The 70,396-nt window shown below is 53.0% G+C and overlaps 1 protein-coding gene and 1 long non-coding RNA gene across 2 annotated transcripts; both read right to left on the bottom strand.

Moving 5' to 3' along the window:
• Positions 1–1,198: 1,198 nt before the first annotated feature.
• LOC142069849 (uncharacterized) lies at positions 1,199–9,821 on the bottom strand. Its single transcript, XR_012665815.1, has 2 exons — positions 6,665–9,821; positions 1,199–3,740 (listed from the first exon to the last, which is right to left on the bottom strand). It is a non-coding gene; the product is annotated as an uncharacterized LOC142069849 (long non-coding RNA).
• A 12,420-nt stretch (positions 9,822–22,241) lies between these two features.
• Positions 22,242–48,514, bottom strand: LOC125629069 (maestro heat-like repeat family member 5). The gene is made up of 18 exons (XM_075122674.1): positions 48,379–48,514; positions 47,269–47,369; positions 45,480–45,605; positions 44,163–44,242; positions 43,502–43,625; positions 42,785–42,871; positions 40,464–40,568; positions 39,169–39,304; positions 36,343–36,452; positions 35,090–35,239; positions 34,626–34,780; positions 34,098–34,245; positions 31,173–31,349; positions 29,064–29,219; positions 24,473–24,574; positions 24,166–24,268; positions 23,656–23,715; positions 22,242–22,624 (listed from the first exon to the last, which is right to left on the bottom strand). Exons 1-18 carry the CDS (start codon positions 48,512–48,514, stop codon positions 22,437–22,439), a joined length of 2,244 nt encoding a protein of 747 aa, XP_074978775.1. The 3' UTR covers positions 22,242–22,436.
• Between the last annotated feature and the right edge of the window lie 21,882 nt (positions 48,515–70,396).

The following is a 70,396-nucleotide window of genomic DNA, read 5'->3' on the forward strand; positions in this document are numbered from 1 at the left end:
AAGACAAACAGAGCATCTGTGGCAGAGCTGGGAAATGAACATGGGTCTCCTGGGTGCCAGGATGGCACCTTCTCTTTCCACCTCCTGCCCCCTTCGTCCCTGGTTCAGTGGGAGCTCTCTGGGGCACAGGAGCTGGCTGGTGCCCAGATGGAGCTGCGTTGCCTATTGCACAGATCTCGCTTTTCCCCAACATTGAAAATGCTGCTCCAACCATACCAGGGCCCGCCAGGATCCTTGCAGTTGGTCAGTGCTAAATTGTGAACTGTGCTCTGGCCTCCCAGAGCGGGGCAATGGGAGAGGGTGGGGCTGGCCCAAGGCCCTGCTGGATTGCGGCTCACGCGTACGGGGTCCCAGTGCTATAGAGCTCTGTGCCGGGGCAGCGCTTTGTGGGGGTTTCGCAGCTCCTCTCTCCAAGGCTGTGTGGGAGCAGCCGCTGCAGAGAATCCCAGGCCTGATTCCCCCCACGCTGGGTCTCCTGAATGGCCTCTGCCCTGGGGGGCTCCAGTCCTCACCCAATGTCTCCTGCTGACTCTCCAGCAGCTGCACGGCAGGTGTCCTAAGGCACCTCTAGTCCTCTCCAGAGCTCAGGGGGACTGTCCTGGCATCAGGCTGTTGCTGGCACCCAGTGCCGAGAGGCTGAACAACAGCTTGAATGGTTCGTTTCCTGGTGTGCTACACCCAGTAATCACAATGGGGTGGAGAAGCAGAAAAGTTTATTTGAAGCTTCAAATAGGTACAGGGAGATTTGAATCTCAAATCCTGTACACAGAGCAGGAAGTTACACAGGCTTTTATACATCCTTTTTCCCAACATACTTATCCAATAGCAAGCTGCCCCAAGTATCCATATAGCCAGCCAATCCAGTTCCCAGCTATTTCCCTGATTCTCTGTATCATTTGTTAAACTCTACATAAAGCTGCTTTATTCAGCATTGTTCTTCCATATCTGCCCTGTGTGGCCTTGCTTAGTTTCAGGCAGTCTGACTCTGCAGCATATTGTTGCAGATTCTCAGCATAACCGCTGTGTGTGCCTCCAGGCAGGGGGGCCAAGGACACTTGGGCCTAGTACCCAGAGCTGCTGCAAGTGCCTCCAGGCGGGAGGGGGGGCTAAGTGTTGCCGGCACCCAGTGCCAAGAGGCTAAACAACAGCTGAAGTTGGTTCGTTACCCGGTGTGCTACACCCAATAATCACAACGGGGTGGAGAAGCAGAAAAGTTTATTTGAAGCTTCAAAAAGGTACAGGGAGATTTGAATCTCAAATCCTGTACCCAGAGCAGGAAGTTACACAGGCTTTTATACATTCTTTTTCCCAGCATACTTATCCAATAGCAAGCTGCCCCAAGTATCCATATAGCCAGCCAATCCAGTTCCCAGCTAGTTCCCTGATTCTCTGTATCATTTGTTAAACTCTACATAAAGCTGCTTTATTCAGCATTGTTCTTCCATATCTCCCCTGTTTGGCCTTGCTTAGTTTCAGGCAGTCTGACTCTGCAACATACTGTTGCAGATTCTCAGCATAACTGCTGTGTGTGCCTCCAGGCAGGGGGGCCAAGGACACTTGGGCCTAGTACGCAGAGCTGCTGCGAGTGCCTCCAGGTGGGAGGGGGGGCCAAGGACACCTGGGCCTAGTGCGAGGGGGCTTCATCGCCACTCGTGGTCTTCCATCCCCTCGAGTTACCTAGCGGCCATGCCCCAGTGTCCCCAACAACTCCCCTCTTTGAGAACACTCAACAGCCTTGGCTCTGAGTTTTCTCACTTGGGCTACTTATTTCTTTACAATATGACTTTGCATAAGCACTTTGTGATAGCCCTGAAGAGAATGTGTGAAGCCCTGAAGAGAGTGTGATAGCACTTTGTGATAGCCCTGAAGAGAATGACTTATTAACTCATGTGTCAGGGCCCTGACACATGATACCGCACAGCATAATACCAGTAATACAAGCAATACAGGAAAGAGAAGTTTCAATAGCAGGCTAAATAAACCACCAAGCCAAGACGACAAACCCCAGCCTGAAAACAAGGTTTGCAACCAATCGTTCTCTGGGGCAGTATAGGCAACCTGTGCTCCGGCTCGGGCATGGGCCTCAGCCTGCACCACCTTTTCATAGATCTCATAACTGATATCATTTACATATACACACCATCGGGGCGCGACGAGGGCACAAACCCCTCCTTGGGATGCCAAGATAGTCCAAAGCCAGCCTGTTTTGGAGGGAAAACGTCCTGAGCTGCTGTACCTCTTTATTTAATGTTTTTACTGCTGACCCTAAATCACTAATCGAGTCCTCTAACTCTAAGGCCACCTTCTCAAGTACCATCTGCAGCCTTATAGTATAGCGGCCTATGCATGCCATGGCTGGTCCGGTAAACTGTGGCGCTATTCCCAGTACAGAGCACCCTACAAGCTTCTCGGTTGTGAGGGGATTCTTCATCTTGTCCTCCAATGCCTTAGTCAGTCGCCGCAGGGTCTTTTCTCGTGACTCAACAGAGGTGTCTCGGGCATTTCTAATCTTTCCTTTGGGCAGTGTGGCAGTTATGGAAAGATGAGGAACTCCATGAGCTATATAACAGCTACCTGTCCAGTTGGCTGGCAGCACCTTGTAAGCCTTTCGGCCACATACAAAATAGTGACCCTGTAGGGCCCAGTAAGGACTGTTTCTTAAGGGGATTCCTGGGATATTTAAGGCTGCTTTGGCGGCTTTTTTCAACAATTTATATGCCCCTAAGGGGGCATCTTATTTTTTTGATTGGGTACAAGTGGGGGCATTTCTAATTGTGCCGTTCAAATTACATTCGCCATAGAGACCACTACAAACCCACCATTGGCTTGCTACATTGGAGATATTAACTGGACGGCAAGTTATATTTCCAAACTTTTCTTTTGTGGTACGATTATTTGTAAGAGTTTCCCTAAAAGGGGAGGAACCATTACACCCACACTGCTGGCTTCCCCTTTTGGTCTTTATCCAATACCCATCAGCCCACTGTGTAATAACACAGGAGCTCTTTCCCACAGGATGCCCATAGGGATCAGATTGGTTTCCGGTAAAACATAACACTCCCTCAGTGAGTACTGCAACTGAATACTCCTGGTCCTGATAGGTGGCTTGCTGTAAAGAGGTCTTGTTCCAGAACGGTGAGTCCGTTCTTTCCTGCTCTTTGGTGGTGGCTAATTCTGCTAGGGTCAAGGGCAGCATGTCAAGGGGCATTCCCGTTTTGGGGGATAGTGGAGTTGGAGCACATACCCAGCAATCGTCTGGTTTGTTAAATTAGCAACATGGTGCGCAAGCAAAACAAAGGAGTTATGCTCCCGATATGCACAGTTTGGAAATACCAATACAGAGAATAACAATGTTACCCAATTAATTATGACCAGAGTCTTCCCAACCCAGGATCTCCAATACCTGGGTGGGCCCATTTTAGCATTAAAGTGCCCGCTATTTGTGTCTTTTAAACAGTAGCTTTAGCCCGAGATTGTCACTAGATGAGGAGTCAGCAGGTTGGACGGTCCACTGTTCTGCTGACGAGGGGGAAGGTACTGCCTTCAGACGAGAGTGATGGATCCAGTTCTTGTGGCCCTCGATCTTTGCCGCTGTATGGGAGATCAGCAGGACGGTATAGGGTCCTTTCCACTTTTCCTGGAGAGGCTCGTCTTTCCAGGTGCGAACAAGCACAGAGTTACCGGGCTGTAAGGAGTGGACGGGAGAGTCCAAGCGGAGAGGCTGGGAATCCTTGGTATACCTGTGAAGAGACAAGAGAACAGCAGACAGGAAACACATATACTGTGACAAAAAACCATTACCCAACTCCCATTCCCCTGACAGAACCGGGGTGCCATTCATAGGCCGTGCCCTTCCAAACATAATTTCAAAGGGACTGAGCCCTAATCTACCCTTTGGGAGAACGCGGATACGGAGTAGGACGAGGGGCAAAGCATCAGGCCATCGCAGTGAGGCTTCTTGGCACACTTTTGAGAGATGCCGTTTAAGGGTCTGATTGGTACGCTCCACTACACCACTGGCTTGTGGTCTCCAGGGCGTATGGAGTTTCCAGGGGATCTGTAAGGCATGTGAGATGCTTTGAATGATTTTTGACGTGAAGTGTGTCCCATTGTCAGATTCCATCCACAGGGGGAGTCCAAAGCGAGGAATGATCTCCTTAACAAACTTGAGGGCCACTGTCCTGGCAGTGCAGTTACGGCATGGGAAGGCTTCTGGCCATCCGCTGAACCGATCCACTATAACAAGGAGATATTTGAACCCTTGGGTCCGGGGAAACTCGGTAAAGTCTATTTGCCACACTTGACCAGGGCCCGGAGTGGGTTCTAGGGCAGCTGGTGGCACAGGATGTCCCGGTCGGGGGTTATTCTTTTGGCAGACTAAGCAGTCCGCCTGTACCTGGGCAGCCAGGGGTCGGAGTCCGGAAGTGATAAAGTATTTTCCCATTAGCTGGATAAGTGCTTCCCTGCCAGCATGAGTGGTTTGATGTAGTTTCTGCAGCACTGGCCGGATTAGGCCCTTTAGTAAGAGGATTTTCCCTTCTGGGGAATGGAGCCATCCCTCCTTTTCCCGGAGACCGAGTTTGTCAGTTAGCTGTCTCTCCTCCCCGGAGTACTGAGGGGTTGGAAGCTCCCCTACTGATGGGATAAGGGCATGTATATGGGCGTTCTCAGCCTGAGGGGATGGCAGGGTGGCAGCATGCTTAGCCTCTCTATCTGCCCGGGCGTTACCTCTGGCCACATCTTGATCCTCCCTTTGATGGGCTTTACAGTGTACCACCGCCACTTCTGAGGGGAGTTGTACGGCTTCTAGGAGCCGGAGGATTTGGGGCCCGTACTTGACTGGGGAGCCTTGGGCTGTCAGCATTCCCCTTTGCTTCCATAGGCCAGCATGAGCATGCAGCACACCAAAAGCATACTTTGAATCAGTAAAAATGTTGACCCGCTTTCCTTTTGACAGTTCAAGTGCACGGGTCAGGGCTATTAGTTCGGCAAGCTGGGCAGAGGTCCCAGCAGGCAAACCTTCAGCTTCCACAGTATCATGGAGGGTCACAACAGCATAACCCGCCCTCCTTTGCCCATCTATTACAGTACTGCTACCATCAGTGTACCACTCATAATCTGCATTTGGGAGGGGTACATCCTTTAAATCCGGATGGCTGGAGTACTGGACATCTATGATCTCTAAACAGTCATGTTTCTGTTCCTCTGTTTCTGGCAAGAGGGTGGCTGGGTTAAGGGAGGGGCAAGGCTGTAAGGTGACTTCAGAGTTCTCTAACAGCTTAGACTGGTACCGAGCAATCCAAGCCTGGGTGAGCCAAAGCCCTGCCTTTGTATCCAATAAGGCTTGGACCATATGGGGAGTATAGATTTGCATAACCCCTCCCAATGTTAGCTTCTCCGCTTCCTCAAGCACGAGGGCAGTAGCTGCGACCGCCCGCCCGTAAACACGCCGGCCAACCCTTTGCAACCTGATCCAATTGCTTAGAAAAATAAGCCACGGGATGTCTCCATGCTCCTAACAGCTGTGTGAGCACTCCTAGGGCCACCCCCCTTCGTTCATGTACATACAACTGAAACGGCTTAGAGAGATCCGGCAGGTTCAGAGCTGGGGCTTCCATCAATTTTCTTTTCAGGATTTTAAATGCCCTGTCAGCCTTTGGAGTCCAATAGAAGGGGTCATGATCCGCTCCTTTTACACAGTCGTACAGGGGTTTAGCCCACAGTCCAAACTCTGGGATCCATATCCTGCAAAAGCCTGCCATACCCAGAAATGTCCTGAGCCGCTTACAATTACTTGGAGAGGAACTTGACAGATAGCTTCCTTTCTTTTTTTTTTTCGCTTGAACGCTGACGCTCCCCTTGCCTTAGCTGTAACCTGATCCCTCTCCACCTCAGACAACAGGGTTCTCAGGAGGATATTACAGTCGTCTCAATCGGCTTGTGACTACGGAGGCACCCCTCAAAGACTGAAATAAACCTGCTTGCGTTCGTTGAGAATTCCCCAGCCTGTGTTTTAAAAGCTGCTAAGTCTATTGGATTGAATGGCACATGGATGTAAACTTGCATAGTGGTAGCCTGACGTCCGTCTGCCCCTGGGCAAGCCACAACAGTCTCGGTAAGCAAAGGATAGAGTACCACCGAGGGGACAATCTCTGTAACCCGAGGCATCCTACCCTTATAAGGTGGGGATGTGGGGGCCGAAGGGGACACCGGCTCTGCCATTACAGTGGGGGTGGGGGTCTGGGGACTAACATTAGCTACTACCGAACCAGTCGGAGTCAAATTACAACTTTGCAGAATTACAGCTCTTTTCTATTTCTTAAAGCCATAAACGCTTGTGCATACAAATATTCATTCCATTTACCCATTCACTGACAAAACAAAACTAATTGGAGGATCGTGTTGTAATTAATTGACCCTCCTGGTGGCCACCACTCCTGGTCCTCTAGTTGATATTGAGGCCAGTCAACTGTACAGAATCGTTTTAATTGGCTCTTAGTCATTGGATCTGCACCAAATACCTTCCAGTTTGCTAGAATGCACTCTAGGGGCGTACACTGTGCCCTAACCTCTGAGCTCTGTCCCTGTCCCATACCTACAGGGTAACTCTGGGCGTCCCCAGGTTCCAACAGAGCATATAATCCGGATTTTAAAAGGTTCCTACCTTATCCAAGGGACCGGTTCTTCACCGTGGCCTGCAGCTGCTCCTCCCCCACGTCTAAGGGACCGGTTCTTCACCGCTCTCCACAACTGCTTCTCCACTATATGAGTGCGTTGCACCGTTGTGCCCTCCGGGGTCGATCAAATCGCGTCTCCTCTGAGGCCCCCGATGAACTCACCGGTGCGCGCTGGGCGTCGGTTCTCGCCGCAATCCTCAACCTCCAGGAGGGGTCCGGGCAAGGCTAAATTGCAGCCTTGTCGCCCACCCAGGGATGCCAAAAGCTGTTGCCGGCACCCAGTGCCAAGAGGCTAAACAACAGCTGAAGTTGGTTCGTTACCCGGTGTGCTACACCCAATAATCACAACGGGGTGGAGAAGCAGAAAAGTTTATTTGAAGCTTCAAAAAGGTACAGGGAGATTTGAATCTCAAATCCTGTACCCAGAGCAGGAAGTTACACAGGCTTTTATACATTCTTTTTCCCAGCATACTTATCCAATAGCAAGCTGCCCCAAGTATCCATATAGCCAGCCAATCCAGTTCCCAGCTAGTTCCCTGGTTCTCTGTATCATTTGTTAAACTCTACATAAAGCTGCTTTATTCAGCATTGTTCTTCCATATCTGCCCTGTGTGGCCTTGCTTAGTTTCAGGCAGTCTGACTCCGCAGCATATTGTTGCAGATCCTCAGCATAACTGCTGTGTGTGCCTCCAGGCAGGGGGGCCAAGGACACTTGGGCCTAGTACGCAGAGCTGCTGCGAGTGCCTCCAGGTGGGACGGGGGGCCAAGGACACCTGGGCCTAGTGCGAGGGGGCTTCATCGACACTCGTGGTCTTCCATCCCCTCGAGTTACCTAGTGGCCGTGCCCCAGTGTCCCCAACGGGACTGTCCTGGTGAATGGAACAATGGCTCCGGGCAGCCGGAGAATGCCTGTTCCCCCGGCAACCTCAGTGCCATTCCCTCTGGAAGTGATGGTGTCAGCGAAGGTGCTGGAGGTGGTCAGGCCTCGGGGTTGGAGCTGGACTCAGGAGGCCGGGGCGTGGGTGGAGCGAGGCTGCTGCTGTGAGACTGAAATACTTGCTCCGGGAGTCACGGGCCTGTTCCTGGCTTGTGGATTGGCGGGAGCCCGGCACAGGAGGGACTCAGGGCCTGACACATGGCTCCAGGGGGCGCTTGGCTCCCGGCCCCGCTGGGCACTGACAGGCCAGGTGCAGGGGGCCAGGCGCAGCACCAGGGAGGACATTGGGGAGGCAGGAGCGCTGAGGTGGGGCTGAGCGGGCAGGTGCTGAGGAGCTGCGGCCGGCTGGCCAGCAGGGAGGAGGAGCAGCACCCAGCTGTGGAGGGCCCAGCTGCAGCTCCACACGGGGCGCGGCCAGAGCCTGGCAGGCGGCTGGCTGAAGTGGCACTTTGTGATCTGGCGCAGGCGGGAGCTGGGTCCCCACATCTGAACGCTCTGCCGCGCCGGCGGATTCACATCTAAACCCAGATCTGGCTCCCAATTCACAGCTGGCCCCTCCCCCCTGATCTGGAGTGGCTGAGACTCCAGCGCTCTGGGGAAGAGGCCAACAAATGCCAGCTCCTGGGGTGGGCTTCCCCCAGAGACAACCCCGTGCTGGGAAGGGAGGTTCCAAGAGCCGGCAGCTCCACCACTCACACTCCCAGCTTCCTGGGAATGAGCCAGGAGCAGAGTCCCAGTCCCCGTCCCCTGGCATTAATCCAGGGACTCCGCACTGGGGATGTGCACCTGGCAGCACGCAGCCTCCTGAGAACACACAGGCCAGGGTGCAGGGCGAGGGCTCCCAGAGAGAAACGGCAGGAGGGCAATGCTGGGAACCCCCAGGCCATCTTCAGCTCAAGCATGAGGGCACCCCAGCATCCTGGAGAGCAGGAATCTAGCTTCAGCTCAGCCTTTATGTCCCTCCATTCTCTGTGCTAGATGGGTTGGTCTCACGGAGGGACGAAAGTGCCCATCAGGAGTTCCTGGCTTATCCAACGTCAGTTTCCCGCTCTTGTGAAAAAAACGATGGCTTCCCTTACACAGGAGCTGGTGTTCTTCAGGCTGGGCTGGGCATGTACACGTTCCTCTGTAGGGGTGTGTGCACCCAGGGCCTGTGAGTCGCAGACATTTGCCAACAAACATTTGCCAACAGACGTTGGCCCCCTGCTCTCCCCGTGTGCTCAGGGACCGCCATCAAAAAGGCACGTCTGCCACCTCCCTCTCAAGTCCTTCGCACCTGCATACTGCCAGGGGAACATCCCCATTTCTACTGAGGCCTCAGGGACATGGTTTATGATGAACCAGCTGGAGTTGATCTCTTCCCCCCGGCGTGTTACACTCCTACGGCTAGCTGGGGATCCAAACTGACACTCCCCGGTTTGAGCCCCTGCCTAGCCAGGCCTCCCCCCAGGCAGTTGTTGGCCCTGAACTCCTGCAGGCAGCCATGACACACAGGTGCTTGGGGGCTTGAGAGAAGGGCTATCACCAGCTGAATGACCCCTGCCTGTATGGTGGGGACTGAGGCCACTTTGCCAGCAGGTCACCCCCAAGTCCTGTGCTATGCTGAGTCTGGAGAGATGGGCAGGTTCAGCCTCATTAGAAGGGATCGGCCAGACAGAAAGGCAGAATCGGGTCCCCGCACGGAGCCCCTCTACTACCTGCCTGTGTCCTAACCACCAGGACAGTGGCCAATCCCACCTTCAGGTCAGGTTCCAGCGTCGGGCCCTGTCCATACCCACAGCGTGTGGCACCCAGCATGCGCTGATAGACTCCGGTACATGCAGTAAGTTCACAGACACTAGAAACTGCCTAACACCAGGCTGGGGGCTGGGGATGTGTAGGGTACAGAGCACAGCACCCCCTAAGGCCGGGCAGGAGGGCTGGGAAATGCATATGATACAGAGCACAGTGCCCTCTAACACCTGGCAGGGGGGCTGAGAGATGGGGGGTGTAGGGTACAGAGCACAGCGCCCCTTAACGCCGGCCAGGGGGCCTGGAAGCTGGGGGAATATGTAGGATCCGGAGCACAGCATCCCCTAACACCAGGCTGGGGGGCAGGGAGAGGGGGGATATGTGGGGTACAGAGCACAGCGCCCCCTCACACCAGGACACGAGGTCTCGTCCATCTCAGGGCGGAAATGATCACACCCTGCGAATGGGGGATCTGCCACGGGCACTGACAGGAGCGCGCTGCTTTATATTAAGGTTCTTTGGCTGATGGGCGAACCTCACCCCGCCCTGCGTTTCGAGTGTGAACAGCTGTAGATGGAAACCCAGATGGCAGAGATGGAGCAGGACTAACCGGGGTCACTGAGTCTCGCCCTCACCCCGTGTCTACACTGTACAAGGGTGAGAAATAGCAGGTGCCTTTTCTTGCCCTGATACGATTTTGGAGATGCCGACGCTTGCGACAGCTTTCTCCCTGTGTGGGTTGTGGGATCCAGGGGAGCCGTCTGTGTGCTCTGTACAGGACAAGGTGTGTAGATCGTTTATACCTCAACGTATCACTGTAAATACAGTTATTTAATATATCAAATAAAAGCAGAACAATACATCAAAAAGCATCAAAATGAAAGAGAGGATTGCTATGTACAGGGGGGATTGCTATGTACAGGGGGGATTGCACGTGACTAGTTAACTGCTCGAGAGCTTTCATCACCGTGTACTTTCTGACAGATTTCTGCGCCCTGTGTAGGGTTTACGTCCCGCCCTCCGTCCCCGTTTCCGGTCGTGTACGCTTTTGGTGCCGTCGGCCCTTTTGAACATTTCTTTTGTATTGTTTTCTGTGTTTGGCCGGGGGAAGGTTGCGTTCTTGTGTTTTGACATATTTAGAGAAAAAGTATGAACAAGTAGAAAGAAAGGCTGTAAGGGGTTTGCGGCTCCCTCCCTGTCCATCAGGGTGGGAGACCACGCCCCTTGCTATGATACTTCCGGGGTACCTTGGTTCAGGGGAAAATTAGCCCAGTGTTAATGGTTCAGGCCTGCAGCCAGGCCGAGCAATGGTAGAGAGTCTGTTTGCCTGGGGCCCTCATTCAGGGCAGGGCTGCAGTCAAGTAGGGGCTCTGGCCTACAATCAGGCAGGCAGAGCAGCAGAAGGTCCATTTGCCTGGCCCTTGATCAGGGCGGGGCAGCAATCAAGTAGGGGGGCTCTGGCCAACAGTCCGGCAGAGCCGTCGCCGTCTAGGGGAGGTTAGCTCTCTGGTGGGAGAGTCAGCACAACCGTCTGGCGTCCTGATTCAGGCGGGTGCCAGACCAATCAGGCCTCCTGACAACCAGGTGGGGAACCTGCCACTCCTGACGGTGGCGTGGCGGTGGTAGGGGAACCCAGGCCCTCTCGCTCCACCGCGTCCCCACCCAGGGCCCTAAACAGCAGCGGAGTGGTCCGCCACTGGGTCAGCGGGGAAAATCCGATCACAACACGCTGGCTGGCTTGTAGTCAATAACACAGCTGAACCCGATTCGGCTGCCCTGGGCTCCTTCCTACACACCCATTCCGTGTGTACATGGGTCCCAGGGTTGTTGTTTGCTTCGCTGGGGTAGACGGCTAGTGGCAGCCCCACCAGCTCCTTGGAGTCCCTGGCGTCTGGCAGCTCCGGCAGCCCCTCTGGCTCTCTGTCAGGATAGCGCTCTCCATTAGGGGAGCAGGGAAGAGATGTCCTGCTCCTCCAGCAGCTCTCTCCCAACTCAGCTGGAGGGGCGGCCTTTTATAGTTCTGCTTCCTGTCCCGCCCCTCTGCTTCCGGCAGGGCGGCATGCGGTGGGAGACAAGCCTGCTTTCTGCAACCCTCCTGCCCCCAACAACCCACTTCAGCGAGTCCCAAAATCAAATCCACTTACCAGGGGCCTCCTCTCCTCTTTGCGCTTCGCCAACATCCGGGATAGAAAAAAGCTCCTGGCCGCATGCATCTCTGACCTCCGAGTCATCTTCTGCCTCTGGGTCCCCCTCCACATCCTCGTCCAAGATTTCCTCCTCCTGGCTCGGTCCACTCTCAACTGACATGCGAGCCACCAAAGTATCCACAGTGGTGTCAGCAATGGAGGTGAGGTCGCCGCAGAGTATCATGTCCAGCTCTTTGGAGAACCGGCAGCTCATAGGCGCAGCACCGGAGTGGCGTTTTGCCTCCCGCGCCCTGTGGTCGGCGTTCCGCAGCTCCTTCACCTCGATCCTAAACTGCCGTGTGTCCCGGTCATTGCCCCTTTCTGTCATGCATCGTGAAATCTGTCTGTAGGTGTAATGATGCTGGTTCTGGCGGGACCCAACTGAGAGTGCCAGTTCAGGACAAACTGCTTCAAGCAGGGCAGTTACAGCCGAAGGCTGGGGGTTTTCCACCTCCAAGGCAAACCAAACCAGGCAAACAGAGCAGACTTTGGTCTCACCCCACTGGCTCACCACAAGTCACACAAGCAATTCCCTTAGGCACTCCAGTTTCCCAGGATCACCAACAGTACCACTTGTTATGGGGACAAATGGTTATGAAAACCAATACCCCAGGAAAAGAAAAAAGGCTCTCTTGATCCCAAAAGGACCAAGCTCCAGACCCAGGTCAATATACAAATCAGATCTTGTCCCAAATCACGGATGTTGCCAATCCTTTAGAATCTAAAATCTAAAGGTTTGTTCATAAAAGGAAAAAGCTATAGATGAGAGCTAGAATTGGTGAAATGGAATCAATGACATACAGTCATGGCCAAGTTCTTGGTTCAGGCTTGCGGCAGCGACAGAATAAACTGCAGGTTCAAATCAAGTCTCTGGAGAACATCCACAGCTGGGATGCGTCTTTCAGTTCTTGGTTCAAAGCTTCAGTGTAGCAAAGTCCCTCCAGAGGGATGAAGCAGGACTGAAGACAAGATGGAGGAGCTGCAGCAGCTTTTTATATTCTCTTGCCATGTGGTCTTTCTTTCTTTGTCCCAGGACAAGCTGTCCATCACGTGGCCTGGAAAAACCTCCGAGTTCTGTCCATAGGCAGGTCCCTGCACACCGTGCTGAGTCCCAAGGCTTGTCTGCCTTCTCTCAATGGGTCAATTGTGTAGCTGATGGTCCTTAATTGGCCATCAAGCAGGCTAGGCATTGCATCCGATGAAGTGAGCTGTAGCTCACGAAAGCTTCTGCTCAAATAAATTTGTTAGTCTCTAAGGGCCACAAGTCCTCCTTTTCAACTTGTCTGGGGTGTCACCCAGACGCATAGTACAAGTTTGAGCCACAGACAGTATCGAGTCAATACTTATAACTTAAAATACAAAAATGACACAAACATATAGAGAGCATAATCATAACCAGCAAACCACAACCTTGCCTTAGACACCTTATTTGACCCCCCTTTATACAAGATTTGGTGCCACTACAGGACCTTGGTTGCAACAATGATCTATATATATGGTCCCAGTTCAAGTCAATAACGTCACAGTAGGTATCATAATTGCTACGTCCGGAGTGCAGCTGGGACTGTACAGCCTCCTCTCCCCAAATGCTGATGAGGTCCAGCAGCTCAGCATAGCTCCAAGCAGGTGGATCGCCTGGTGCGTGGAGCAGGCCTGGCCACCTGGAAAGATGCGCTGCACTCATCACTGAGCAAACAGGAAGGGGACTGTCAAAATGGCAAAGGAGTTTATGGAGTGGGGATGATGGATGGTCACCTGAGGGCCGGGCAGCAGAGTTCAAACCGATGACCAGAGAGGCGAGAGCAGGCATTGTGGGACACCTCCCGGAGGCCAATTGCAGCGCCGTAATCGACCTCGGTGTCTACACTGGCACCGCAGCCCTGTAGCCCCGGTGCAGAAAGTTTTTTAAACTGTGCAGTGCTTTTTTTAAAGTGCTGCAACTGCCCTGTTTCCGCGCCCTGAGTGGCGTGGCCGTGCGTACACCTCACCAGTTGCAGCGCAGAAAGCTGCTTTACCGCGCTGCAACTTGCCAGCGTAGACAGGACCTAAGGAAACAGTGCCATGACTTTAAACCTCCTGTTTACCGGAAAAAAACAAGGCTGCGTTTTGGAATGGAATAAAAATGCACCTTTTAAAAATGCTGTAACAGTTTTAACACATGATGAAAGTTATATTAAGCTTATTAAACATTTTAGATTTTTGTTGCATTATCAGACTGCTTTTGTTCTTAAATGTTTGCAGCCCAAGGGCTGAGACATAAACATATGCTTCTGTGTTTGTTTTGGGTCTAGAAGCTGTATTAAAAGTAATGCTTTATAAAAGCAAAATGGCTTTTTCATTTGTACTTTGTGTTTCTAAGAAAACAAAAAGCATTTTAGTAATGAGTTTGACAGGAGCATTTTTGAATTAGCCAGTTTGTTTTCAAAAGATGTCTAGTTACCATTAGGCAAAAGCCAGGGCCATAAAGTTAATTAAAGGAAACAGGCATGTAGATTTCAAAGCCTCCTGGTTACAGAAATGGGAATGGCCATGTGACCATTTACAAAATCTTTTTATTAACTCTTTAAATACAAAAAGAGACCCAAACCAAAACAGCTTTACCTTTAAATTGTAAAGAAAGCTTTAAAAATCAGGGTACAGTTAAAACCCTCATGTTTTTAAGGTTTGGATTGAGACAAAAAAGAAGAAAAAGCAGCTGATGTGAAAAAGTTCTGACAGAGATAAGGGGCTTGTTCTGTTCCCAACATACACACACATACTTTCTTCTTCTTTTCTCATGTTTTTTTGAAATGTAAACCAGGACAAACAAGTTTGCTTTAGGTCTGTTATATAAAATCTGCATGAAGCAGGATTTAAAAATAGCTGCCTTCCCCTGTTTAGCTGGCATGTCCTGTGACCAAAGTTGTTTCACTGTAAAGATGGCCAGAACATGTATGAATTTAAAACAAACAAGAACCCACAGCAGATTCGTTTTCAAAAGACACCCTTTGAACTTCTTAAGAGTGTAAAATAAAGAAGCATCTCGGGGTTAAAACCACAGGCAGTTTACAAAAGTAATTTTTTAAAGTTAAATTAAGTTTTTATTGACTTAGGGATTTTAATATGATTTTTTGTTGCATTATCAGACTGTCTTTGTTTCTAAATGTTTGCAGTCCGTGTGCTGAGACCAGGTACAAGCTCTTTTTTAACTGTTTAAATGGACTTAATATATCAAAGAATGCAAAAAGAGAAAGTTGTTTTTTTTTGTTACCTTGAAATTGTAAAGAAAGCTTTAAAAATCAGGGTACAGTTAAAAACCTCATGTTTTGAAAGTATGGATTTCTACAAAACACAAGAAAAAGCAACTTATGTGAACCAGTTAGCTTTTTTTTTTAAACCAGAGATAAGGTATTTGTCGCCCGCCCTTTCCCCCCGCCACATTTTTCTTTTCTAGTGATTTTTTAAGTGTAAACCAAAGGCCAAATTTGACCTATTTGAAGCAGGCCCTTCTGCTTTTAAATTTTTTTTGCAGGAAAGGCAGAGGATTAAAACTAAATGTAAACCTAAGGGGCTGCCAAGTTTTACTGAACACTAGTAAGATCAACACCTGTTTACAGGAACGTTAATGGTAAAGAGAAAGCAATATTACCATTCACAATCTATTTAACACATTTGTAACCCTTGAAATGAACTCCCTTGTTCTGTAGGGAAATAAAGAGGCCCCTTTGTAACACGAACTGGTTTAAGCTCTTAAGAAGGTGTCTACACTGCCCACGTGAAATCGCTGCCGCGACAACGCTTTAAGGTGGCAGTGTCCTCACGGCTCCAGCTGAGGAGGGTGTTTTTTCACACCCCTGAGCGGTGCACGTTTCAGCGCTGTACGTGGCAGTGTAGACAAGCCCTAATTGAACTGTGACATTTTAAAACAGGGAACACTCTCTAAAAACCCCCAAAATTATTTTTGTTGTTTGTCTGTCAGCCCCGGTGGGAAAAGTTCCATAAAATTTAAAAGGGCTTAAAGCCAATGGGGTTATCTATCTATCTATCTATCTATCTATCTATCTAGTGGGAAAGGTGCTTGGGGCCTGTTTTTTTAGATAAGAATAAGGCAGTTAAAGGGGGTGGGTAGTGAGGGGAGGGGCGGGGAGGGGAGGGAGAGGGCTCTTGTTTAAAAATCTTGGGTTGATAGGATTGGTTCAGGAAAATGCATTCTATGATGCAGCTGTAGAACAGTTTCTGATTGGTCCGCCCGAGAGGCTGAGATAACCATGCTGGGGGCTGTGAGCCTTGGGAGCTCCCTCTTTTCCCGGGGGCAGCAGCAAGGGAAGAATTAGTAGGGGAAGCAAAAGTGGATGGGAACCTGGGAGGCAGTGACCTGGGAACCTGGGAGGCAGTGATGGTCGAGTTCAGGATCCTGACACAAGGAAGAAAGGAAAGCAGCAGAATACGGACCCTGGACTTGAAAAAAGCAGACTTTGACTCCCTCAGGGAACTGATGGGCAAGATCCCCTGGAAGAATAACATGAGGGGGAAAGGAGTCCAGGAGAGCTGGCTGTATTTTAAAGAATCCTTATTGAGGCTACAGGGACAAACCGTCCCGATGTGTAGAAAGAATAGTAAATATGGCAGGCGACCAGCTTAGCTTCACAGTGAAATCCTTGCTAATCTTAAATACAAAAAAGAAGCTTACAAGAAGTGGAAGATTGGACAAATGACCAGGGAGGAGTACAAAAATATTGCTCGGGCATGCAGGAGTGAAATCAGGAAGGCCAAATCACACCTGGAGTTGCAGCTAGCAAGAGATGTTAAGAGTAACAAGAAGGGTTTCTTCAGGTATTTTAGCAACAAGAAGAAAGTCAAGGAAAGTGTTGGCCCCTTACTGAATGAGGGAGGCAACCTAGTGACAGAGGATGTGGAAAAAGCTAATGTACTCAATGCTTTTTTTGCCTCTGTCTTCACGAACAAGGTCAGCTCCCAGTCTACTGCACTGGGCAGCACAGCATGGGGAGGAGGTGACCAGCCCTCTGTGGAGAAAGAAGTGGTTCGGGACTATTTAGCAAAGCTGGATGAGCACAAGTCCATGGGGCCGGATGCATTGCATCTGAGAGTCCTAAAGGAGTTGACAGATGTGATTGCAGAGCCATTGGCCATTATCTTTGAAAACTCATGGCGATCGGGGGCAGTCCCAGATGACTGGAAAAAGGCTAATGTAGTGCCCATCTTTAAAAAAGGGAAGAAGGAGGATCCTGGGAACTACAGGCCAGTCAGCCTCACCTCAGTCCATGGAAAAATCATGGAGCAGGTCCTCAAAGAATCAATCCTGATGCACTTGCATGAGAGGAAAGTGATCAGGAACAGCCAGCATGGATTCACCAAGGGAAGGTCATGCCTGACTAATCTAATCGCCTTTTATGATGAGATTACTGGTTCTGTGGATGAAGGGAAAGCAGTGGATGTATTGTTTCTTGACTTTAGCAAAGCTTTTGACACGGTCTCCCACAGTATTGTTGCCAGCAAGTTAAAGAAGTATGGGCTGGATGAATGGACTATAAGGTGGATAGAAAGCTGGCTAGATTGTTGGGCTCAACGGGTAGTGCTCAATGACTCCATGTCTAGTTGGCAGCCGGTATCAAGTGGAGTGCCCCAAGGGTCGGTCCTGGGTCCGGTTTTGTTCAATGTCTTCATAAATGATCTGGAGGATGGTGTGGATTGCACTCTCAGCAAGTTTGCAGATGACACTAAACTGGGAGGAGAGGTAAATACGCTGGAGGGTAGGGATAGGATACAGAGGGCCCTAGACAAATTGGAGTATTGGGCCAAAAGAAATCTGATGAGGTTCAGCAAGGACAAGTGCAGAGTCCTGCACTTGGGATGGAAGAATCCAGTGCACCGCTACAGACTAGGGACCGAATGGCTCTGCAGCAGTTCTGCAGAAAAGGACCTAGGGGTGACAGTGGACGAGAAGCTGGATATGAGTCAACAGTGTGCCCTTGTTGCCAAGAAGACCAATGGCATTTTGGGATGTATAAGTAGGGGCATTGCCAGCAGATGGAGGGACGTGATCGTTCCCCTCTATTCGACACTGGTGAGGCCTCATCTGGAGTACTGTGTCCAGTTTTGGGCCCCACACTACAAGAAGGATGTGGAAACATTGGAAAGAGTCCAGCGGAGGGCGACAAAAATGATTAGGGGACTGGAACGCATAATTTTTGAGGAGAGGCTGAGGGAACTGGGGATGTTTAGTCTACGGAAGAGAAGAATGAGGGGGGATTTGATAGCTGCTTTCAACTACCTGAAAGGGGGTTGTTAGGATATAGATATTCAGGCCTGTCTGTAAAGGCCTGTACTTTAAGAATTTAGGCGTATTTTTATCACTTGGCTAGTTAGAGGTATAAAAGAAAGAATCAAAATCACTGTCTGCCAATGTAAGGTCCTTCTCTTACTGTGACAGTCTGGGGCCCTGTTCTTAGGCTAAGGCCTTTGGCTAAGCGACAGAGGCAGCCATAAGCTGGAAAGCGACCGGTCACATCCTCACATTCCAAAGTAGTCACATGGAAAGAAGAAAAGGAGTACTTGTGGCACCTTAGAGACTAACCAATTTATTTGAGCATGAGCTTTCGTGAGCTACAGCTCACTTCATCGGATGCATACCGTGGAAACTGCAGCAGACTTTATATACACACAGAGAATATGAAACAATACCTCCTCCCACCCCACTGTCCTGCTGGTAATAGCTTATCTAAAGTGATCATCACCTGATCTTCCACATCACCTGATGATCACTTTAGATAAGCTATTACCAGCAGGACAGTGGGGTGGGAGGAGGTATTGTTTCATATTCTCTGTGTGTATATAAAGTCTGCTGCAGTTTCCACGGTATGCATCCGATGAAGTGAGCTGTAGCTCACGAAAGCTCATGCTCAAATAAATTGGTTAGTCTCTAAGGTGCCACAAGTACTCCTTTTCTTTTTGTGAATACAGACTAACACGGCTGTTACTCTGAAACATGGAAAGAAGGTGCTATTGGGCTGTTAGGAATACAATCCTGTCCTGATAGTGCCTATCAGCTCCAGAGAAAGGGAAGTGCCTAGAAAATGTAAAAGAAAACTTAGTTTGATAGCATCCTGTCTGGCAAGAACTCACTTATCAATACTGGGATGTGAAATCCTCACTTCTGTATTGTCTTGCCATTATAGTTCCCACTTTGCTATTGTTTGTCTGTATAATCTCTGTCTGGTTCTGTGATTATTCCTGTCTGCTGTATAATTAATTTTGCTGGGTGTAAACTAATTGAGGTGGTGGGATATAATTGGTTACATAATCATGTTACAATATGTTGATTGGTTAAGGTATAGCTAAGAATATGACTATATAAATTAGGGGCAAACAGGAAGTAAGTTGGGATTCGGAAATAAGGAAAAGGAACTTGTATTTAAGCTTGCTGGAAGTTCACCCCAATAAACATCGAATTGTTTGCACCTTCGGACTTCAGGTATTGTTGCTCTCTGTTCATGTGAGAAGGACCAGGGAAGTGGGAGAGTGAAGGAATAAGCTCTCTAACAGGGGTTCCAAAGAGGATGGATCTAGACTGTTCTCAGTGGTAGCTGATGACAGAACAAGGAGTAATGGTCTCAAGTTGCAGTGGGGGAGATTTAGGTTGGATATTAGGAAAAACTTTTTCACTAGGAGGGTGGTGAAACACTGGAATGTGTTACCTAGGGAGGTGGTGGAATCTCCTTCCTTAGAAGTTTTTAAGGTCAGGCTTGACAAAGCCCTGGCTGGGATGATTTAGTCGGGGATCGGTCCTGCTTTGAGAAGGGGGTTGTACTAGATGACCTCCTGAGGTCCTTTCCAACCCTGATATTCTGTGATTCTACGATTCTATGAAGGCTAAGTTCTCTTTCCCCTCCCCCTCCGCCCCCCCTGCAGGTTGCTATACTTTCCTTGCATAATGACAGGTTTCAGAGTAGCAGCCGTGTTAGTCTGTATTCGCAAAAAGAAAAGGAGGACTTGTGGCACCTTAGAGACCAACGCATTTATTTGAGCATAAGCTCTCGTGGGCTACAGCTCACTTCATCGGATGCTCATGAAAGCTTATGCTCAGATAAATTTGTTAGTCTCTAAGGAGCCGCAAGGACTCCTTTTCTTTATACTTTCCTTGTCTCACTAACCAAAAAGGATCTCTTCCTGTTTTCTATACTCTCCTTCTCTCACTAACCAAAAAAAGATCTTTCTCTCTTTTGCACAGCTCTGTGTTCTGCTTACTAACAAAAAAGGATCTTTCTCTCTCTCTCTGTTTTCTGTACTTTACACAGCCTTGTGTCACTGACACAGGATCTCTAGCTCATTTTTCAGCCGTGTGATTTCTTTCACCCGACCTTCTCAACCTTCCTTTAGAGTTTCCTCTTTTCTTTAATGAGCCTTTGCTTTTTAAAATTGATTTCAGTTTTTTTACTCTTATTATTTTTTAGTCCCAACAATACCCTTTAACCATATTCTTACTAATCTATAAAACACACTCCTCTCTCTTGTTGCTTTCTATAGTTTCCCCTCTTCCTTCTATTTAAAATCACCTTTCTTTTCTTTTTTCTTCTAAGGCTAAGCAATCTTTCTTTTTTTAAAACTCCTTTCCTTTAAGGCCTCTGTCATGAGGGGGCGTGGTCTCCTGCCCTGGCAGCCTGGGAGGGAGCTGCGAACACCCACTGGTGGGTAGAACCGGGACACCCATGGCAGCAGAGGGGCGGGGCAGGAAGCGGCACTATAAAAGGCTGGGCCTCCAGCTCAGATGGGAGAGAGCTGCCAGGTGAGCAGCACATCTCTTCCCCGCTGTGGAAGCACGGACCGAACAGAGAGCGCTATCCTGACAGACACCCAGCGGGGCTGCCAGATGCCAGGGACACTGAGAAGCTGGTGGGGCTGCCACTCACTGTCCTCCCCCAGAGCTCGCTGTTGCCGGCAGGGAAAGGGCTGGGGGGAGTCCTCCTCTCTGGCCCCTATCCCGGAGCAGCCTGCCTGCACCCCAAACTCATCCCCAGCCCTGCCCCACCCCAGAGCCCACACCCCCAGCCAGAGCTTTCACCTCTCCACCTCACCCTTAACCCTCGCCCTGAGCCCCTCCAACACCCCAAACATCTTATCCCCAGTCCTAGCCAGAGCCCTCATCCCCCCATACCCCAACCCTCTGCCCCAGCCCTGAGCCCCCTCCAACACCACAAACCCCTCACCTCCAGCCCTAGACAGAGCCCTCATCCCCCCCCCACCCTAACCCTCTGCCCCAGCCCTGAGCCCCTTCCAACACCACAAACCCCTCATTTCCAGCCCTAGACAGAGCCCTCATCTCCCCACACCCCAACCCTCTGCCCCAGCCCTGAGCCCCTTCCAACACCAAAAACCCCTCATCTCCAGTCCTAGACAGAGCCCTCATCTCCCCACATTCCAACCCTCTGCCCCAGCCCTGAGCCTCTCTGACCCCACAAACCTCCCAGCCCCAAACAGAACCCTCACCCCCTACACCCCGACTCTTGCCCTGAGCCCCTCCCAAACCCCTCAGCCCTGCACCCCCTCCCTCTGCACCCCCTCCCATCCCCAAACTCCCTCCCAGAGCCTGCAGCCTGCATCCCAATACTCTACCTAAGCCTAGGGCCTGCACCCCAGACGTCCTTCCCCACCCAAACTCCCTCCCGGAGCCTGGGCAGGTGGGGGGCGAAGTAGGGGTGGGTTCTGGGCACCACCAAAATTTCTACAAACCTGCCACCCCTGAACCCATGTACACACGGAATGGGCGTGTAGCAAGGAGCCCAGGGCAGCCGAATTGGGTTCAGCTGTGTTATTGACTACAAGCCGGCCAGTGTGTTGCTGTCAGATTTTCCCCACTGACGCAGTGGCAGATCGCTCCACAGCTGTTAGAGCCCTGGGCTGGGACGCAGTGGAGCGAGAGGGCCTGGGTTCCCAGACCACCGGCACCCTACCGCCAGGAGTAGCAGCCTCCCCACTTGGTTGTCAGGAGGCCTGATTGGTCTGGCACCCGCCTGAATCAGGACGACAGACGGTTGTGCTGACTCTCCCACCAGAGAGCTAACCTCCCCCAGACTGCGACGGATCTGCCGGACTGTAGGCCAGAGCCCCCCTACTTGATTGCTGCCCCGCCCTGATCAAGGGCCAGGCAAATGGACCTTCTGCTGCTCTGCCTGCCTGACTGTAGGCCAGAGCCCCTACTCGACAGCAGCCCTGTCCTGAATGAGGGCCCGGGGCAAACAGACTCTCTACCGTTGGTCGGCCTGACTGCAGGCCAGAACCATGAACACTGAGCTATTTCCCCTGAACCAAGGTACCCCGGAAGTATCGTAGCCAGGGGCGTGGTCTCCCGCCCAGACGGATGGGGAGGGAGCCCCGAACCCCCTACAGCCTCTCTTTCTACTCGTTCATACTTTTTCTCTAAATATGTCAAAACACAGCACGCTGTTAGGGCCCTGGGCGGGGACGCAGTGGAGCGGGAGGACCTGGGTTCCCCTATCTCCGCCACCGCACCGTCAGGAGTGGCAGCCTACTTGGTTGCTGTCCCGCCCTGATCAAGGGCCAGGCAAATGGACCTTCTGCTGCTCTGCCTGCCTGACTGTAGCACAAGCACGCAACCTTCCCCCAGCCAAACACAGAAAAGTAATACAAAAGAAATGTTCAAAAGGGCCGATGGTGCCAAAAATATACACGACTGGAAACGGGGACGGAGGGCGGGACGTAAACTCTACACGGGGCATGGAAACCTGTCAAAAAGTACATGGTGATAAAAACTATTGAGCGGTTAACTACTCACGTGTCTGGGCAGGTCAGGCGGCCAATGGGGAGAAAGCCATGGTGCGGCATGATGTGTTCCACCCTGCTCCAGGCGGGCTCTGGTGCACCAAACCCCCAGAGTAGGGAGGCTGGCTTTTACTCGCACAGCTGGGCAGCTTCAATGACTGGGTTCTCCCTTGTATGCATCAGTCTCATCCTGTGCAAGAGTGTCTGTAGGCTGGCGCGGGCTGGACGGTGTTTCTTGCAGGCCTTGAGGATCAGCGTGGTCTGCAAAGCCAGGCACCTGACAGAGGACTTGCTGTCCTGCTGCAAGCCTTTGAGGACTAAGATTGAAAGGAAGGAAATGGAGGTCAGAGCCATGGTGCTCTGGAAAGCCCTGGCAGAGTAAGCCAGCGCTGTACCTCTCAGCCCGCGACAAGAAGGCAGCAGGCTGGGAGGCGGGAGGCAGGGGACTAGCAGGAACAACCACCAACCCTCACTAAACATCCCCACTGCCCTCTCACAGCTGGGGGAGCCCCCAGACACAGGCAAGAAGAAACAATGAACCCCATTTACTCACTATTTCTAGGTCTGCCCAGTCCCTGCAGGATCTGATGGCCTCATCCCTGTCTGTATTTATGCTCCCCCTTCCCCCCAGTGCACAGATGGGCACTCAAGCGCAGAGAGGGGGAGATTCACAAAGGGGGCTTGGGCATTGTTAGGCTACGCCTAACTTCCGGTGCCCTGCTGCCCTCCAGGAAATGCCGAGGAGGGAGCTCAGCCATTCTCTAGCTCTGGTTGGGGCCCAGCTGTGAACCTGCTCTGGGAGTGAGGAGCCTGAGCTATGTCACCCACCCCCCCGCCCCAGCCCTTTTCCCCAACAAATGTGGAGGAGACGCTGCTCTGCCCTGCGCTGGCCCAGGGGTCCGGGCACGCAGCAGGGAGGTAGATGACCGGACGTCACCTCAGTCTCCTTTGGAGCAGTGGCTTGACACCAGGCACCCCACGTGGAGGTGACTGCAACAAACCCTGGGCTAGTGAGTGCAAGGCGGGGAGGCAGGACCCCACCTTTGCTGTGTTGCGGGATCGGGGGGGGGGGGGGGGCAATCGTCTGCAAAGGCCAGCCAGCTCAGGCCCAGTTTGGGGATTTGCCAAGCCACAGCTCTGAGGTCAGAGCTAAGTGCCTGGGCACATGCCAACCAGCAGACACCACAGGGTGAGGGGGAAGCTGATCAGGGGTTTGGAGATCTACATTTTGTAACCCTTTGTGGCTCTCGCCCAAGATCACATTGCTGGCGTCAGAGATTGAACCTAGCCTGCGGCCCTGGGCCATTCGTCCCTCTAGCGCTCAGTGCTCAAAGGAGATACCACTCACCGTTGCAGATGGCCTCCAACTTCTCCTGGCTCTGCTGGTCCAGCTGCCGGGCAGTGAGCCCTACACACACAAACAGCTCATCACATCCCTGCGTTCCCAGCGAGGGTGTCAAAGCGTCTGTCACCCTCCAAGCAGTGGGGCTTTCCCCTGCCCCTCACTGTCCAGGACGCACTCCTGAGTCCCCAGGGGAAAGGGCGAGTCCCCAGGGATGGCTGTGGGGCTGGTTGCCAAAGGAGAGCAGAGCGCCTTGAGGTTCCACTACCAAGAGCCCATGGTGGGGTGAGCGTGGGGGGGATGGGGACTGCATGAGGAGCAGTGTGGTTCGAGGGGGCCCATCAGCCGATCAGGGCAGTTTGGGGTGAGCTTGCTCCTGCGGGTTTCTGACACCCCTGAGCCTTCATTCGGCAATCAGGAGCCCAGGGGTTACTTCTCGCTGCCGGCAGGGACTGAGGAGAGCCTGGGACTGGATCCAGCCCCTCTGCTTAAGGGACCCCTCTGCTCTGTGGTTACCTAGAAACCTGATGGCCGCTTCTCTAATGGGAGCCTGCGGGTTTTCCACAAAGGCCATGGCCTGGCAGAGGAAGGTTTCTGCCCTCTCCTTGTAGCACGCCACCTAGGAGCCAGAACAAGGGAGCACAAGGTTATTAAAGGCCTTTCCATCCTGCAGGCCAGGTTCCAGATCTGTGGAGTGTCCTGCTTTCAGCCCTCTTTCCTGTGCCGGGGGGATCATGCAGAGGGACTACAGCCAGGGCCAGGTGTGGTCCCGGGGCTGGGGCTCGGTGTGGGCACTGAGCCGGGCAATGGAGGGCTCCCTCACCAGGCAGTCACAGCCTCGCCAAAGCTCCTTTTTCTGGACATGGGCACTGAGCTGGCTCCACCTTAGGAATTCCACCGCACTCCTGAGGGTGTCCCAACACACCTGCAAAACAAGAGGGGCCGGGGCGAGCCGACAACGGTTACAGGAGCTGGAAACCAGGGCCGTCCCTCGGCATACACGCCTGCATAAGGCACCATGAAATTTGGGGCACCAAATTGCCCCAAATTTCATGGTGTCACTAGGTGGCTGCATGCTGCACATGCAGCAGCCCCAGCTCCAGTGACCCGCCCTATATCTCGGCCAGCCCCGCCGCGGGCTGCGCCCACTACAAAGGGCAGGACCATCCTTGGGGGGGGCCCAGACAACTCCCTCCGCCTTGCCTTTTCCCCTTCCCCCCTGCTCCATCCCCAGCCTGCCCCCATTCCACCTCTTCTCCGCAAGCCTCTTCCCCCAGCGACCCCACACTCACTGGCAGTGGCAGGAAGTGGAGTAACCTGGTCCCAGCCCGCTCTCCTCCAAAAGGATTGCCCTCCGCACTCACCGGCGGTGGGAAGCGGAGTGCTGCGGCTGGGAGCTGGCAGAGTAGAGCGGGCTGGGGCCAGGCAGCTCCGCTTCCCGCTGCTGTCAGTGAGTGTGTGTGTGGGAGGGATCCCTTTCCCCAAACCCCCTCCCTCGAGCCACACAGCTGGAGCCGGGGCGAGGGAAGCAGAGCGGGCTACTCCCAGCTCTCCGCTAATCCCCCAGGCCACTCTGGGCCTGTGGGCCCCCCAAAAGTGGCCCCACACAGCTCCTGCCTCCCAGACCCTGGTGGGGGGGAGGGGGAGCCTGGAAACCCACACAGCCCCACTGCGGGGGGGCTGGATAGGGCACCCAAATGGCTAGGGACAGCCCAGCTGGAAGCCACTAACATAGTTACTGGAGGCCGTGTGTGCTGAACGGTTCCCGGCCCGCGGCTGCTCGCGGAAGGGCGGAGGTTTGGCTAAGGCAATGGCTGGAGACCTGACTCAATTCCCAGCTCTTCCTGCAGGAACTCAGGCAAGTTGCTTTGGCCCAGGGCTACAAAGGGATTTAGGTGCCTAATGCCCATGGGCATTCAATACTTTTGAGGCACTAGGCCTCACGCTGTGCCTTAGTTCCCCACCTCATGGGGGGTAGGAGGGTGAATTCATTACTGCTGGGGGCATTTGGCTCCCAAGTGATGGGGGCCATGAGAGCGAGCGTGTGCACAGGCACCTGGGGCGGGGCAGAGGGGGGGCTTGGGCATGTCATGGCTAGTAAGAGCTGTCCGGGCTGCTTGGCCGAGGGCACATTGGGTCTTGGGCACCATCCGGAGGCTGGGTAGCTCTGCTCCTTGTAGGGACCATGGCCAGGGTTGTGCTCTTCCCACCAGCACAGCCAGGGGAATGTGCGGAGGCTAGTGGCTGTAGGAGTGGTGAGCTGACCCCTCCGCCCACCCATTCTCTCAGCCTGGCTGCAGGGGGGGAGTGTTAGGTTCAGAGGAGGCAGGGAAGACTCAGCAGTTGGGCGGGTCGCCATGGTCATGACGCTACTGGACTCAACGTTCAAGTGTTTTTGAGCACGTGATTGTCACAGCACTGAGCACCTGCCCTCTGCCGGCCAGACCTTTTAAAGGGGGGTGTCACATGTTGGCCCCCCCAACAAATTCCTGGTCACTCTGTGTGACGAAGTGGGACTGTTCTTAATGTTTCCTCTGAATAGTGTGGGGGTGCCTCAGTTTCCCCTAGGCAGTTCTTAAGTATCTAGGGGGTGGAGTAAGGGTGTATGATCATTGCAGAGCCCTAGAGGGCATGTGTGTGCAGGAGTCTGGACACAGAGAATGGCCAACACCCTGTTTCCTGGCAACCGATGGCCTGGGCCCTTCCCCCCCTGCAAGGTGAGAGCTGAAGGGTTGGAGAACAAAGGAATCAGGTGACCACCTGGCCCGGGAAAGGAACAAAGCCCAGAGGAGGAGGGGCTGGAGGGGGTTTTCAGTTTGGGGCTGGCTGGGACATGGAGTGAAGTGCAGACGTGGTTGTCTGGCTCACTGCCCCCCAGAATGGACCCAGCTGAGGGGTCCCGTTCTCTGCACCTGCAAGCTCTGTTTTAGACCATGTTCCTGTCGTCTAATAAACCTTCTGTTTTACTGGCTGGCTGAGAGTCACGTCTGACTGCGAAGTTGGGGTGCAGGACCCTCTGGCTTCCCCAGGAGCCCCGCCTGAGCGGACTCGCTGGGGGAAAGCGCACGGAGAGGCAGAGGATGCTGAATGCTCTGAGGTCAGACCCAGGAAGGTGGAAGCTGTGTGAGCTGTGTGTCCTGAAGACAGGCTGCTCACAGAAAGGCGACTACCCCAGAGTCCTGACTGACTTCATGGGGAGCAGTTCCAGAGCATCGCCCAGGGACTCCGTGACAACTGGTGGCAGCGGTGGGATGTACTGCACCCCGTGGATGGCGCTTCCTGCAGTAAGTGACTGGGGAGCAGTAACACGAAGGGGGATTGCCGAGGACCAGGCCTGCTGAAGGCTCAGAGAGGAGCGGTTTCGGGGGGCGGTTAACCCCTGGGAGTGTGTGACCAGCGAGAAGGACTGTGCAGTAATGGGGTCCCCCTGGGGACTGCAGTGAGCAGTCTCAGGGGCGGAGGAGCCTGCAGCTTGGCCCGGGGAGAGAGAAGGACTTTTGCAGTAACAGGGTTCCCCTGGGGATTGCAGCGAGCAGTCCAAGGGGCGGAGGAGTCTGCAGCTCGACCCTGGCAAAGAGGTGGTGACCTCGAGAAGGGCTGGCACACTAGGGGTTCTCCCTGGAAACCGTGGGGAGCTGAGAACACATGGGCCTGTGAGTCCACAACAACTTAGGAGGAGCGGAGTGATGGCCTGTCACAGTCTCCTTAAGAAGGACATTGTAACCCTGTGCAAAAAGAGAGGGTTGAGCGTTGGAAAGTTCACCAAAGCAGAGTTAATCGTGCAGCTGGAGGAGGATGACCGCTCTAAGGAACAGATTCCTGACCCCAACTGGGGCTATAGCAGGATCTGGGAGCAGCTGGAGTGGGAGCCAGGCATCGTCAAGACTCCTGTCCCCGACCAGACGGGGGTATTCACGATCGGGTTCCCCATCCGGGGATCGAGACGGACGGGATTGGAGCTGAGTCTGAGAGAGCAAGAGGACCGTGGGAGACAGCGAGAGCCCGAGAAAGAGCTGCAGAAGCAGCAGCAGCATGAACTGGCGGTGGTGGGGTGGAGAGGCCTAGGGGACCTCCCCGGGGTGAGTGGGGATAGACCCCGGGGGGCCAGTTCCGCAGGGAACCTCAAGACTAAATTGCTGCCCCTGGTTAAGGATGGGGGGGAGGTGGATGCCCACCTCACTGCCTTTGAGCAGGCTGGAGATTTGAACCAAGGGGACCCTGCGGAAAAGCCCCGGTGTCTAGCTCCCTTGCTGGGTCCCAAGGCCATAGACTCCGTCAGCCAGATGGGTGGGGATGTGGACAGGCTCCCACTCCTGACCCCAACCTATATGTCTGTGTGGAGTTTCCTGGGGCCAGGCCCCTCGGACCTCCAGTGGGAGCAGAAGGTGATGCTCAATGGGGAGACATTCTTGGGGTGGCCAAAGGGCATGGGCTGCATAAACCTTCCCACATGCGGCCTGCGAGTGCTATCGACCACCCCTGACCTAAGGGAGGGCGTGAAACTGGAAGGGCCTGGTGTAACTCCTACCAAGGAATGGGAGAGATGCTGGGGCATCCATGGGAACGTTGGTGGCTTCGAACTTCCCCAGGTCACCGGCTAAAGTGACCCCGCTCAGTTCGATCTCGAAGGGGGGAGAGATGTGACGAAGTGGGACTGTTCTTAATGTTTCCTCTGAATAGTGTGGGGGTGCCTCAGTTTCCCCTAGGCAGTTCTTAAGTATCTAGGGGGTGGAGTAAGGGTGTATGATCATTGCAGAGCCCTAGAGGGCATGTGTGTGCAGGAGTCTGGACACAGAGAATGGCCAACACCCTGTTTCCTGGCAACCGATGGCCTGGGCCCTTCCCCCCCTGCAAGGTGAGAGCTGAAGGGTTGGAGAACAAAGGAATCAGGTGACCACCTGGCCCGGGAAAGGAACAAAGCCCAGAGGAGGAGGGGCTGGAGGGGGTTTTCAGTTTGGGGCTGGCTGGGACATGGAGTGAAGTGCAGACGTGGTTGTCTGGCTCACTGCCCCCCAGAATGGACCCAGCTGAGGGGTCCCGTTCTCTGCACCTGCAAGCTCTGTTTTAGACCATGTTCCTGTCGTCTAATAAACCTTCTGTTTTACTGGCTGGCTGAGAGTCACGTCTGACTGCGAAGTTGGGGTGCAGGACCCTCTGGCTTCCCCAGGAGCCCCGCCTGAGCGGACTCGCTGGGGGAAAGCGCACGGAGAGGCAGAGGATGCTGAATGCTCTGAGGTCAGACCCAGGAAGGTGGAAGCTGTGTGAGCTGTGTGTCCTGAAGACAGGCTGCTCACAGAAAGGCGACTACCCCAGAGTCCTGACTGACTTCATGGGGAGCAGTTCCAGAGCATCGCCCAGGGACTCCGTGACACTCTGTAACAATCTCAGCTGCAGGCTCCATCTCGTGGCCTCACCTGGGACACATTGGGACGCTCATCGTGCAGGAGGAGGAGCAGCGGGACCAGGCTCCGGAGGACGTGCTCCTTCATCTTCCTCCTGCTGGTCCCCCTTACAAGCTCCAGCAGGTGTTTAAAGAGGGTGAGGGAGAGCACCCGGAGTTTGCTGGACTCCTGCAAGAGAGGATGTGGGGAGGAGACGCTGTGACGGTCGTGCCCACCCAGCTGGGTGAGCGCTCACTGTGACAGAGATGTCTGCCCTGCAGGGGGTATTGCTCACTCACCCCCAGTCATACAGGCACAGCTGGGGGCCGCAGTCCCATAGGCATAGCGCCATTGAAGGCAATAGAGATGCAGGTTTCCACCAGCTGAGGGGCTGGCCTGGTAACTTCTTGGCCAGAGAGAGCCGTAAGGTGGGGTGAGACAGCCCCTGGGATCTCACAGCCAGCTCTGGGCACACTGACATCAGCACCCGCCTGTCAAGCCAAGGGGAAACGCTCAGGGCAGAGCAGCATCAGGACAGGGGCGGCAGAGAGGGAGCGATGAGGAAAGATTCAAAGAGCGAAGGGACGTGTGTACTTTGTCCTCCTGCTTTGCGTGCCCGACTCACACTGGTGCTGACCCACAGCGACCCTCTAGCGAGGCCAAGGGGGCCAGGCATGGGGGGCAAATTCCTACACTGGTGTTTGTTCGGGCCACGCACAGGGACCTGGGGGGGATTTAACCAGGAGCAAGGGGTGGTAAATGTGCAGGAGCTCCCAGATAGGGGGCCTTGGAAGCCATGACTGGAAACCACCCAGCCTCCAGGGGCTTGGGGTTCGGCAAGGGCTGCCCCACTCCCACACATGGCTTTCTTGTGAACTCAGGGTCGGCCCCACTTGGTCACATGATGCCTCCTCGCTGCATGGCAGCTGGCAGAGCCGGACCAGTCCAGTGACCTGGGAGGCCGGGCGAGCTGTGCCCAGCAGGGAGAACCAGGAGCAATAGCTGGGGGCTGTAGGGAGGGGCCACAGCTTTCTGGGAGGTGAGGCTGAGGGTAAGGGGGGGAAGCCTGGGGGGGGCAGGTTGACTTGAGCTGTTCTGAGAGTGGCTGAACCTTTAAATGGTGCCCCCCCAATCAGCAGTTACATGTCGCCTCTGGGCACCAGGTTCTAGAGCGGGCAGTTCTCTGAGTGACGTCTGTTGTAAAAGTGTTCATAAGTTCTTTTAGTCTGTTTATCTGATTTGGCTGCGCTCTCCTGTCTGGCCACTTTGGAGACAGGCTCTTGGAACAGTAGTTCTCAGTTGTCTTTCCATCAGGAGCGGGTGCTGGACTAGATGCAGGAGCTGCTCTTGGTGTTGATCTTTAGCTGGGCCTGTGCCACTGCTTAATAAAGAGCGGCTGGGTCCCAGCAGAGTTCGGGAGGGCTGAGGGTAGGATTTAGCGTTGTGAGAGCTGGGGAGGTGGGTGGTCCCTCCAGGAGCCCCCACTGGGGCGTTACCCCTGGAAGGCAGTAATGGATGGGTCCCTTTCTTCCGCCCACTTTGCTGGCTCTCGCCGTGCAGTGGCGGACTGAACATCAGCCTGGTGAACACACTGGCGGGGGCTCGTTTGTGGTTACAAAAGGCCTGGGGAGAACTAGCCCCTCCTTTGATGCTGCCCTGCCATGAGAACGAAGGGGAGAGGAAAGGGCGGTAGCTGCAGAACCTACAGACGGAGCCGTTTCCTTATGGAGCTCACAGGCCAGCTGTGGGATTCCTGGCCAGGGAGGGAAAGGGCAGGATTTTCACCAGGCGACCATCACCTGTTACCCTGGAAACCCGCAGGAGCATTGCGGCACCCTGTGCTGCAGAGGCCCCCTCGCTGCATGTAGGCTCAGGAATGCATGTCCTTCCCCCAAGGGGAGCCTCGTCCCCAGGCTGCCCTGATCCTTGTCAGCAGGCCTGCAGGACACCAGGGTTCCCACCCTTACTGCCATATGCTCTGATGGAGAATGGGGTAGCAGAAGAAGGCGGGAATGGGTTCATGTCATTTACAACAATCCTTTTTCTGGCTAGGACCATAGCATAGGTCCCGCTAGCCCACCCGCCAGCCCCCATTCACACGTCTGTGGCTTGAAGGGTCTCCCGCGGGCCCCCAGGCCTTACATCATGAAAGAACGGCAGGAGTTTCTCAGCCACTCGCACAGCCACGGGGCTGGCGCTCTGCCTGTCCATGCCGGCGAGGATGTCTCTCAGCACGGTGATGGCGTTGGAGATGACGTCCCTGTCTGCCTCGTGTAGCTGCTCCACAATGACTGGCAGTTGATGCTGGAGTTTCCCCACCTGTGTGAAAGGAGGAGCTGCTTTACGAAACACCCTCCAGTGACCCAACAAGCCATTTCCAAAACAACATCTGCCTCCCCTGCAGACAGAGCCACGGGAACTAGGAGTGCAGGGGGTGCTGCAGCACTCCAAGGTTTTTCGCGGGGCTCTGCTCCTGGCCCCACACACAAGGTCCCAGCTGCTGGCCCTGCGCCAACTCCCAGCAGTGGCCCCAGCCTCGGCCCCCTTGCCCCATTCATCTCCCGCCCTCCTGGAGCCATGGCCCTGCTCCTGACCCCAGCTCTAGGGGTGGTGGGGTGTGTGGACAGGTGTAAGGGGGTGCTCAGCACCTCCACTATAAAAAGTCTTCTAGCGCCCCGCCTCCAGATGACATGTTAGAGCCTCAAAGCCCTTGCACAGCCCCAGCTAGGATCGCAGGCAGCGGGGCCGGCTACCTGCAACATAAGCAGCTGCTTCCTTGTACCCCCGATCTCAGGGGGTGGTATTTATTAGCAGGTATCATCTGTGGAAACTTCTCTGCACAACACCTTGACCCCAAACAAATCAAGTGTATTATTGTTATAAGGGTTAGAATAGCACCTCCAGCGCCTATCTGCAATCAGGGCGTGTGCTGGGGGCTTTCCAAGCACAGAAAGAGACATTCCCTGGCCTAGAGCTTACAGGCTAGACACACAAAGGAAGGATTTCTATCCCCGTTGTACAGACATGGAACTCAGGCACAGAGAGGCGACGTGACTCACCCATGGTCACCCAGGGAGTCTGGCAGAGCCCGAAACTGAACTTGGGTTCTCCTGAGTCCCGGGCCTTACAGCCCAGCCTCGGTGAGGGAGCCGATTTTGTCCACGAGTTCGAGGGTTGGTCTGTTACTAAAAGCCAGATTAAATCATTTCTGTATTTGGCTTCTGAACTGTTCAAAGACAGCCACACAAAACCTCAACCGGGATGAGGGGAAAAAGTGTCCAATACAGGCTTACCGGTTCCGGAAGGAAAAATAAAACACAAGCAAGTGAAAACCAGGCTGAGGACATGGAACAATGGGAATGGTGGATAACAAAGAGAATTACAGTCATGCCCTCTCCATGTCTGATCGATTCATCGTCCGGCTTTAATAAACCGGACTGACCTGCTATTCTCAGGGTAAGTAAATTATCATTAGGGAGAGTTGCCTTCAGATGGTCTCCTCTTTGACTAGGCTGCCAGATCTGTGTATTTAAGTCCCAAGGGTTTTCTCTGCCTTCACTATACCGTGTCTATCACACTTGGTATGAGGTCTGAGCAGCAAAAGGCCTTTCTCGAGCTCTTCAGAGGAGCGAGTGCTGCGGGACAGAGCTCTGACGTCAACAGTTAAAACCTACGAGGCTCAAAAAGGGGATTCGTAGAAAAAAATGGTTCCAATTGAAGCAAAATGGCTCTGTCCGGGCGTCCCGGATCACTGGTGTCACCAGCATTCCCTGGAGGTCTAGAGTCCACAGCTCTGCTGCTACTCTAGTGCTAGGGTTCTTTGGATCACACACCCAGAGACGCACCCTGCAGGAGCCAGGCCCTGCCGTGCAGAACAACAGACAAAAGCCAGGCAGGGACTTGCCCAAGGTCACCCAGCACGTCAGTGGCACAGCCAGGAAGAGAAACCAGGGCTCCTGACTCCAGGCCAGGGCCAGGTCCCCTGGGAAGCTTTCAATGACCCCAGCCCTGCATCAGCTCCCTGATGAAGGAGTTGCCAAGACTTTGAAGGAAAGAGCTCAAATTCAGAGGGATCATGGTAAATTGGAGGACTGGGCTATAGACAACAAAAGGAAACTCACCAAAGACAAAAGTGAGGTGCTACATTTAGAGAAGAAAAAGCAAATGCACAGAAACAGAATGGGGGATAACCGGTTGTACTGCTGAGAAGGATCTGGGAGCTGCAGTGGATCACAGCCTCAGCATGAGGCAGCAAAGTGATGGTGTTGCAAAAAAAAAAAAAAAAAAGCAAATGCAATCTTAGGTTCCATTAACAGAGGTATAGTCTGCAAGTCATGGGAGGTGATAGTACCACTCAACTCAGTGCTGGTTAGGCCTCAGCTGGAGTACGGTGTCCAGTTTTGGTCACCAATGTCTACAAAAGCTGTGGAGAAACTGTAATGGATCCAGAGGCGAGTGACAAAGATGATCAGAGGGATGGAACACAAGCCATACGAGCAAAGGTTGAAGGAACTGGCTGTGTTTAGTTTGCAAAAGAGGAGATTAAGGGGGGACGTGCTAATGGTCTTCAGATTCTTCGAAGGCTGCCAAAAAAAAGATGGCAAAAAGTTGTTCTCTCTTGTCACAGAGGGCAGGACAAGAGGGGATGGGTTCAAACGACAGCACTGCAGATTTAGATTAAATCTCAGGAAAACCTTCCTAACTGTAAGAAGAGTAGGACAATGGGACAGACGACTAGGGAGCTTGTGGAAGCCCCTTTGCTGGAGGTTTATAGAAGGAGGCTGGAGCCACCTGTCTGGGCTGGGATAGACACAACAAATCCTGCATCTTGGCAGGGGGCTGGAAGAGCTGACCTTGCGATCCCTTCTCACCCTGCGGTTCTATGAGAGGTGTCCCAGAGCACCAGGAGAGGGTTTCGGCGTGTTCCGCCTCGACTATAGCGCTGGCTAGAGTCACGCTCTCTCTCTTCGGCCCAATGGCGATACCCAGTGGGAGACTGAGAGACACCCTGAGGCCATGGTGAGGACACACGGCGCTCCTTCCCTTGCTGCAGGGGCTGGAACTTACGGCCAAGGGGGCGACACCAGCCTCTTGCTGAGAGACGTCGTGATGCTGGCGCAGCGGCCGCTCCTGCAGCCTGTCGAGCAGCTCCCGTAGGACCTTTCCTGCGGTCTTGGGGTGGGATGTCAGCACCCTCCACATCTCCACAGCAACGCTGCAAAGGGAGAGAGCCGATTTCACCTGGCCAGAGCCCTGCCAGCCTCCAGCACCCACCGCCACCCGCACCCGGCTGAGTCTCCCGCCCACGGCCGGCCCTTTGTTGCCCTCCTGCTGCAGCAAGGGCCCCCACTGCCTGGCGCAGGCTGCATGGGGGCCGGGTCTGAGTGTCAGCCCCGGGGGAGGCCGAGGGCTGCCATATGGGGTTTTGCAGGCTGGCCTGTCTCCACGGCATGTCAGCCTGCAAAACCCTCCAGAACAAGCAGAAGCTCTGCAGGGAGCAGGAGGTCTCTGGAAGGTTCTGCACGCCCCTGTCCCTGGCAGCAGGACCAGTCCGGGGGACCCGGAGCACAACCGTCAGCAGTCCCAGCCCCGTACCTGTCACATGACAGCGAGCAGCCCAGCAGGGTTGTGACCACCTCCTCGCTGTACTGGTTGCCCAGCACGACAAGGGCCTTGAGCAGCTGCTGCTGGGCCAGCGGCTCGCTGATGGAGTCCAGGTTGTGGTAGATGCTCGTCACAGCCTCCGACACCTGGAAGAGAAACGGGGAGATGGGAGCCTTGGCTTCCTCGTGCTCCTATTGATCTGGGGTGTCAGGGACCTGCCCTACCTGACAGCCATCTGCCCTCCCACATCCTCTTCTCCAGCTCCAGGCCTAGAACACAGGGCCAATTCCCGGCCTATCGATTCATAGACTGCAAGACCACAAGCGGCCATGGAGATCACCTAGACTGACCCCCCGCATTGCACAGGACCTGCCCCCCAGTAATGCCGAGCGCCCAGAGACAGAGTCTCCCACGGATGGGCTCCCCCAGCAGGCTGTTCTCACTGCAGCTCTTACCCTCTCCAAGCTTGGGCTGGGGACCCACAGGATCACATGCAGCATGTGCCTGGCCGCCACCGAGTCATGGACGCTGGTGTCTCTCATTCCCTCGATAGCAGTGAGGAGGAAGTCCATGCGCTCGGATGGGTTGAAGTACTTCCCAAACATCTGAAACAAACCTGCCAGTGAAACCCCTTTTGCTGCCCAGTGCGGTTCCAGTCGGACCGAGCAGCCAGGACTGGCCCAGCCAGGAGTGCAGGCAAAGCCCGCTCTGCCGGGACAGGGCTGGGTTACTGCACCTGGGACGCACAGTACCCAGCCAGCAATCAGGAGCTGTCGTGCACGGCACAGGCCAGCGTGGCAGTGCACGGGGGCACAATACTGCACAGCACGGATACACTCTCTAGTGCTCAGCAGGGGCTGGCACTGGTGCGTGGACGCAATGATGCCTTGGAGAGCATTAATCTCTGGGGAAGCTCCCACCACACCTGACAAGGAGCTGGGATCAGGTTTGGATGAGACCCAGTGCATCTTGGGATGTGGCATGGAGGGAGGCATATTGGCCCGCAATAGTAGAAGCCTTGCCAGCAGATTGAGGGAAGTGATTATTCCCCTCTATTCGGCACTGGTGAGGTCACATCTGGCCCCCCACAAGAGAAAGGATGTGGACAAATCGGAGAGAGTCCAGCAGAGGGTAACGAAAATGATTAGCGGGCTGAAGCACATGAATTATGAGGAGAGACTGAGGGAAGTGGGCTTACTTAGTCTGCAGAAGAGCAGAGTGAGGGGGGATTTGATAGCAGCCTTCAACTACCTGTAGGGGGGCTCCAAAGAGGATGGAGCTCGGCTGTTCTCAGTGGTGGCATGTGACAGAACAAGCATCAGTGGTCTCAAGTTGCAGTGCGGGAGGTCCAGGTTGGATATGAGGAAACACTATTTCACTAGGAGGGTGGTGAAGCACTGGAAAGGGTTACCTAGGGAGGTGGGGAATCTCCATCCTTCGAGATTTTTAAGGTCAGGCTTGACAAAGCCCTGGCTGGGATGATTTAGTTGGGGTTGGTCCTGCTATGAGAAGGGGATTGGATTAGATCTGAGGTCTATGATTCTATGAGGTGGAGTGGGCCATAGGCAGGGCTCCGGCCCAGCTGGATGGGGTCAGTCACACGCCTGGGTCTGTCCCTTCCCCCTGACTCCTAGGGTGTTAGGGTGTAGGGTTCTCTCTCCTGATAACTCTGGGCACAACAATCGCAGGAAGCATTGAAAGTAGTTACCATGGCGATATTGCTGGTGTTGGTGAACCAGGTGACCCAGAAGCTGTTCTCCGCTCGCCACTCCCTGAAGACCTGCAGATACTCTGCACTCTGCTTTGCCAGCGTCGTGCCTGAACCAGGGAGGGGAAACAGACAGCAGGCAATATAAATCAGAGGTTAGCTTTGGAAACGGGAATTTTGCAAGGAAGTTTAGAGACAAGTACATCTAAGAAACATACCGTAAATTCAGGCCAATAAACTCCCCCACCCCCCAACAAAACTAAACAAACTAACCCCCCTGGAAGAGTAAAAATAAACCAGGCAGAAGTGCAGCAGCAGTGTGAGGCTCTCCAGTTGATTGCACTGAACGCAGCATGTAGGATTCCCAGCCCTGTGGGCGGGAAGCACATCTGGGCATTTGGCCCAAGGAGCTACTGCCCTCGGAGACCAGGAGGCCAGAGGATCTGAACTGGTGGAGCCAAGGGAGACAGCGAGGTACATAGAGGAGACTTTTAGGGATGCAGTAGCGTGGTCCCACCCCCAGTCTGACAGCCTCTGTGCTGCTGAGGAGGGTGAAAGTTTCTGGGAAGGAGAACATCGAGCTGGAGCAGAGGGAGACGATCCCATAGTTGGGACCCACCTGCCAGATGAAGTCAGGATATCTTCTCACACTGAGGCTGCCCCTCCTGAGGCGGGAAGCCCAGTTACAAAGAAAAGCCAGGTAATAGTAATGGGGGATTCAATCAATAGACATATAAGAAGGTGGATTTGTGATGAGTGGGAGAACCGCATGGTAAATTGCCTGCCTGGTGCAAAGGTTGCAGCTCTCACGAGACATCCAAACAAACTTACGTGCAGTGCTGTGGTATGTAAGCTAATGTTTAAATCGGCCTCTGTACGAGATAGTGAATGTGACAGTGAATTTTATAAAAGTTTCCAGATGTGATCCCTGGCAAGCCTGACTTCAGTATCAGGCAAATTGTTGAAATGATAGGAAAGAACAGAATTATCAGACACATAGGTGAACACAATTTGTTGGGGCAGAGTCAACATGGCTTTTGGAAAGGGAAATCATGCCTCACCAATCTACTAGAATTCTCTGAAGGGGGTCAACAAGAATGTGGAGAAGGGTGATCCAGTGGATATACTGTACTTGGACTTTCAGAAAGCCTTTGACAGGGTCCCTCACCAAAGGCTCTTTACCAAAGTAAGCTGTCATGGGATAAGAGGGAAGGTTCTCTCATGGGTCAGTGGTTAAAAGATAGGAAGCAAACAACAGGACTAAATGGTCAGTTTTCACAGTGGAGAGAGGTAAAGAGCGGGGCACCCCAAGGATCTGTGTTGACACCAGTGTAGTTCAACATAGTCATCAATGATCCAGAAAAAGGGGTAACCAGTGAGGTAGGAAAATTTGCAGATGATACAAAATGACTCAAGATAGTTAAATCCAAAGCAGACTGCGAAGAGCTACAAAGGGACCTCACAAAACTGGGGGACTGGGCAACAAAATGGCAGATGACATTCAATATAGATAAATGCAAACTGGACACCACAATCCCAACTATACATACACAATTATGGGGTTTAAATTACCACTCAAGAAAGAGATTTCGGAGTCATCGTAAAGAGTTCTCCGAAAACATCCACTCACCGTGCAGTGGCAGTTAAAAAAGCCAACAGAATGTTGGGAACCATTAGGAAAGGGATAGATAATAAATCACAAAAATGTCATAATGCCTCGATACAAATCCAGTGTGCGCGCCCACACCCTGAATACCGCGTGTAGTTCTGGTCGCCCCATCTCAAAACAGATGTACCAGAATTGTAAAAGGTGCAGAGAAGGGCGACAAAAATGATTAGGGGTATGGAAGAGCTTCCATATGAGGAAAGATTAAAAAGACTGGGGACAAGTCTACACTTCAACCACTCTATCGCAATAGCTGCACCGGCGCTGTAGCGTTGAAGAGAAGATGGTCCTCTGCCAACAAGCTCTTAATCCACCTCCCGGAGAGGCGCTAGCTATGTCAGTGGGAGGGGTGCTTCTGCCAACAGGGGTGTGGATTTTTCACAGCCCTGAGCAATGGAGTGATAACAATATAGGTCTACAGTGTAGACCTGGGACCATTTAGTTTAGAAAAGAGCTGACTAAGGGGGGATATGACAGAGGTCTATAAAATCATGACTGGTGTGGAGAAAGTGAATAGGGAAGTGTTATTTACCCCTGCACATAACACGGGAACTAGGGGTCACTTTCTGAAATTAATAGGCAGCAAGTTAAAAGCAAAGAAAAGAAGGTATCTCTGCACACAATGCACAGGCAACCTGTGGAAATTGTTGCCGTGGGATGTTGTGAAGACTAAAAGTATAATTGGGTTCAAGATAATTAGGCCATGCAACCCCAGACTCTGCATGACCCTAAACCTCTGACTACCAGAAGTTGGGACTGGATGAGAGGGGATGGATCACTCAAAATTTCCCTTTTCAGTTCATTCTCTCTGAAGCATGAGGCACTGGCCATTATCAGAAGACACAATACTGGGCTAGATGAACTGATCTGAGTCAGTATGTCCATTCTTATGTGAGTTATGAAGAGTAGAATACGGACAGGGGAAGCTAAAGACATCAGGGGAAACTCCATGGCTTGAAGGACTATGGATACTAAAGAGGTTTTTTTAAAAAAGTGTATTAGGAACAAAAGAAATCCTAGCAACGGTGTAGGCTCATTACTAGATGGAGACTGTTTAAAAGGATGCAGAAAAGGCAGAAGTGTTCAATAAATATGTTTCCCATGTTTGGAAACCCCATGTCAATGTATTTAGGAAGGACAAGGGTCTCCAGTGCTCTTACGTTTTTGCCACAGCATGAAGGCGTAGAGGTGGTGAAGTCCCTCCATAGCCGATCGGCAGATCTCCTGCTCCTGCTCAGCACTGCACAGGGTGAGACAGCCCACCAGCTGGCCCAGGACTCTGAACTCCTCCACTCCCTGACGGAGAGAGGGAGCAAGGGGAGTCACTCGCCCCTGCAGGCCCAGCGCAGCATGTCCCCCTGGCATTGCACTAGCAAGGGTCTAGAACCGGGGGAGGCAGAGCCCAGCGCAGAGAGACTGGGGACAATGAGAGCAGGAGAAGCCATGGGGCCCATCATCAGGGACTGAGGGAAGCTCAGCAGGGACGGGAAGTCTGGGTAGCAAAGTCAGCAAACGTTGCCCTCGAGTGGGGACCTGGGTAAGGAATGAACTAACGTCCAGTCTCCATCTCAAGGGCAAGCTCCTAATCCCAGCCCCTTCTCCCATCCCCCTCCCTCCACTGACCTCAGGTCCAGGAGCGTGAGGTCACCTTGGACTCCTCTTCTCTGCATTCCACCTCTCTCACTCCATCCTGGAGTTCCCCACAACCCCCACTTTCTGCGCCGCACCCAGCCTGCCGGCTCTCTCCTGCTGGCTCTCTCCTGCAGCCTTGTCCTCTAGCCTCCCCCTCCTGCAGCCCCTGCACTCGCTCCCTGCTCTTCCCCACGTCGCACCAAGCCCCTTGCCCTCCTCTCCTGGGGTCTGCACGACCTCCCCTGACCCACTCCCCATTGCTCTGGCTCCTTTGGCCCCTCCCATCCCTTTCACTGTGTCCCCTCCCACCTCCCTCCTTCTCTTCTGCTGCCCCAGCCTCTGGGGGCATATCATCCAAGCGCCCCGCTTCAGCTGCTGGCGGGGAGGCCCTGCCACAGGGGGGATGGAGCAGCTGGAGCAGCTCAATGGCCCTGAGCACCCAAAGCAGGGGGTGTTCATCTGGCAGCCTGGCAGGAGCTGATGCCAAAGCATCCCGGGGGCAACTGACAAAGGGGGTGAAGAGACACCTGGGTTCAGATGGTGCTCTCAGGGTGATCCTGTGTAAATCCGCTGACCCTGCAGAGCAGACTTTGGTCCTAGGGGAACAGCGGGGAGAGTCCTTGGAGATAGAATTATGGGGCTCCACCCAAGGCCCACTGGAGTCAGAGGACAGACCTGTCCACATCAGGACTCATTAGGTTGGACTCCTACCAAGGATCTTGCTGAGTCACTATTCCAGGCCCAGGTTTTCCCTGCCAGGGAGTGCTGCACCGTGAGGCTGCTCAGTGCAGTTAGGAGACGGCCAGAGTCACAGGCTGCTCACCTTGAATTTGTGTTGACCGGAGATGAATTTGGTCAGCCAGGTGATTCTTCCCACTGCCCTCAGCCGCACATGCACCTCCTTGGATGCGGTCCAGGGGAGCAGGACCTGAGAGAAACAGATTGGGACAAATTGCGAAGGAGAAGGACCAAAAAATAGCACAAGCACATAGAGTGAAAATCAGAAAGGCTAAGGCAAAAATGAGTTCTAACTGGCAAGGGACATAAAAGGCAATCAGAAGCAGCTCTGTAAATGCATTAGGAGAAAGACAAAGGAAAGTGTGGGGCCACTACTCAGCAGGGAAGCAGAGCAAATAATGGATGATACAGACAAAACCAAGGTGTGTAATGCCTTTTTTGCTTCAGTTTTCACTAAAAAGGTTAATGGCGACTAGATGATGAACACAATATTAACAACAGGGGGGAAGAAATACAGGCCAGAGTAGGGAGAGAACAGATAAAAGACAATTTAGGTCAGTTAGATGTATTCAAGTTGGCAGAGCCTCATGATATTCACAGGAGATGGAGCTAGACAAAGCAATCTCTGAACCTTTAGGAGGGCTGAAGGTCCCAGAGGACTGGAGAAGGGCAGCCACAGAGCCTGTCTTCAGAAAGGGGAACAAGGAGGCCCCAAGGAATTATCCACCTGTCAGCCTATCTTTGGTACCCAGAAAGATTATTGAAGAAATTATTAAAGAGTTTGTAAGAACCTAGAGGAGATAATAGGGTGATAAGGAATAGCACCATGGATTTGTCCACAACAAACCATGCCAAACAAATCTAACTTCCTTCTTTGACCGGGTTACTTGCCTAGTGGATGGAGGGAGGCCGTATGTGATGATGTATATCAAGTTTTGTAAGGCTTTTGACACAGTTCCACAAGACATTCTCATAAGCAAACTAAGCCAATATGATCCAGATGAGACTGCTCGAAAGTGGGCGCACAACTGATGTAAAAGCAATCCTCAAAGAGGAGTTATCACTGACTCGCTGGCAAACTGGGAGGGTGTCTGAAGTGGGGTCCCCCAGGGGTGTGCCTGGGTCCAGTACTGGTCAATATTTTCATGAAGAACTTGGTTAACAGAGAGGAGAGTATGCTTGTCAAGTTGGTGGATGACACCAAGCTGGGGAGAGTTACATGCACTTTGGAGGACAGATTAGAATTCAGAATGCGCTTGCCAAATTGGAGAGTTGGTCTGAAGTCAACAAGATGAAATTCAGTCAAAACCAATGTGACGTAACGCACTTAGGAAGGAAAAATCAAATGCATAAAAAGAAAGTGGGGGATGACCGGCTAGGTGGCAGGACTGCAGAAAAGGATCTGGGGGTTATCGTGAATCTCACACTGAATAGGAATCAAGAGTGTGATGCTGTTATTAAAGAGGGAAATGTCATTCTGAGGTGTATTAGCTTGGAGCACTGTGTCCAGTTCTTGGCACCCCGCTTTAAGAAAGATGTGAACAAACTGGGGCCCGTCCAGAGGACAGCAACAAAAATGATCAGCGGTTTAGAAAACCTGACCTATGAAGAAAGGGTGAACGACTTGGGCATGTTTCGTCTTGAGAAGACAGAGGGGGCACCTCCTAACACTCTTCAAATATGTTAAGGGCTGTTTTACAGAGGATGGTGACTAATTGTTCTCCACGTCCCCTGAAGGTAGGACAAGAAGTAATGGGCTTAATCTGCAGCAAGGGAGATTGAGGTTAAATATTCGGAAAAAGTCTGAGGGTGGCTAAGCACTGGAACAGGTGACCTAGGGAAGTGGTGGACTCCCCATCATGGACGTTTTAAAAAAAACAGGCTGAACAAACACTCCTCAGGGACGGTCGAGGAATGTTTGGCCCTGCGTCAGTGCAGAGGGTGGAGTAGATGACCTCTTGAGATCCCTTCCAGCCCTGCACTTCTGTGATTCCCTCTTCCCAAGCTCTGGGATCGAGAAGACCGAATATCTGCTGAGGACATTTCCCTCTTTTTGGAGCACAAACCACCCACAGAATCGACTTCCTGTGGCCGCAGAACTAGAACGTTGGGGGAATCTAGCTCTGGGCTCTGGCCAGTATGGTGAACACAGATGAATCCCGGGGTCAGATGAGGCTCAGTGGAGAATACGGCAGATCCCACACTCCTGCACCCCCACCCAATGCAGAGGTTTTTCATATATAGCGGGGGCACTTGGTCCTCCAGCCCAAGAACCTTTGTATAGAACGTACTCTGAGGAGCAGAAGGCACGGGGGTGTCCCATGCTTGGGATTAAATGAAGCCTTGGTCCCAGAGCCCCACCCCAGCTACAGGACTCGTCCCCTTCCTGCCCCCATGCCTCCACACCTCCACGATGTTTTGCAGCACCCCAAGGTTGGGCTTCTCATCCTCGCACACCAAGGCCTTCAGCAGCTCATCCATGGTGTTCAGAGTCTGCGTGCAGAGCAGAGGAGAAACCACAGCAAGTGGCGTTACCCAGCCAGGCGACGAACCAATGCCCTGGCGTGCGACACGCCCCAGGCCATGGCAGTCCCTGCTATTCCAGCTCACCCACTCACTTGTACCCGCAGGGGACCTACTGCAAACTCCTCCTGGCAACAGGAGCCCACCCGCTTTTGTTGTCCCCAGGGAGGCCACTGCACATAGTTGAACGCATTAGAAGAGTCAGGAAGGACTCCGCATTTGAGGGGGAGGGGAGATTTCCAGCCAAGCTTCACTTTCCCTGGCCTGTGTGCGTCTCAAGCATCTGATCTCAGGCCTGTGCCCCCAGCCATGCACTGGGGATGAATGTGCTTGTGAAGGGAGTGTCTGTTCCCCACTAATTGCCGGTGCCTGTGAAGGATAAATGCCTACTACTGCTACCCTATGAGGGAGTTACTCCTTTATCTGAGGCGGTGGGGCTTGTGCTTTGGTACTGCAGGTCCTGAGCTGAAGTGCTGCCAAGGAGCTGTGATCATTACACTGTTATGCCAGCGCCAGGTAACCCAGGGGGCAGGGACACAAGTGACTTGCAGGATTCCCCCTCGGTTTGGGGCGGCTCCTCATGGCTAGTTTGGGGCTTACGTTGTTGTAAAGAGCAGCCTCCACGCCCTGGTTGGTCTCTGCTGGAGGCAGGGAGAAGACGCTGGAGAAGCAGACAGTGAGCAGGCTGGATAGCTCCGTTCCCCTCAGCAGTGGCTTCACTTTGCTAAGAGAAGAGACGCGCGGATTGGAGGGCTGAGGCGAGACTGATGCACTAATGTTGGCCTCAGGCTCCCAGGACATGATGGGCAGGCTTCTGGGAAGCTGAGAGCCGGGCGCCAGCGGCACTGAGAGAGAGCCCCCCATGGCGCAGGCTGTGCCCAGGCTGTGCCCAGCCTCTGAGCCACAGGGAGTCGCTGAGCTGCCGGTGGGATGCAGCTGGCACAGCTGGCGGCGACTCCGGTGGCTCCGCTCCGGCAGTGCCCAACTGCCCCTCTTCCCCCGGAGCCATCGCCTGCGGGTCCCAGAAGGGACCAGTCCAACCCCCTTGCTCCCTCCCCCACATCTTCACACGGCCACTTGGAGAGGTCGCCAAGCACCGAAGGATCCTCCACCACCAACCCACGGGTGCCACGTGCCTGGGGGAATCGGAAGATGGGGGAGGAGCAGAGGGGGCAATGCCCTGGAGAACTGGCCACGCCAAGAGGCTGGCGTGTCTGGCTGCACACAGCACTAGCTGGGGCTGCGCGGGCAGGCCGGGTACCTCAGCTCCATGATGGCGAGCATCGCTTGCTGACGCACCCTGCTGGTCAGGGAGTCGACGGACTCAAGATCAATCAGCTCCTGGGGAGACAATGTGGGGAAGTGCCAGCCGGGCTCCGAGCTCCCGTAAGGCTCCGACTGGGGAGCAAAGCGCAGGGCCTGCAACACGTGGCCTCGGCAGACAGGTCATCCTACTGTGGGCTTGACGGTGTGCAGGGCTCCAGCTGGGGAGTGCAGTGCAGGGCCTGTGGTCAGTGCCCCAGCGTCACGCACCAGTGCACTGCAAAGGCTCCATCAGCATTAGCACCCAGGGACTCCACCTGAGATCAGGCTCCTTGTGCCAGGTGCTGCACACACACGGTGAGAGCCAGTCCCTGCCCCAGAGAACTCACGAGCTAACTGGATGAGACAAGGCATGGGAGGGAAACTGAGGCACAGAGGGGGAAGTGCTTTGCCCAAAGGTCTCACTGAGGAACTGAGCCCCAGCCCACTGGACCACCCACCAGCGCACGCTGTCCCACGTTCAGGGAAGGGAGGTAAGCTCCGGAAAGCTTTCTGCAGCGCCGCAGAGCAAAGACTTTCCAAATCTACGGAGCAGATTTGTTGCTAGTTCCCTAGTGGGCACTGACTGCGGAGTGTTGGGGTTCTGTGCAGGGAGACTGGTGTATACAGAGCGACCTGGTGACTTGGGAAGCTGGGTGCAAGGGAACAATCTACGTTTCAATACAGTGACATGTTCAGGAACAAAGAACGCAGGCCACACTCACAGCATGGGGGGCTCTAACCTGGGAAGCGGTGACTCTGGAAAAGACTTGGCAGTCATGGTAATCAGGTGCACAGGAGCGCCCAGTGCGAGGCTGGGGCCAAAAGGGCTTATGCCATCCTGGGCTGTGCAAACAGGGCAATCTCCAGTTGTTAGAGAGGTTATTTTCCCTCGGTATTTGGCAGTGGTGCGACCTCTGCTGGGATCCTCTGTCCAGGTCTGGTGCCCACAATTCAAGGAGAATGTTGATAAATTGGAGAGGGGTCAAAGAAGAGCCACAAGAGTGACTGAAGGACTGGGAAACATGCCTTATAGTGAGAGACTCCAGAAATCAATCAGTTCAGCTTCACAAAGAGAAGGTTACAGGGTGCCTTGATGACAGTCTGTAAGTATCTACACAGGGAGCAAATGCTTGATAATGGGCTCTTCAGTCTAACAGACAAACGTCCAACACGATCCAGCGATTGGCAGTTGAAGGTAGACAAATCTGCAGAGCTCTCCAGGCCAATCACTAAACCCGCCAAGTAACATAGCCCGAGTGTGTGTTTTACTCACCTTTATCTTCTCCACAAGGAGGGCTTTGCAGAGAAAAGCTGCCAGGTTTTGTTCTGGGTGCCTCGTGAGGGCGGCCCTGCTGATGGTGATGACACGATCCAAGAATTCAAGTTTCTTGGCCTCCTCCTATGCACCGCAGAGATTAGACAAAAACAGGAAGGTTAGCGTGGAAAGGAGCTGCCAGTGGGAGAGATGTCAGAAAGCTTCCCCCCAGCGCTGCTCAGGCTTTGATATGCCGAAGGCCAGAAGGCCATTCATCTCTCAACAGGAGTGACTATGTGGGGAGGGCAGGGCAGCTCTGTGTGAAACCAGAGCAGAGAGGGAGCAGATCTCACGGGGTAGGTGTCCAAAGAGGAACTGCAACATGGGGGCTAAGCATCCAGACAGTCTTACTGGGGGGCTTGCTAGAGTGGGAGGAACATCTGGGTGTGACACCCTGACACCCCAATATTCGCCACTGTCATATAATTAGGATATGTTTGGTACCAAGTATGTCTTGTAAGGTATCAGTCTAAAAGTCTTTATCTGCTAGACATTACTGTCTCATTGGATTGCATGTGCTATCGTTGTATGTGACGTTCTGAAGTTCAGCTGTGTATGTGTTCCTGAAAAACACTGTGAGGTTCAAAACAGCCTTTCAGGTAGAACAGGAAAAAAGCCAAACACTGGCTCCTGGAGGAAATGCACAAGCATTAGGGCTACCCCAGGAACTGTGTGCAATAGAAACCTCCCCGAGATAACGCGACACAACGGGACTTGTTGGACCCAGGTCACAGCAAAAGAGTTTTCCATCAGGTGGGAAGAGAAGATAAAAGGGGAACAATAACATCGCAGGGGGGACGGGACGGGACCTCAGACTCCCTGCAATAAGATACCTGGAAACACCTGAGAGACAAAGATTGAACCATGAGAAGTGATGGTCCTAGGCTAGAGAGAGAGATTCCTAGCCTGTGCAAGAAAACCTGGGAAATCCAAGCTGCAAAACCAAGGCAGCTTCTGCCTTAAGAATCTGCCAACCTGTTTATCACTCGGGGAGAATTTGCTAATGGATATCCTATCTATCTGGTGTGTAAAGCTTCGTTTGTGTGTTTTCTTTATTTACTAGGGTAATCTGCTTTGTTCTGTTTGCTATCTCTTCTAACCGCTTAAAATCTACCTCTTGTAGTTAATCATCTTGTTTCTTGTTTATACCACAACCCAGTTTGTAGTATAAATTAGTAACTGGGAGGAGGGGCAAAGAGTTGTTCATACCTCTCTCGACATCGAGGGAGGGGGCGAATGTCATAAAACCTTTGGGTCCGTACTCCAAAGGAGGTGGGCACCAGAGAACTGGGACAAGGCCCTTCAGCTGAGTCTTCCCAGAGCTGATCTCAGTGTCTGTGTCTTTCTGCAGCTGGGTGTGGCCCTGCCTGTGTGTATGGCTGGAAGAGGCTTGTGAGCCGAGCCCAACAAGACAAGGTAACGGGGGCCCAGGCTGGCAGAACAGGTGGGCTCAGTGATAAGCCAGTACATCAGGTGGCACCTCAAAGGGGGGCAACCCATCATGCTGGGGACTGGCCAAATCCAGTGGGCAAGGGGCATGGTGGGTGCCTTTTGTAACTCAAGAGAGGATGTTTTTAAGATGCTCTAGTTTAAACAGGAATTATTTGGGGGCAGGTCTCTGGCCTGTGTTATACAGGAGGTCACAGTGGTCCCGTCTGGCCTTAGAATCCATGCCTCATCCGGAGAAGGACGGATACTGCATGTGGACAGGGCAGTAGCTGACAGATCAGAGGAGGGCTCTTGGTACCTGTTCATTGCCCTTGAGAAAGGCGTTGATGTAGTCTAGGGTGTCTTTCTCCTGCGAGTCTGGCCCCATAAAGCAGGAGGCATTCCCAGGTGATGGTGAATCTGATCAAAGACAGAGCAGTGGTAATACCTGGGGCTTGCAAGCTGCAGGCTGGGTGACAGAGATCTTAGCAGAAACCCTTGCCCCCCGCTCCCACCCCAGCAGGGTAGCAGCCCCGATGCACAACAGGGTCTGGAACAGCATTCCCTGGTTTCCCCAACTCTTTGCTGCTCAGCCCAGCAAAGATCCAGTCAGAGCCCTGGTTCCCAGCGGCCACCCGACTTCCCCGCCGCACCCAGCATGCAGGCTGAGCCTGGGGATTTGGGGAGCGCCACACCTGGAAGGAGGCATGATGTCAGGCTATGAGTGGTATCCCCGCTCTCCGGGCCATTGCTGGAGGGGGCAGAGGGACTGGCAGTGAATCGCTCTGCTCCCCGCTGCGGGAGAGGGAGGAGCTACCCAGTCTGCGCGGGATACGGGGACCCAGGGCCTGCCCGTTCTGCTTCCTCTGACTGCCTCTCCTGCCATGGACAGCCACGGGGTGTAATCTGGGCAAGCCCTGGGCTCCCATCATCAACCCCCCCACCCAAATGCCCTGTGCTGTGCCATGCGTCACCCCCCTGCAAAGGAGCCAGCAGATGGGGCTGCAACATCAGGGGGCATCTCATGCTTTGGCCGGCACCCTGCAATCCTAGGCTTAACAACCCACCGTGCACAGAGCATCCCCTTCGACTGGTGGAAAACATCTTCCAACCCTGTGTGTGACGGATCGGGGTGGGCAATTCAGTCAGTCTCCACCTGATGCTTCTGCTGCCGCCCCTAATGCCCCGATCAGATGTAGGGGCTGCAGCTGCTGCCAGCAGGAGGGGCCATTCCCCCCTGCCTGGGTTTTCCTGTCTCTCCATCTCATGGCAGCCCAGAGTTGTACAAAGGTGATAGAGTCTTCTCCCGCCACTGACACCCTGGTCTCGCAACCCCAACCCCCAGAGGGGCAAGCCCCACCGCAATGCAGGGCCATGGCCCCTGCCATTTTTGCAGCCCCCTCCGCCCACCCAGGAGGCACCCACTCACCAGCATGGAAGGGCTGAGGCACACACAGCTCCTGCTGCTGCTGTGGGCTCTTCTGCGGACTGTTCCTTCGAGGAGGTCTCGTCTCCTCCCAGGCAAGGATGGGCTTCAAGGGGACCTTGCGGACTTCCTCAGCCATCCTGCAAGAAGCCAGGACAAGGCATTGCTTGTGAGGGATGAGAGGCGACTGCCCCGTTCAGCATCAGAGCCAGTCCACGTATTGCTATTCCACCAGTGCCTACAGCTGCCAGCAGGGAAACAAGCCAATGGATGTGCTCAAAGTCACCCAGGCAGTCAGCAGTACAGGCAGGATTAGAACCCAGGTCTCCGGACTCCCAGGCCCATCCCGCAGGCCAAACAGCCTCCCCCGGGTCACTCCCGCCTCTCCTTCTGCTGGTTCACAAACTGCCCAGCAGACAGGCTGCATCCAACCACTCAGGATTCTTCCTGCCCAGGGAAATTACCCTGATCCCTTCCCCCAGGAATATTGGGGCCGTGGCAGGTCCCAGGTGGGGGAGGGAAGCGGGGTGGGGTGCGGGGGGCGGTCTGGTGAGCAGCAGGAGTTGCTCTGACACCACCGTGAAGGGGAAGGAGCAGAAGGCGGGAGAGCGGCAGGCAGGCAGGCTGTGCCGGGGCAGAGCTTTGTGGCGATTTCGCAGCTCGTCTCTCCAAGGCCTGTATGGCAGCAGCCGCTGCAGAGAATCCCAGGCCTGATTCCCCCCACGCTGGGTCTCCTGAATGGCCCCTGCCCTGGGGGGCTCCATTCCTCACCCAGTGTCAACTGCTGACTCTGCAGCAGCTGCACGGCAGGCGTCCTAAGGCACCTCTAGTCCTCTCCAGAGCTCAGGGGGACTGTCCTGGCATCGGACTGTCCTGGTGAATGGAACAATGGCTCCAGGCAACCGGAGAATGCCTGTTCCCCCGGCAACCTCAGTGCCATTCCCTCTGGAAGTGATGGTGTCAGCAAAGGTGCTGGAGGTGGTCAGGCCTCGTGGTTGGAGCTGGACTCAGGAGGCCGGGGCGTGGGTGGAGCGAGGCTGGAGCGAGAGCAGAGCTGGAGTAGGACGAGGGGCAGGGCCACCAGCTACCTCCCGGTCTGGGCACTTACCTGGCCCCACCATGCCAGTGGCTGAGCACACGGGTGATGTGGGATTTAGGCTCTCAACCCCCCCGCAGAGCAAGGACCTGCTCTCCCTCATTAGCTGAGGCCAGGGGCGGCGGGGACTCATCTGATCTCATGCAGAAGACTTACAGAGGAGCGGGGAACTGAACACAGCTCTCCTGGGTCCCAGCCCAATGCCTCATCTAACCACCTGTGCCGCCTTCCCGTGCCGTGCCACCATCCCTGCCAAACCCTCCTCCTTGTCTCCGTCCCCTCCGGGCTCAACTGGTGCGACCCCTTCTGTCGAGCTGCCTCAGACTCCCTCCTGTGCGCATGCCGCTGCCCACTTCCTCACTGGCACCAGGCTAGACAGCCGGCACCGGGGCACTTGGCAGACGTGCGCCACCCAGCCAGGAGCTCGGGGAAGCCTCCGTGTGGTTGGCGATGCAATGGAAAAGCAGAGGTGGGCAATAGAAGATTCTCCTACCTGGAATCAGGAGTGGGCAGAAACCTGCGCGTAAATGGGCCACCCACTTTCTGCTGCCGGTGGCGGAGCTGGATCTGCTGGCTCAGCGTTCCCCAGGGGCATGTGCCAGCTCTCGCTCTGCCAGAGCCAAGCCTGGCAGTGAGGGGATGAGGCTGTGCCAGCCAGCAGGGGCGTGTCACAATGGGCAGGCGAGTCACAGAGCAGCCAATGTGTGACTCCCCAGCCATGGGATGCCCCAGCCCAGACTTGCTCTGGCCTCGCCAAGGCTTTAGAGCTTGTCCTTCCCCACCGGGGCCATGGGAGGGACCTTCCGCTCCCCACAGTCACAGACATTAGGCCGGAAGGGACCTCTGGGCTCCTGTAGTCCCAGCTCCTGCAGACCCCAGGCCAGAGCCCCTCCCTGCATCCATGCTATTGGAGCCAGGGGGTCTCTGGATCCCCGAATGGGAGAATCAGTTCCATCCCGGTTCCTCCTTCTCGTAACAGTGCAGAACGGGGATTCATGAACTCTCCCCACCCATAGCTCCCAGCCCACATGGGAGGCTGTTTCCACTTTCCCAAGCTGCCGGGTGCTTTGGCCATGGGGTGTAAAATGGTCCCATCTCTGCTTCCTCTCCCACCGCTGCAACGACACAGAAGCTGCTTTAATAGCAGCCCCCCCACCCCGCCCAACTGAGTCTCAGACCTTGCTAATGCTCAGTGCCATGACAGCCCCAGGAGATGATTGCTGTGGGATGTGACGAAGTGGGACTCTTCTTAATGTTTCCTCTGAATAGTGTGGGGGTGCCTCAGTTTCCCCTATGCAGTTCTTAAGTATCTAGGTGGTGGGGTAAGGGTGTATGATCATTGCAGAGCCCTAGAGGGCAGGTATGTGCAGGGGTCTGAACACAGAGAATGGCCGACACCCTGTTTCCTGGGTGCTGATGGCCTGGCCCTTCCCCCCTACAAGGTGAGAGCTAAAAGGGTTGGAGAAAAAAGGAATCAGGTGACCTCCTGGCCCGGGAAAGGGACAAAGCCCAGAGGAGGAGGGGCTGGAGAGAGTTTCAGTTGAGGCTGGCTGGAGACATGGAGTGAAGTACAGACGTGGTTGTCTGGCTCACTACCTCCCAAAATGGACTCAGCTGAGGGGTCCTGTTCTCTGCACCTACAAGCTCTGTGTTAGACCATGTTCCTGTCATCTAATAAACCTTCTGTTTTACTGGCTGGCTGAGAGTCACGTCTGACTGCGGAGTTGGGGTGCAGGACCTTCCGGCTTCCCCAGGAGGAAGCTCGCTGTGGGAAGCTCACGGAGGAGCAGAGGATGCTGAATGCTCCAAGGTCAGACCCAGGAAGGTGGAAGCTGTGTGAGCTGTTTGCCCTGCTGACAGGCTGCTCACAGAAAGGAGTCTTCCCCAGAATCGTGACTGACTTTGTAGGGAGCAGTTCCAGAGCATCGCCCGGGGACTCCGTGACACGGGGGTCTCGGCCCAGGGGGAGGTAGTGACTCCTAGAAGCAGGGAAAGCAGCAGCACCGTAGATCAGGGAGGTCTTGCAATGCCAGTGGATGTCTGGGGTCTGGCACCCCAGGCACTCAGAGCAGATTGTCAAAGGCCAAACCCCTCTCACCACCGGCTCTGTAGCTCCCCCTTGCTTTCGGTCTGTCTTAGGCACCATTCTGGCCCTCATCCCCCTGGCATCCGAGCACTGCCCAACCTCGATTGCATTTATTCTAACTGCCCCCTTCAGGGCAGGGTCTGGTAGCTACCCCCACTGCACAGACAGGGAACTACAGCACAGAGGGAAGAAGGGACTTGCTCGAAGACAAACAGAGCATCTGTGGCAGAGCTGGGAAATGAACATGGGTCTCCTGGGTCCCAGAATGGCACCTGCTCTTTCAACCTCCTGCCCCCTTCGTCCCTGGTTCAGTGGGAGCTGTGGGAGCTCTCTGGGGCACAGGAGCTGGCTGGTGCCCAGATGGAGCTACGTTGCCTATTGCACAGATCTCGCTTTTCCCGAACATTGAAAATGCTGCTCTAACCATACCAGGGCCCGCCAGGATCCTTGCAGCTGGTCCGTGCTAAATTGTGAACTGTGCCCTGGCCTCCCAGAGCGGGGCAATGGGAGAGGGTGGGGCTGGCCCAAGGCCCTGCTGGATTGCGGCTCACGCGTACGGGGTCCCAGTGCTACAGAGCTCTGTGCCGGGGCAGCGCTTTGTGGGGGTTTCACAGCTCCTCTCTCCAAGGCCTGTGTGGGATCAGCCGCTGCAGAGAATCCCAGGCCTGATTCCCCCCACGCTGGGTCTCCTGAATGGCCCCTGCCCTGGGGGGCTCCATTCCTCACCCAGTGTCTCCTGCTGACTCTCCAGCAGCTGCACGGCAGGAGTCCTAAGGCACCTCTAGTCCTCTCCAGAGCTCAGGGGGACTGTCCTGGCATCGGACTGTCCTGGTGAATGGAACAATGGCTCCAGGCAACCGGAGAATGCCTGTTCCCCCGGCAACCTCAGTGTCTGGGCACTTACCTGGCCCCATCATGCCAGTGGCTTAGCACACGGGTGTTGTGGTATTTAGGCTCTCAACCCCCCCTCCGCAGAGCAGGGACGTGCTCTCCCTCGTTAGCTGAGGCCCAGAGCGGCGGGGACTCACCTGATCTCACGCAGAAGACTTACAGAGGAGCGGGGAACTGAACACAGCTCTCCTGGGTCCCAGCCCAATGCCTCATGTAACCGTCTGTGCCGCCTTCCCGTGCCGTGCCACCAGCCCTGCCAAACCCTCCTCCTTGTCTCCGTCCCCTCCGGGCTCGACTGGTGCGACCCCTTCTGTCGAGCCGCCCCGGGCTCCCTCCTGTGTGCATGCCGCTGCCCACTTCCTCACTGGCACTAGGCTAGACAGCCAGCACCAGGGCACTTGGCAGACATGCGCCACCCAGCCAGGAGCTCGGGGAAGGCTCGGTGTGGTTGGCGATGCAATGGAAAAGCAGAGGTGGGCAATAGAAGATTCTCCTACCTGGAGTCAGGAGTGGGCAGAAGCCTGCGTATAAATGGGCCACCCACTTTCTGCTGCCGGTGGCGGAGCTGGATCTGCTGGCTCAGCGTTCCCCAGCGGCACGTACCAGCTCTCGCTCTGCCAGAGCCAAGCCTGGCAGTGAGGGGATGAGGCTGTGCCAGCCAGCAGGGGCGTGTCACAATGGGCAGGCGAGTCACAGAGCAGCCAATGTGTGACTCCCCAGCCATGGGATGCCCCAGCCCAGACTTGCTCTGGCCTCGCCAAGGCTTTAGAGCCTGTCCTTCCCCACTGGGGTCATGGGAGGGACCTTCCGCTGTTATACCAATAAAATAAAAACCAGCAGGATTTCATTAAAGGGAAAAAGGCAAAATACCACATTTATTGTGAATACAGAAAGAATCATAGTCAGCACTTAGTTATAGCTATAACATTCCATTCAATCTCATATTTAGTCACACATTCATTCATACAAACACACACACACAGGTTCTGCAAGGTTGTTATCATAGTTACCAGCCTTAGAGTTGCTCATGCCAAGCCACTGGCCAGTTGGCCTGGACATGAGGAGGGAGCAGGGCCTGGTCAGATGCTCATCTGATGCTCCTGGAAGTTGGTTTGCAGAATCAGACCCCAAAGTTCTCACTTTTTAGAGTCTATTTTTATAGGAATTTCTTCCTATGCCAGTCTATGGGAATTGCTTCATCATGCTGTTGCTGAATCAATCAGCAGATAGCACATTCCTGAGGGCTCCGAGCTGCTAGATGTTATCTTGTTCTTTGGTTCTCCCATTCTTGAGGCTGTTGGGTGGATTCCAGTCTGCCCTCCGGGGGTCCTCGGGTTCCAGCCCGGTTCCTCCTTCTCATAACAGTGCAGAACGGGGATTCATGAACTCTCCCCACCCCCAGCTCCCAGCCCACAGGGGAGGCTCTTTCCACTTTCCCAAGCTGCCGGGTGCTTTGGCCATGGGGTGTAAAATGGTCCCATCTCTGCTTCCTCTCCCATCGCTGCAACGACGCAGAAGCTGCTTTAATAGGAGATGCTGCCAGCTGCAGGGTGAGAGGGGGGAATGGCTGTGGGGAGACAGATGGGTCTCCCTCAGCTGCGGATGCTCCTATATGTGCTATTCCCCTCCCCACACACCCTGCTGTGGGGGAGGTTGGAGAGGGGCTGCTCAAGGACCGGCCTAGAACAGGACACCTCCTCCCAGTTCTGAACATAGGAGAAGCCCGGCCCACTGGACTCAGTGCCAGGGTCCCAGGGATGCCGATGGGCTGTGGGTCAGGGAATCAGGGTGAGATTCTTCAGAGCTCAGACCCAACGTGATCTCAGCGTGCTGAGCGCTGGGGGAATTAGGCCTGAACACAGTCACTCTTAGGGTTGCCAGGCATCCGGTTTTCTCTTTCGAAAAGAGACCCTGGCGGCTCCGGTCAGCACTGCCAACTGGGCCGTTAAAAGTCTGGTTGGTGGCAGGGGGATGAGGAGGGGGCCTGCAGCAGCTCTCTCTGTGGAGCTCGGGGGCGGTGCGAGCCCCCGCTGGCAGGGCGTGGATCCCAGCGGAGGGGCTGGGAAAGGCATTCGGCTGCAGGCTGGGGCCGGCAGGGTTAACCCCCGGCAGCAGCCTCTGCGGTGGCCAGGGGTTCCTTGCAGAGTGGGCACTGTGGCCTTTAGGAAGTGCCTTCAGCCCCCTCCCTGCCCGGCCCACTGCTCCCCAGCTGTTGGGAGCTGAGAGAGGAGGGGTCAGCCACCTGTCCTGGGTCCCACAACCTGCTCCCTGTGGGGCTACTGTGCTGGGTTCAACTCGGGACCATGCAGCCAGTAGGTAAGGGGCTGTGGGCAGGTCACTCTCCTCCCGGGGATGAATGGGCTGCGTGGAAGCATGGGGTAAAATTGGGCTGCTCTGCTTGGGAACGGGTCCAAACAGAGTCGGGCAGCAGCTGAGTGTGGAGGCCCCAGCCAGCAGCCGGGCTGTGGGGGGGAATGAAGGAGAGGGGTTGGGGGTCACTGCAAATGGCAGGAGGAGGGGGGGGCCTGCATCAGCTCTCTCCCTAGAGCTGCTGTGATTTGCACTATGCTGGGGGAGCAGCGAGCCAGGGGCAGCAGTGGGATGGGTGTGTCACTCGCGGGGAATTCTCTCACCCGCCCCCCCCCCCCGCACATTCCAGTGAACAGGAAAAACTTTTGTCCTCACCCAGCCAGGTGTCCAGGATTCATTGGTGTTAGAGCAGCCTCTGAGACCCGGGAAATGCCTGGGCCGTGCTGGTGTGGCTGCTATTTAAGAGGCCACCTGACATCAATGCCTCCCAGACCCCCACAAACCACACCAGCCAGAGCCACCCAGAGCCTGCCCTCCAAGCCCCCTCCCGGGCCCCAACCCCCTGCAACAACTCAGAGCCCCCTCACACACCCATACTCCCTCCTGGAGCCTGCACCCCACATTCCCTCCCACGCCCAAATTCCTTCCAGGACTCCACACCCCTCTCCCACACTCCGAACCCCTTGGCCCCAACCTAAAGCCCCCTCATACACCCCAAGCCCTTCATACCCAGCCCCACCTCAGACCCCGCACCCCAGCTGGAGCCCTCATCTTTCCCCCCACACCGCAACCCCCTGCCCCAGCCCAGAGCTCCCTCCTGCACTCCGAATCCCTTGGCCCCAGGCTGGAGCACCCTCCTACACCCTGAGCCCCTCATCCCTAGCCCCACCCCAGAGCCCACACCTCCAGCCGGATCCCTCACTCCCCCACAAACGCCAATCCCCTGCCCCAGCCCTGGTGAAAGTGCGCGAGGGTGGGGAAGAGTGAGAGACGGAGGACAGGGGATGGAGTGAGTGGGGGTGGGTCCGCGGGGAAGGGATGGGGGAGGGGGAGGGGCTTCGGGGCAGCGGCAGGGCAAAGACGTTCAATTTTCTGAAACTAGAAAGTTGGCAACCCTCGTCACTCACCTTCCTGAGACGCTGGATCCTCAGGGCTGGGGCCGGTCCTCGGGATCAGCTTCTGGCCTGGGCAAAAAACACAGACAACATCAGGGACGTTCAGCGGTTCAGTGGCCAGCCAAGCAGAGATCATCCCAGAGATGCAGCTGCTACAAATCCCTAGACCATGTCTCTCCAAAGGAGCCTCAGACACACTGGGCCAAATCCCAGCTGGGGTAAATTGGTCCCACTCTACTGGAGTCAATGGGCCAGATCTCCAGCTGGTGCAGGTCAGCCCTGCTCCATTGACATCAGTGGGCCAGATTCCCATCTAGTGTAATCATAATTAATAATCATAATGCACTAGCACCTGACAGTCAAATCCAGGTCAGGTCTCATTGAGCTGGTAGCTTTACAGACAGGATAAATGTCAATCCCTGCCCACAACGATCATGAGTGGATGCGAAAGAGAAACTGGCCAAGAGGTGGGGTTGGAAAATGGAGTTAGAAATCTAATAAGAACATAAAAACAGCCAGACTTGATCAGACCAATGATCCATCTAGCCCAGTATCCTGTCTTCTGACTGGGGCCAATGCCGGGTGCTTCACAGGGAATGAGCAGAACAGGACAATTCATGAGTGATCCATCCCCTGTCATCCTCTCCCAGCTACTGGCAGTCAGAGGTTTAGAAACACCCAGATCATGGCTAATAGCCATTGATGGACCTAACCTCCAGGAACTTATCTCATACTTTTTTCAACCCAGTTATCCTTTTGGCCTTCACAACATCCACACGTTCCATGGCAGAAGCCCACACAACTATAAAATGCCTCACACCATCCAGCTGTTCCCTTCCCCCTCCTCACATTGTGTTGGGGTCCAACTACTCACCTGGTATATTCAGTGTCTGGAGGAGACTGAGACGAGAATTTTTCACCTGGTTCTGGTCGTTCCTGTACTGGTACATACATCGAAACTGGCCTGAGCTCTGCACAGAGATGTCATGTTGATACAGTGACCAGCCTGGCATGACCTTTTGGCTTGATATTTCTTTACCATCCTGACAGAAAATAGCTAAAGCAGCTAAAGTCTTGAGACGAAGGTGACACTGAGCCGAAATGCAGTCCCCGACCTGAGCTGAAGAGGTGCTCAGAGACAATTTAGGAGAAGGGAAGTCACCTGCAACAAGAAAGAGAGACTAAGGGTACATCTCCATGGCAAAAACCCAACGTGACAGCAAGTCTCAGAGGACAGGGCAACTGACTCAGACTCATAGAGTCACGCAAGGGGGCTAAAATTGAAGTGTAGACACTCTCGCTGTAGTGTGGACACAGGCTAACACCACTTGAGTACCACGAGTACCACTAGTCCTCCAGTGCCTTCCCACAGTTCCCGCCGTGTGCCCAGAAACGTCAGACTGGCAAAGAATTCATAGCACATCTCCGTTTTCTGCAGCTCTCCGAGCCGTGGGCCGTGCCCCAAGAAGCTGTACGTAGCCCCACACTGGAGGGAGAGCAGAATCAGTGTGGGCACAGCAGTGTGCCTGTTCTCGCACGAGCTCGGCTAACTCGAGAGGAGTCACTGAGTGTGGATAACTTGAGTTAGCTCTGCAGTGAAGGCAGAGCCAGGCAGGGAACGAAACATTAGTGATGGATTAGTGAGAAGTACACTTGGCTGATTGAAAGAGCCGTTTCTGTTCACGTTGGAATTAAAATAAATACAGTGCAACACAGGAGATTGAAGACAAATTCATTCTAACAGGTTTCAGAGTAACAGCCGTGTTAGTCTGTATTCGTCTCTAAGGTGCCACAAGTACTCCGTTTCTTTTTGCAAATTCATTCTAGTGCAGTGCCCTGGTCTCATCAATACACTCCTCTATTAGCACCAACTCTGCCAAGATTTACACAAATGAAAATTTTGTTAAACATGTATCTCAGTGACACTGGGCCAGATCCGGCTCATGTAAATCAGCCCTGCTCCATTGGAGTCAACAGAGGTATTCTGATTTATGCCTGCTGAGGATTTGGCCAAGATGGGTTTCACTTCCAGTAAAGTTTATGGCCTGTCACTGTGGGAAGTTCCATTTACAGTGCGATTACCAGGATTTCAGGCAGGAATCGTGCAAGAGGCATTGCCCACCCATCCGCCTCCTACACCTCCCCAGCCGCCCTCCCGTTGCCATTGTCTGGGGGTTTCACTCCTTTCTATGTCTCCCCTTCTTCCATGTCTCTTGTGCTCTCACTCACCTGGGGAGCTGCAGGGCTCCTGGCCTGTGACCCCAGCACCTGCACCAGACAGGAGAGGGGGTGAGTGGCAGACACAGCAGCTCTAACTATATTAATGTCACGCCAGCGACACTGGGGTGACATTAATATTAATAATTAAGCCAAGACAAGGCAGAAAATCCCAACTCAGGATCATGTTGCAAGAGCCATGCACCCCGATCCCACAATTGGAGCCGTCTGTGGGCCCTGGGTCTCACCATGGCTATCGATGGAAAGCCCCAAGTGGGAATCTTACAGAGTTTGAATATTTGCAAGGCAGGATTAAAGTTTCCATGAACGTCTAAGAAATTTGTTCTAATAGTAAACTCTCCTCACCATGTAACCTGCTGAAAACAAAGAACACGAACATTCATGATCTTCAAAACATTTTCTCACTCTCTTTACTTTCCTAATCAGCTTCAGCTCTTTGTCCTCGTCCCTGAAATGAGCTCCGCACAGCCAGTCCTAACCCTGTCATTTCCAGGTTTGTGACCTCAATAGCATCCTTTTAATGCAGGTCCATTCTATGTACTATTAAAGATCTGCTCACCGGCTCAGACTTTCAGAGCTGTAGAGGTGATTTGGATGCTCAGTTGCCATGAATTTGAACAAAGTGTCCAAATCCCGTAGGCAGCTTTGAAAATCTCAGCCATAGGTTGTAATATATATGTGAGTACAATACACACACACAGGGACATTAGATATTAAATAAAATAGCTAGATATCAAAACAATGTTCTGAGCATGAAATATTCTCTCAGAAATTGGTAAGAAACTTTGGCCATGAATTTCAAACCAGTTTTTAAACCCAACATGAAATAACTGCTTCGAGCTCAGTAGAACATCAACGTGCAGCTGTTCGTTTAAACCATTTTTACCATAACTTCCCCTCCAGGCTGTTCCCCATGTCCCCCCAGCACAGGCAGACCTATAAACCTGCCTGCCCCTAAACCGCTAGGCAGAGGGCTCACTGCAAACTCACAGAGCAGCCACAGCAGGGTCATGGGGTGATCGAGAGCCGGCGACTCAGCCTGAATATCCCACAGCACCATCGAGTCCACATCTCTGATGAGCAGCGACTGGGGCTCTGTGCCCCAGGTCCCTCCTTCTCCCCTCCTTCTTCCGGCCGGACAGGCTCTGGGCTCTTGTAGCGTGTCTCAGGGAGGCCCTGATGTGTCTGTGGCCAGAGGGGCCCTCCCTCATGAGATGAGAATGGAAACATTATTCACCATCCCCCCCCCACACGTCTGGTCTCTGCATCGGGGAGAGCCGGACCGCCTGGTTTCCCATTGGAACCTCCCTGTGACAGGCTCAGTCCTGCTGAGCCAAAACTAGTGAATTTCTAAATCCAGTCCCAGGAAAAGGGCAAATTCCTCTTGACAATTTCCACTATTTTACCACTAGCTCCAGCTGTCCCCTGAGACACTGTGTGAGCTGGTGTCTGTCTCGGCGTCTCCACCCTCCACAGCCTGCCGCATGCACCACTGCCAGGGCGGGCGTTGTGTGTGGGGGTCAATATATCACCAAATGATGCACAGGGGTCATTAACATCTGTTCTGAGCTCCCAGCCTGCTCTGGTAGTGTGAGCTCTCACTCCACTGGCCTCTTCACTGCGCACCCTCAGCCCTGCCCCCAGGGGCCGTGTGTCCCTGTCACACTGACCCAGGCCTGCCCGGCCCAGGCATAGGACTCAGGCAGACACTGTGGCTGTAGAACAACCAGACATGGAGAGGGAAGGAATGAAAACCCAGCATGCCCCAGGTGTTCAGGTGAAGGGGACCTGAGACACTGGCATCACATGGAAAATGGGGACCATGCCGGTAACACCAGGACGTGGTCTGTGTACAGCACTCCCTTTGGCTGGGGGTGATACAAAGGCTGGGAATTGGCTGGGCACAGGACCTTAGCAATGGAAAGCTAATGTGCCAATATATAAAAAGGGTAAACGGGATGACCCAGATAACTGGAGCACTGTCAGTCTGATGTGGCTTCGCGGCAAGATAATGGAGTGGCTAGAATTAAAGGAGGGTAAGATAAGAATGTAAGCACGGCCATACTGAGTCAGATGGTCCATCTAGCCCAGTATCCTGTCATCTGACAGTGGCTGGTGCCAGATCCTTCAGAGGGAATGAACAAAACAGGGAAATTATCAAGTGATCCATCCTCAGTCTTCCAGTCCCAGCATCCGGCAGTCAGGGATTTAAAGACTCCCAGAACATGGGGTTGTGTCACAGGCTATCTTGGCTAATAGCCATTAACAGACCTGTCCTCCAGGAACTTATCTAAGTGTTTTCTGAACCCCATTATAATTTTGGCTTTCACAACATCCCCTGGCAATGAGTTCCACAGGTTGATGGTGCATTGTGTGAAGAAGTATTTCCTTTTGTTTCTTTTATACCTGACAGCAATACATTTCATTGGCTTCTTGTGTTATGTGAACAGGTAAATAACACTCCCTATTCACTTTTTCCACACCATTAATGATTGTATACCCCTGTATCGTATCCCCCATAGTCATCTCTTTTCTAAACTGAACAGTCCAAGTCTTTAATTTCTGCTCATCTGGAAGCTATCCCATACCCCTACTCATTTTTGTTGTCCTTCTGTATCCTTTTCCCAATACTTATACATCTTTTTGACATAAAATAACCAGAACTCCATCTAGTATTTAAGATGTGGGCGTACCATGTATCAATAAAGTGATATTTTTGAGTTTCCATGTCCTTGAGTGTTCCATATTATTTATTATATTTATATAGTGGCTTTGTGATCATTTCTGTCTTATTATCTATCCCTTTCCTAATTGTTCCTAATATTTTGTTAGCTTTTTTGACTGCCACTGCACACTGAGCAGAAGTTTTCAGAGAACTTGTATTGATTCCAAGATCTCTTTCTTGAGTGGTAACAGCTAATTTTGATCCCATCATTTTGCTCATGGAGTTGAGATGATGTTTTCTAATGTCTATTACTTTGCATTTATTCACGTTGAATTTCATTTACCATTTTGTTGCCCATTCACCCATATTTGTGAGATCCCTTTGTAACTCTTTGCAGTCTGCTTTGGATTTAACTATCTTGACAAATGTTGTATCATACACAAACTTTGCCACCTCAGAGTTTACCCCCTTTCCCAGATCATTTCTGAATATGCTGAACGGTACTTGTCCCCATACCGATCCCTGGGGAACACCTCTATTTATGTCTCTCCATTCTGAAAACTGACCATTTATTCCTTACTGTTTGTTTCCTATCTTTTCACCAGTGAGATCCATGAGAGGCCCTTCCCTCTTATCCCATGACCACTTACTTTGCTTAGTAGACTTTGGTGTGGGACCTTGTGAAAGGCTTTCTGAAACTCCAAGTACACTATATCTACTGGATTACCTTTGTCCACATGTTTGTTGACCCGCCTCAAAGAATTCTAATAGATTGGTGAGGCATGATTTCCCTTTACAAATCCCATGTTGACTCTTTCTCAACAATTCAGGTTCATCTACGTTCCTGATAATTCCGTTCTTTACTGTAGTTTCAACCTACTTCTCTGGTACTGAAGCTAGGTTTTCCAGCCTGTAATTGCCAGTATCACCTTTGAAGTCTTTTTAAAAAATCGGAGTTACATTAACTAAGCTCCAATCATATGGTACAGAGTCTGACTTAAGCAACAGGTTACATACCACAGTCAGTAGTTCTGCAATTTCACATTTGAGTTCCTTCAGAACTCCTGTATCAAGTGGGAGTGCTTCCAGTGGGGTCCCACAGGGATCAGTTCTTGGCTGTAAACTATTTACCATTTTCATTAACACCCAGAAAAAAACATAAAATCATCACTGAAAAAATAGGGTGAGGTGTAAATAATCACGAGCACAGGTCACGGACACAAAGCACATTCTGAATGGCTAGGGATAGAACCACCGAATCTCAGGGTTGGAAGGGACCTCAGCAGGTCATCTATTCCAACCCCTTGCTCAAAGCAGGACCAATCCCCAACTAAATCATCCCAGCCAGGGTTTTGTCAAGCCTGACCTTAAAAACCTCAAAGGAAGGAGATTCCACCACCTCCCTTGGTAACGCATTCCAGTGCTTCACCACCCTCCTAGTGAAAAAGTTTTTCCTAATATCCAACCTAACCCTCCCGCACTGCAACTTGAGACCATTACGCCTTGTTCTGTCATCTGCCACCACTGAGAACAGACTAGATCCATCCTCTTTGCAACCCCCTTTCAGGTAGTTGAAAGCAGCTATCAAATCCCCCCTCATTCTTCTCTTCTGCAGGCTAAACAATCCCAGTTCCCTCAGCCTCTCCTCATAAGTCATGTGTTCCAGTCCCCTCATCATTTTTGTTGCCTTCCACTGGATGCTTTCCCATTTGTTCACATCCTTCTTGTAGTGTGGGGCCCAAAACTAGACACAGTACTCCACATGAGGCCTCACCAATGTCAAATAGAGGGGAACGATCATGTCCCTCGATCTGCTGGCAATGCCCCTACTTATACAGCCCAAAATGCCGTTAGCCTTCTTGGCAACAACGGCACACTGTTGACTCATACTCGGCTTCTCGTCGACTGTAACCGCGAGGTCCTTTTCTGCAGAACTGCCGCCTAGCCTTTCGGTCCCTAGACTGTAGCGGTGCATGGGATTCTTCTGTCCTAAGTGCAGGACTCTGCACTTGTCCTTGTTGAACCTCATCAAGTTTCTTTTTGGCCCAATCCTCTAATTTGTCCAGGTCCCTCTGTATCCTATCCCTACCCTCCAGCATATCTACCACTCCTCCCAGTTTAGTGTCATCTGCAAACTTGCTGAGGGTGCAGTCCACGCCATCCTCCAGATCATTAATGAAAGGTAAGCTGGGTACAAGCAAACAATATACATGTAATATGGCTAAATGTAAATGCATACACCTAGGAACAAGGAATGTAGGCCATACTTACAGAATGTGGGACTCTTTCCAGGGAAGCAGTGACACTGAAAACGATAGGAGTGCCATGGTGGATAATCAGTGGCACATGAACTCCCAGTGTGACACTGTGGCCAAAAAGGGAAATACGATGGTTGGATGCATAAATGGGAATCTCGCAGAGGAGTAGAGAGGTTATTTTACCTCTGTATTTGGCACTGATGTGACCATTGCTGGAATCCTCTGTCCAGTCCTGGTGTCCACAATTTAAGAAGGATGTTGATAAATTGGAGAGGGGTCAGAAAAGATCCGTAAAAATGCTTAAAGGATTAGAAAACATGCCTTTAGTGACAGACTCAAAGAGCTCCATCTGTTTATTTTAACAAAGAGAAGGTTAAGGGGTGACACCACACAACAGAACCACTAACCCAGGAACCTATCCTTGCAACAAAGCCCGTTGCCAGCTGTGCCCACATATCTATTCAGGGGACACCATCACAGGGCCTAATAACATCAGCCACACTATCAGAGGCTCGTTCACCTGCACATCCACCAATGTGATATATGCCATCAAGTGCCAGCAATGCCCCTCTGCCATTTACATTGGTCAAACTGGACAGTCTCTACATAAAAGAATAAATGGACACAAATCAGATGTCAAGAATTATAACATTCATAAACCAGTCGGAGAACACTTCAATCTCTCTGGTCACGCGATTACAGACATGAAAGTTGCAATTCTTCAACAAAAAAACTTCAAATCCAGACTCCAGCGAGAAACTGTTGAATTGGAATTCATTTGCAAATTGGATACAATTAACTTAGGCTTGAATAGAGACTGGGAGTGGCTAAGTCATTATGCAAGGTAACCTATTTCCCCTTGTTTTTTTCCTAACCCCCCCCCCCCAGATGTTCTTGTTAAACCCTGGATTTGTGCTGGAAATGGCCCACCTTGATTATCATACACATTGTAAGGAGAGTGGTCACTTTAGATAAGCTATTACCAGCAGGAGAGTGGGTTTGTGTGTGTTGGCGGGGGGGTGGGGGGGGTGGGGTGGGGGTGAGAAAACCTGGATTTGTCCTGGAAATGGCCCAACTTGATTATCATACACATTGTAAGGAGAGTGATCACTTTAGATAAGCTATTGCCAGCAGGAGAGTGGGGTGGGGGGAGGTATTTTTTCATGCTTTGTGTGTATAAAAGATCTTCTACACTTTCCACAGTATGCATCCGATGAAGTGAGCTGTAGCTCACGAAAGCCTATGCTCAAATAAATTGGTTAGTCTCTAAGGTGCCACAAGTACTCCTTTTCTTTTAATCAGTGTAGACCCGGGTTTGTGGTTTATGATTTTGTTCTCTGGTATAACCATTTGTTGTTGTCACTTTCTCTTGTTTCTAGTTAAATCTTTATCCTTTCTTAAATAACCCTGCCTGGGTTTTATTGTAAGTGCTCACGAGCGCTGCATGGTTTACAGGCATGGGGGGTTAAGGTAAAACCAGTACATTGGGGTACCTTGCTCCTGTGGGGGGCAGAGGCTCTGGAATTTCTGTGAGTAGCCAGTGACAGGGGCTAGGTATCACCAGGGAATGAATCACAGGGACTCAGGGTCTGGGCTGCACCTACTGTTAACCTTCAAGGTGTCACCCACACAAGAAGGCCTGAGCAGCTGACAGGCTGGTGGTGTCAGGGAGCCGGGCACAAGCAAGACTTTGCACGCTGGAGGTGGGGATGGTGGTGGACGGGCAGTAACAAGGTGACTCACAGTCCTGGGTACCTCCCCGCCCACCTGTCTCACCTCCCTGCCCACCAGAATCAGTCTGTGCCCTCCCAGCCCTTCTCCATCACAGCTCAGCATTAGTATGGGCTGGGTGTAGAGAGTCTCACACACCCGTCAATATCCTCAGTGATGTCACTAGAGATGAGCTTTGTGGAACGTTTCCTCTATCAGCTAAGAGGTTAATTAGTTCTGGTTTAGAATTTGAGTTGGGCTGTGCACCCACCCGGGAGAGGAAGTAGGAAAGAACCCCCAACACGGGCCACCAGGCTCACCGGTGTAATAGGCCTGACCCACCCCGATGCAGAGAATGGGCTGGGCTGTGTCTTAAGCCAATGAAAGCAGGATGGAAAAGACCACTGGGAAGACACAAAACATGATGGCTGACTGATGTCAACAGACACCTCTCCTTCATAGGCATACTACCCTGTAAGGCACCAGATCTGGTTCAGGAGAGAACATCATGGAGGTTCATGATGTGTTTGGTGGCCACAAGAATGATTACAGGATTGGAAAACCTGTCTTATAGAGATAAACTCCAGGAGCTCAATCTATTTAGCTTAACAAAGAGAACGTTAAGGGGTGACTGGATCTCAGTCTATAAGTACCTACAGGGGGGACAAATAAGTGAAAATGAGCTCTTCTGTCTAGCAGAAGAAGGTCGAACACGATCCAATGGCTGGAAGTTGAAGCTAGACAAATTCAGACTGCAAATAAAGCCTCAATTGTTAACAGTGAGAGAAATTACCAATTACCAATTACAATTTACCAGGGGTCGTGATGGATTCTCCATTGCTGACCATTTTTAAATCAAGATAGGATGTTTTTGTATGAGATCTGCTCTAGGAATTACTTTGGGGCAGTTCTCTGGCCTGTGCTACACATGGAGTCAGATCAGAGGATCACAAAGGTCCCCTCTGGCCTTGGAATCTATGATTCGGTGTTGTCCCAGACACCAGGAGACCCAACTAACTTGTCTCAACCCCCCCTGCTTATGCACCTATCAGCACAGCTGAGCCCGCATATGGGGGAGGGGAGAGGTTGCCATCACTGGCTGCTGGTTTGGGCCATATCCAGTGTCACAGCCGTGCTCTAGCCTTGTGTCTACGTCAATAGCCAGTTAACAGATAAGTGGCTCTCAGGAGCGCTGGCGTAGTGCCTGGGTGCTCAGTGACCAACCACACTTGCTGTGGGAGCTACCGGTGGCTTCCTCTAGCCGCTCTTTGCACCAGCACTTGATATGAGAGGTTTGCAGTGGATGGGGTCGATTGTGGGGGCCCCACACTACCTGCTGGGCCCTGAGCAGGCCCATGACTGCATGTGTAAGGGCCAACCCAGGGGAGGGGACTCTGTGTCACAGGAGCAGCCTCACTCCGGGTCTGTGTTGTTAAAAATACTCCTCAGTGCCGTGGTACAAAGGGCTACGAGCTGCTAGCGAAGCCGGGCCCACAGGGGCTGGGGGAGCAGCTTCTGCACTGGAGATGCCTCTGGTAATACAGTGACCACAGCCCAGGGGTGGCCTGCGGCCGGGTCTCTGTGTTTGTGCATTGCACCAGCAGCACGTGTCTCCAGAGTCGCACAAACTCGCTTCCTGACCACAGCTCAGGCTGGGCTTATTTATAGGTGGCTTGTGGCTCTGCTCTTTCTTCCTGCGATTTCTTCTCATGTTATATTTTCTCTTCTCAACCCTGACAGTCAGTGCCCTGCTGTCCCAGAGCTGGGCTCCCAGCCACCCACCCACAGCTCTGCCGGTGCCCCTCGGATTCTGGCTTCACATTCTCAGGCCTCCTCCACTGGAGATCCTCAGTCTTGGAATGAAACACACTTGGCAGCGCAGCTGTTACTGCTGGTGTGTGGTTTTGCCCAGGCAATCAATGTGTGTAAAGTGCAGTGTCCCCTGTGTGTGTCTTTCAATGCTTAACACAATGACTGGGACCCAAAAATCCACAGTCAAAGGGCCTGTTTTTTAAAGCAAAACCTGAACTCCAAGTCCTGTCAGTTCAGAGGAGACCTCTAAATTGACCCCAGCGCCCCCTGGTGTCCATCAATCTGCAGCTGATAAAACGCTATAACAACTAAACACCATTGGGAGGGGTTCTGGTGAGAGCATTGCTATTAGTCAGCACGCAATCTAGCTCCAAAGCTAGGGGGTAAATCTTGGCCCCACTAAAATCAACAGGAGTTTTGCCCTTGACTTCAATAGGCTCAGGATTTGACCCAAGTGTGACCCAACTGTGATTGCTTCATATTGGGGGCACTGTATTCCCACCTGGCCTCTGAGGCTTCATTGTAGTGTGGCCCTTTGGAAAGTGATGGCAGGTCTCAGGGCCATGCATACCAGTTTCTTATTGGAGGAGAATTCAGAGATATCGACTTTGTATGGAGCCTTAGTGCAGCTTGTTTAGTTATGCACCAGCCCTGGAACAGAGATGGCCATAAATGGCACACAGACAAACCCTTCTTTCAGGGATCTCAGTTCAACACCAGTGCCTGGTTTCCAGGGACCAGCTCCGCTCCAAGAATCAAATATGTAGAAAGAAAAAGGCAAAGGGCAAACTCTCCTGCCACTTGCCACAGCTCACCCCAAAGTAATGTGCATCATAAAGCTCACAACAATATAGCACGTCCTCAATGACTGCGGACAGCTTGCATGCAAAAGAACTTGTCAGACTATGTAGTGTCACTACCTGGTGACTGCTGCCAAAACAGCATCATGAAAATAACTCTGGTTTTAGATTCCATATTTGATCCTACAGTAAAAATTTCTCAGCATCTCCCCTGTTAACACCCAGCCCCAAATTTCTATTTATTTACAAAACATGAGCCCCCACTCCCCCAATCCAAGCAAAGAACCCACCTTCCAGCTAAAGCAGGTGCCATAACTCTGAGAGTCCCTGTCTTTGATACAATGCCAGCTCAGTCGCACCCCTCTGCCGTCACATGGCAGTAGGTTAGATGCATTTGTAAGGGGTAGCATCTGCTGCATGTGTATGTTCTATTAAAGGCATCAAAATGTCCTGCTCTCTCTCCACTCTCCCCCCTCACTCTCCCCATAGACATCCATCTGGGTCAGGTTCTGCCTCTCCAGAGATGAATCCCCATTAGACTTGCTTTGCTGCAATCTAGGGGCATATCTGCTACAGCCCTGACAGTGTATTATAACCCCAGCTGCCCTGGTTACGGACGAGGTGGCAGTGACTTTCCCACACTGCACAATCAGGTGCGATGCGGTGCAGTCAGAACTCGCGTCAGGAGTAGCTTCCTACACAGCTTTGTTGTAAATCTTGTTTTCAGGGGGTTGTAGCTTCACTCAGAATTCAGCGGTGTGGGTGAAAATTACCAGGCTTGGTCGCTGCCCAGAGATAAAAGTTTGAGCAAAAACAGCTGATCTGCTTTGGAGTGGGAGGAAAATGGAAAAATGCTCATTCCCCAATGATCAAACCATTCTCGCTGCCATTATTCGAGCTGACCCATAGACACAGGGCCAGGGTTTCCACAGTGCTCTGCTCCCAGGGAGGCACCTGAGTGGGGTTCATTGCAGGGACTGGCCCCAAACGGCTGGCCCCTGAGATGCAGTTTGGTCTGGAAACAGTCACCTCTCCAGTTTCAAATTCCACAGCCCAAGAGCTCAGCCCAGAGGAGCTAACGTGATCCAATATCACAGCCTATGGCCTGGGCGTTGGGCTCCAGCAAAGGGGCCCAAAGGGCTCAAGGAGTTGACATGGCTCGGTCACGCTCCAATATTAAACAGTGACCGAGTCACATCAGCATGTTAACGCTTTAGGCCCATATAGTCCCCGAAAGTAACACGCCACTTCGGGCACCCTGTGTAAGCGGCTGTAGCAGTGAAGCTTGCTTCTTCCAGTTCTTCCGTCAGACAGCGTTGTGGCCTACAGACAGCTTGATTCTCCCCTGCCACCCCTGTCTTCAAAAGATCACAAAAGTGTGTGGTGGGCAGCATAGCCCACCCCCTCGCTATTTTGTTCACCAATTAGGCCTTGTTCTCCCCCCCTTCACAGCTGCTGCTTCTCCTTCCCCGCTGCTGGAGTCCCAGCGATGCTGCCTGCTTTGCAGACCATGCGCTGAGCCAGGGGGCAGAGGCCGAGGCAAGGTGTGGGACTCCAGCAGCAGGGAAGATGAAGCAGCCCCATGTGGAGGGGAGGGGCTCAGTCAGCAGCCAGCCACCTTGCTGCTTCCTCCCTTCCCCGCTCTGCATGGACACAGGGAGAGTGCCACTGCCAGGGGGAGTGCGGCCTCCTCCTTGCTAGGCATCCCCACCAGCGGTGTGCTGAGAAATGCGGGGGGGGGGGGGCACATGACTCCCCCAGAACATTTCATTTGTGCTCCCCCATGAGCCACAGTTGTTGGATGTCGCCTCTGTAAGTAATGCACATTGGAAAACACAATCACAATTCTACATGCAAAATGATGGGGTCTATATTAGCTGTGACCACTCAAGAAAGAGGTCTTGGAGTCATTGTGGGTAGTTCTCTAAAACAGCTGCTCAATGTGCAGCAGCAGTCAAAAAAGCTAAGGGAATGTTAGGAGCCATTAGGAAAGGGATAGAAAATATCACAATGCCACTATATAAATCCATGATACGACCACATCTTGAACACTGCATGCAGTTCCGGTTGCCCCACCTCGAAAAAGATATATTAGAATTGGAAAAGGTGCAGAGAAGGGCAACAAAATTGAATAAGGGTATGGAACAGCTTCCATATGCAGGGAGATTAAAAAGAGTGGGACTTTTCATCTCGGAAAAGAGAAGAGTAAGATGGGACGTGATAGAGGTCTATAAAATTATGAACGATGTGGAGAATGTGAATAAGGAAGTGTTCTTTATTCCTTTACATAACACAAGAAACAAGAATCACCCAATGAAATTAATAGGCAGCAAGTTTAAAACAAACAAAAGGAAGTATTTCTTCATTAAGCGCACAGTCAATCTTTGGAACTTGTTGCCAGGGGATGCTGTAAAGGCCAAAACTATAACAGGGTTAAAAAAAAAAAACCAAAAACACAGATACATTCCTGGAGGATAGGTCTATCAATGGCTATTGGCCAAGATAGTTTGGAATGCAATCCCATGCACTGGGGGTCCCTAGCCGCTTCTTGCCAGAAGCTGGGAGTGGATGACAAGGAATGGATCGATCGTTGATTGCCTCTTCTGTTCATTCCCTTTGAAGGACCTGGCATTGGCCACTGTCAGAAGACACGATACTGGGCTAGATGGACCATTGGCCTCACCCAGTATGACCGTTCTCATATTCTTATCCAACAGGCCTGATTTCTGACACACCAATTTTGATTAATTAATTTCCCATCCCACACATCTCCTGTTTATCAAGCATGCTCTTAATACAGTCCTTGAATTATATCACTAGGCCTTTTTATTTGGCTTAATTCAATCTTCCTGTGTCCCCTTTTCAGCTTTTCCCATCAACCTGTCTTGTGGCACTACATAAACGTTTATCCTCTTTCCCAAAGTTGGGCCCATAGTAGGATAAATTGATAGGCCCAGTGATTACTGAAGGGATCTGATCCTGAATCAAACCAGCCCTTCTGAATGCAGCTCCCAGTCTTTGGGGTTCTCTGAGGCTGTGG

This window comes from Caretta caretta, chromosome 23 (genome assembly GCF_965140235.1).
Source record: "Caretta caretta isolate rCarCar2 chromosome 23, rCarCar1.hap1, whole genome shotgun sequence".
Taxonomy (NCBI): Eukaryota; Metazoa; Chordata; order Testudines; family Cheloniidae; genus Caretta; species Caretta caretta.

Bases quoted from the DNA above. Each gene is read 5' to 3' on its own strand.
- LOC125629069 (XM_075122674.1), bottom strand. From the start codon at position 48,514: ATGGCTGAGGAAGTCCGCAAGGTCCCCTTGAAGCCCATCCTTGCCTGG. The intron at 34,781-35,089 runs GTAAGAGCTGCA...TTTCTCTTCCAG, and splicing joins CCAGCCCAAGCTTGGAGAGG to GTGTCGGAGGCTGTGACGAG. The intron at 24,269-24,472 runs GTGAGGGAGCCC...TCTGGCTCCTAG, and splicing joins GGCGAGGCTGTGACTGCCTG to GTGGCGTGCTACAAGGAGAG.